The 68,979-nt window shown below is 54.5% G+C and overlaps 3 protein-coding genes across 6 annotated transcripts; all 3 read left to right on the top strand.

Moving 5' to 3' along the window:
- Positions 1 to 3,722: 3,722 nt before the first annotated feature.
- On the top strand, positions 3,723 to 8,521 carry LOC102084501 (coiled-coil domain-containing protein 42). Of its 4 annotated transcripts, XM_065034392.1 has the most exons (7): positions 3,723 to 3,907; positions 4,223 to 4,328; positions 4,451 to 4,555; positions 5,447 to 5,647; positions 6,404 to 6,625; positions 7,675 to 7,833; positions 8,296 to 8,521. In XM_065034392.1, the coding sequence occupies exons 1-7, from the start codon at positions 3,831 to 3,833 to the stop codon at positions 8,437 to 8,439; spliced, it is 1,014 nt and encodes a 337-aa protein (XP_064890464.1). In that variant the 5' UTR covers positions 3,723 to 3,830; the 3' UTR covers positions 8,440 to 8,521. The 4 variants fall into 4 exon arrangements, with proteins under 4 accessions (XP_064890464.1, XP_064890465.1, XP_064890462.1 ...); XM_065034393.1 differs by lacking the exon at positions 4,451 to 4,555; XM_065034390.1 differs by lacking the exon at positions 3,723 to 3,907 and having other exon boundaries at positions 3,914 to 4,328.
- A 28,788-nt stretch (positions 8,522 to 37,309) lies between these two features.
- LOC135575713 (cilia- and flagella-associated protein 52-like) lies at positions 37,310 to 39,039 on the top strand. Its single transcript, XM_065034395.1, has 2 exons — positions 37,310 to 37,956; positions 38,579 to 39,039. Exons 1-2 carry the CDS (start codon positions 37,890 to 37,892, stop codon positions 38,800 to 38,802), a joined length of 291 nt encoding a protein of 96 aa, XP_064890467.1. The 5' UTR covers positions 37,310 to 37,889; the 3' UTR covers positions 38,803 to 39,039.
- A 1,423-nt stretch (positions 39,040 to 40,462) lies between these two features.
- On the top strand, positions 40,463 to 55,207 carry LOC135575711 (cilia- and flagella-associated protein 52-like). The gene is made up of 10 exons (XM_065034389.1): positions 40,463 to 40,564; positions 41,020 to 41,136; positions 47,902 to 48,002; positions 48,951 to 49,121; positions 50,681 to 50,829; positions 51,496 to 51,641; positions 52,820 to 52,971; positions 53,595 to 53,697; positions 53,860 to 53,971; positions 54,639 to 55,207. The coding sequence occupies exons 1-10, from the start codon at positions 40,553 to 40,555 to the stop codon at positions 54,812 to 54,814; spliced, it is 1,239 nt and encodes a 412-aa protein (XP_064890461.1). The 5' UTR covers positions 40,463 to 40,552; the 3' UTR covers positions 54,815 to 55,207.
- The last annotated feature ends 13,772 nt before the right edge of the window (positions 55,208 to 68,979 follow it).

The following is a 68,979-nucleotide window of genomic DNA, read 5'->3' as shown; positions in this document are numbered from 1 at the left end:
CCCACACTCTCCTCCTGGAAGCCAGGGCGATTCTGCGGTGCTGCGTTCTCGTGCTCCACCGGGTCCTCCGGCAACGGCACTTCAGCTGGATTAACCTGTCCGGGCTCGTTGAACCTTGCTGGTTGCTGCCGATGCTCGTCGGAGGCAGGCGATGGCTCAAAGGGCGCAGAGGGTATAATTTGCTCTCCGCCCCAGAAATCCAAATCTGACACGGGACATACCAGCGGTATCGATTGTTCAGAGTCCTCGGAGGGGGGGCAGCTCGCGGCGGGCGGCTCTGGGGGGACGGCACACAGCTACGGCTCCGCTGAGACCTCCTGCATCAGCCGCCTGACCTCCCGCCACGGCCCGGTGAGGTCGCAAGCCTCGCGGCTGCCCCTTGTGACCGCGTCCCACAGTTCGGTCCCTGTGTCCTCCCGTGTACCGGGAGAAAAAAATCCGTCCGTCGAAGGGGACACACGCCTTCCGCTGGGCGAATCGCAGCAGGCGCTTTAACGCGTCTGTTTCAAAATACCTTCCTGTTCGTGCATTCAGCTGCAGAACACTCTGCATTATGATTTTTTCTTCCGCGGATGCCGTGTTTCCCACGCCACCTGCTTCTCCGCAGGCCTGCTTTCCGCTATTCTTCAAGCGCAGGGCTAACTTCGCCCTCCAGGTGCCTTTCCTGGCGTCTTCACGTCCCAACCATCTTGCTTCGATACGAAGTATCACATCGGGGTCACCAGAATGTTGCTCTTTCCACGCGAGACACGGAACCTGACACAGCAATGTGATGTTCACAGAGTTCGCTTTATTGCCGGAGCGGGCTGGCTTTATAGCAAAGCTGCCCTGTCCACGCGCCTTACAACAACGCTCCTTTAGTTTCTTCTGTCTCTGGCTTCACCTCTCAGCCAGGCTGGCGACAGCCCCATCCCCCCGGGGCGGGGGGGCTCTGCCACTACAGAAAAGCAAAGATTGGTAAGAAGAAATAAGGCAAAAGGCAAGGGATTACAATTACCCACAGTAGGGAAAAACCTGTTTATAGATCTTATGGAAAATAGCCCAGGAATTAAATGTCACCTCATGCTGGATATGTGGGGGGTCTCAAATGACTGATACATTGGACGAACCTCTTGTAAGCTAGTGTCGCGGGTAAATTCATCAAATACCTCTATTGCTCCCACTTGGTACCCAGGCCCACCTAATGGATATTGGTCTCGAAATGGTAGCCTGGTGGAAGAAAACAGGGTTCGTGATAGCATGTGCATTTCTGGGTTTACTGTTTGTGCCATGTATGATCCTGTGCTTTATTCCGTTAATACATCCAGTAGTCCAAGGCATGCAAATCTCAGGCATGCCTATAGATCCTAAAAAGGCAACTTAGCAAGATTTGTCAGGAAGCAAAAATTCAATGGGCTCAGGCCTTGCCAATAGTGGTGTTGTGTATTAGAATTAAACCTAGGAGCAGAATGTCAGTAAGTCCATACGAAATTCTGTATGGCAAGCCATATGAAGCACCGGATCCAGATCCAAGTGTACATGTAAAAGGTAATCAGGACTTCTACAATTATGTGTTGCCTCTCGGCAGGACACTGAATCAACTCAGGTCCGCACTAGTGTGGAATCGCCCACTAGCACTTGAGAATCCGGTACATGATACAGAGCATGGAGACACGGTGCATATAAGAACTTGGAATAAAGAAACTTTAAAAGAACGTTGGGACGGACCCTATCAAGTACTCTTAACCACATTAACCGCAATTAAGGTTGCTGGAATAGACTCCGGGATACACTACACCATTCAACACAAGAACCGAGAGGTTTTTGACACCTGCTTTCTTGTCGGTGTCCTACTGAGCACTAGCACAAAGCCAAGAGTGTTGCTCAGCAGCACCAACCACGTCTGCCAGGAATTAGTCTTCAACATGAACCAGGGGCAGCAGAAGGCAATCACCAGCACCACAGACAGCAAAGGAGAAGTCTGCAAGATCCCGTAAGGCTGGAATAGACTGTTGGCATCTGCTCTCCACGGCAAAACCGGAGGAGAGCGTAGAGGGAAAAGAAATGAAAGTCATTGACCATGAAAAATGCGTGGCGAAACACAGGAGGTTCTGACACAAAAAGACCCTCCCGGGAGCAAGCCATGACTTCTGGATCCAGCATCTCTGGCCCGGGATGAAGGCTTGCCCATTGCCGTGCGGCCACTTGGGGTGCAAAACTGGGGTTTGAGAGGGGCTATTGCCCCCCAGTGTCTTGCTCTGCCTGGAGATGTCTCTGCAGAGGTCCCTGGACAGGACGCCTCTTCCTCAGTCAGCGCTGGCAAAAGCCATCTGGGGACACGCTCCGTCCTCTGGAACTCTTCCTTGTGTGACTCGCAGCTCACGTGTGACAGCGCTGCTCCAAACTTGGCCATCTCCAAGGACCGGCTTTCTTTGGGATGTGAGGTTCACTCTCAGAGGAATCATGGCAGCCCTGCTTTCTGTGTTGGGGTCTCCCTTTCAGCTATGGAGCAGCTTCAGTTCCCAGTGCAAAAGGATCTTGCAATGGCTGGGTAGATAGCAGCACCATTTCTGAAGCATCAGAGGAGATGTCAGAGCCATCAGGCTGAGGGACGGCAATGCCAGCAAAAGATGGCCCGTGTTTCAAAAGGGAGGCAGCCGTGCCAGCTGGAGAACCTCTCTCACAGCTCCATCCCCAGCAAAGAGCTGTCTCTAGAGCAGTTCGTGCTGCTTACAGGCAAGATCAGCCTTTGCATTTGAACCACCTTCTTGCAGAGGTGACAGGAAACATCCTCTGGTTTATGTCGTTCTAGCTGCAAAGGCCAGGACAGTGTTCATGAGGGAGCAAGCGATGAGCACATTTCCTGGTCAGCAGCCGCTGGCTCGTGCCAACGGTCAAGAGAGGCAGAAGAAATCCCTTCAGAACAGCTCCCTCTCAAAAGACATCCTTCTGCTTGATGAACCGCAGGGAAAGGCATCCTAAACCAGGCACTTTGACCTTGTTTTCAGCCCAGGTTCCCAGTGCTGGTGCACTCGTGAGTCAGTCGCTGCACATCTGCCACCAAGGGGAATCGCCTCCGAGGCCAACTGTGCCATGGGGAAAGGAAAGGGTGAAACGTCGGGAGAGTTTGATTTAGTGCACAACACGGATAAAGCCATTCTCTCTGCCATTAAAACTGAGGGTATTTAATTCAGTGAAAGGAGATTTCATTCCCCATGACCTGTGCGATTGTCTTTTGAATCTGGGCACGGGCTGCAGTGACCTGCCACAACATTTGAGGTGTCACCAGCTGCATTGTGGGTGGTAAAGTGGGAAAGGCAGGAGGGAGCCTCAGCATCTCCCATCCCGTGGGTGACTTTATCACAAAGGACCAGGGCGGCGCCCGCTGGCTCCTGGGGCGGCTGTTGCCGGGCAACAGAGACACTATATTGTCCCCTGTCACCTGTGCCCCTCGCCCATTTGGTCACTGGCCGTGGTGGGATCACTTGCCGTGGTGGGATCACTGTGGTGGTGGACTCATTTTGGCAGTTGGATCGCTTTTGGTGGTGGGATCGCTCTTGGTGGTTGCATCACTTTTGGTGGTGGGATCACTACTGGTGGTTGAACCACTTGTGGTCGTTGAACCGCTTTTGGTGGTGGGATCACTTCTGGTGGTGGGATCGCTCTTGGTGGTTGAACCACTTCTAGTGGTTGAACCCCTTTTGGTGGTTGAACCAGTTCTGGTGGTTGAACCGCTTTTGGTGGTTCGATCACTTTCGACACTTGGATCTGTTTGGTGACTGGATCACTTTCATCACTCGGATTGCTTTTGGAGGACCTGGGCTTTCTGGGCCCTGCTGGTGGCTGAAGCGATGGCCGCCAAAGATGAAGAGGACCTGCCGGCCTATTTCCTCAAGCAGTACAGGCAGAACCTCCTGCCCTTGCTCAGGTAGGGGACTCCTCCACCCACCTCCATGCCCTCCATCCTCTTCTCCCGTTTCCTCCATCCCTCCTTCCCCCACGGTGGCAAACTCCCCGATCTCCACCACTTCAGCCTCCTCTCCTCCCTCCCTTCCCCACCCTGTTCCTCCCTGTGCCCCCCCTTGCTCTGTCAGAGGGTTCCCTGCTGGGGATGCCATGCGGCCAGACGGCATCTGAGATGGTGCTGGGTTGCTCTGGCCCGTCATCCCACTCTGGACACAGTCCAGCACCCTGCCCAGGCACCAGACCCAACGTGTAACCTTGATGGAAACTTCTGTGGCAGGAAACACAGGCTGACAGAGGAGGGCTCCCTGTCTCCATTTGTTCGCCTCCAGGAGAAGAGGAAAGAAGCCAAGCAGGTGCAAAAGGCTCTGGAGGAGAAGCGAGAGGTGAGAAAGATGGGAGGGTGCTGGGGCATGGTACGGGTGTTGTGGTTTTTTGGAGGGCAGCAATGGGCAGTGAGTGGCTCCAGGTGCGGGCGGCCACGTCACGCTCGCTCTGGTGCTGCCAGGCCTTCAAGGAGACGATGGCCGACATAGCCCGCCGGTGGAGGGAACTCCATGCCAAGGAGGACCAGCTGAAAACCTACATGGAGAAATCTATGAGGAGGTTAAAGGTACGCCTGCCCCTGATCAGCTCCTCTGACCTGACCCTGAGCCACAGCGCCACCTTCTCCCCTCCCCCGGGGAGACAGTCTTGGGCCAGCACTTGTGTCCAAGCCCCCCTTGAGCCTGGAGGGGTGAGGAACAGGACTGGCAGGGCATGGGGGTGTGTACTACAGATGTGGAAAGCCCTGATAGCGCTTGGGCAGCAGAGAGCTTGTCCAGCACCAGCGTGATCTCCTGAGGGCCCCAGACATCCCCCAAGAAGGATCTCAGCCTGTCCCCACTGTTGACACGCAGGTGACTCCCAAGGGCAGATCCTAGTAGGTCTGAAACTCAGAGTTCTGTCCCAGGTGCCTGTCTCCAAGAGCAAAGGGTCAGTGCAAGAGGGGTGGCCATGTGTCGTGGGGGGTAATTTAGGGTTCTGCTTACTGCAGAACAATGCTCAGATTTCCCAAAGAGAAGTGCGACTTGAAAGAGTTTGGTGGCAGGTTCACCCTGTTATTTACTGCCTGGGGGAAATATGTCAAGCCGAATGCTGCTGACCTTCTCTCCAGGAGCCTGTACCCTGATAACCGTTCACTGCGGAGTCTGTGTCTTGAGCTCCAGAGGTGAACTTTGAGGCGAGGCCGTATCCGTCACAGTGCAAACTCTCAGGATTCTTCTCTCCCTGATAACAGTTTGCTGCAGAGTCTGCACTTTGGAGCTCTGGAAGCAAAGTTTCAGGGCGGGCCTGTACCACACCATGTTAAGCAGGGAGTGAGGATGTTCCCAGGGGTGCTGCAGCACTGGTCTGTCCCCTGTCAGTGTATCTCCTCCCAGTGCTGCTGGCTGACCCAGCTCCATCTTCCCTTGCCTTCCTTTCCTTCTCTGTGTGTGTGTATTGGTGGGGGAAACATCACTAGGAAGATGATAAGCTGCGAGTCCAAGCTCTGAAGAAAGCCATGAGAGAAAGAGAGCAGAAAACACAAAAGGAGATGGAGCTTGTGAGGGCTAAGAAGAAACTCGGAGCCCTGAAAAAGGAACACCAGAAGCTGAGCAAGCAAGTGCAGAAGTACTCCATCTTCAAAGAATACCTGGAGGACGTGGTGAAGATCTCACCACAGGTGAGTCTGGACATGAGAGGGACAGATCGTGGCCTCAGGGAGGGCTTTATGCAGATGTTAAACCTGGAGGAGATAAGGCAAGTCCAGGGAAATCATGACACTTGGTCAAACCCAGAGACCTCAGGTGGGATGGGAGGAGGTTCCCTGCAAGCAAGGTGAGCCAAGGGGACCAGAGTGAGGGGAGGAAAAGCAGAGAAGGAGATGGAGACTTGAGAAAACCAAAGAAAAAGTGTTAGAAGGGGGAAAGGCACAGAGCTGAGGAGAATGGGGACCCCTTTGTGTCACTGTTTCATGTGACATGGATGGTTTGGGAGAAGTGCAAAGCTGCCCGAGAATGGGAGCCCAGGCAGCTGTCAGAAAAGCTGTGGCCTCTCTCAAGGGTGTCCGCGCGTCCCTCCCTGCATCGCTCACACTCCTGCGGTCCGGCTGCCCCACTCCCATGGCTGGGTGACTTGGCGCTGGCAGCTGCAGTTGTGCTTTGTCTCCTATCAGAGCACTTCTCACCTGGGGAGTGGTACAACATGTCCCCTTGCTGCTGGCAGTGGCAGCTCTGGGACCGGCACAATGGGGTGTCATCAAACAGGGAATGTGGCAATGCTCACAAACCAGCTGGGGCAACAGGCTCGCCAAGAGGGGAAGATCTTTCAGCTGGGGGGGGTGTTGTCCCTGGTCAGGACAGGGTGCCAAACAGCATGAGACTTGCAGTCATGAGGGGAGGGCAGGGGCATTACTAAACCCAGGATCCTTGTGCTGCAGTTTGAGGACATCCAGGACGTCATTTCCCGCTACAAGCTGCTGGTGAGGACGCGCAAGGACCTGCAGCAGTCACAAGAGAAGGACAAGGAAATGATTAAGCAAACCAAGGTGCTCCTGGACCGGTACGAGGCAGAGAAAGAAGCTGAGACCCTGAAGTACCAAAATGAGCTGGAGCAGCTCCAACAACGTTTTGCGCAGGCTCAAAGTGATGTCCGCTCCTGGGTGAGGAACTGCGGGACGGGCAGGGGAAGATCTCCAAGGCCTGGCTGTGTTAAGCCACAGGGTCATGGCAAGGCACAGCAGCAGACTTTGTAATTGGAGGAGATGCCTCATTTCATCCCTGCAGGGGGCTGCAGAAGGACAAATGACAGACAGGTCTGGAGCAGGTTATGTCAGGGGTTAAAACAAGGCCCTCACAAAACCGCCAGGATCTTTCCCTTCTTGTTTGAACTCACAGTCAAAAGAGATCTGCTACCCAGGCTATGGGGAGGTTTGCCTTGGCACAAAACCCAAGCATGCTCCATCACATGCCTCTTGGGTTTGTGTAGCCCGGTCAGACTCATTTCCATCCACCATTCCTTGCAGCATCATCCCTGTAATGGGGCTTCAGTGTGGAACATCTCGTGGTCTCCACTGTTCATGGCTCGGGCCTCAGAGTGAAGCTGGCTTTGCTGGTTTTTTATTTGTTTTCATCCTTTGCACAGCATCTACACACCAGGGCTCAGCCCTTCTCCTCCCTCCTTACCAGTCCAAAAATGACCAAACTGGTGGTCATCTGGGCTGTAACAAGGCACATCAATGTGTAGAAATGCCCGCAGCCCTGCTGGCCTCTGTTCCCTTTGCATCACTCTGAGGGGGCCTTGCCAAATTCCCTCCCTGGATACTCCCAGCTGCAGGAGTTGAGTCCCACCAGGCAAAGCTGGAAAGCGCCTGGTCCGGGCGGGTGGTGGTGGGATGTGCTGCCCCCAGGGTGTCAACTGTCGGGGTATCTGGAGGACCCACTAGAATGAGGAGTGCAGGAGCTGGCAGAGAGATGGGGCTGCTCGAGGAGCAGCTGTGGTAGTTCCTGGATCTGCTTCCACCACACCAAGCTGAACCACCTCCAGCACAGCCCTGGGCAAGGACAGGTTCTTCCTAGCAAAACAAAGGAGTGTGGAAGCCAGGGTCTCCAGCACCGAAGCAGCATCTTTGCTGGGACATATCACCATGCTGTGTGTCTCTCCTTCTCCTTCTCCTTCTCCTTCTCCTTCTCCTTCTCCTCCCCTCCTCAGACTGCTCGCTGGGCCGACATCCAGAACAGGAATGTCAAGAATGGCCTCATGCTGACGACTATGAAGATGGCCATCCACAACCTCTTCCAGTGCGTGAACACGCAGCTGAAAGCAAAAGTGCATGTGCCGAAGGATGACAGCCTCAGACAGCTGGACATGGTAGAGCCAAGCCAGACCCCCCTCCCTGCCCAGAAAGAGGAGCAGTAATGACCCTCAGCTGCCCAAAGGGAGGGGAAAGCCCAGAGAAATCAAGGTGCCCAACAGACACTTTCCGTTCCACCTGGGCTGTCTCTTGGGCACGGGGAATGGGTGGAGGACACCAGGCAAACCTGTCTCGTCCCAGGAGGCAGAGCAGGGGGTGGGTGCCTGTTGGGAGCTGGGCAGGCTGGGGCAGGGGGTGCAGATCCACCCATGGCTACAGGGCTACACTGCGGCTTTGTTCACCCCTCTGACTCACCTGTACAAGCCCATTCTGGTGGTGCAGATCCAGCAGGGCAATTGCCTTTATCCTCCTGCTCATTTGGTTGGTGAAATTTGCACTCCAAAAGGGCCAATGGGCTCCTCTCTGCCTCCTGTTCCCAGCCCTGCTCTGACCTCTGCCATCTCTCTTCCCTACCTTAGATTCAGCAGTCTATCCTAGACCTCAATGACATCGTTACGGAGGTGAAACGAAGGACATGGAGAGCCACCGGCGAGCAGCTAAGCACGAGCATTAAGGGCAAGAGGAGGACAGAGAGCCCTAGGGATGTTGTGTTACGTCCGTGAAGGTTCCAAACCTTCCTAGCTCTTTTGTCCTGCCCAGTTGCTGAGTCCCTTTCATACTATTAAAATAACCAAAGATTTTGAAGTGTCTCTCCATTTCCTGGGAGGGTTGGAAGCATCAGAGCATCTTCACCCCAGAGGCCATGGGGTGCCTTTTCTGGTAGGTGGATTCTGGTTGCAGGAGACAGTATCCCAGCAAAGCAGGCAAAATAGGGAGAGCAGGCCGGGACAGGAGTAGAGTTTCAAATCAGCATTAGTGCTGCTGTTCACATTCGGACCTTCCACCCAGACTAAGCTCTGAGGTGTTTAAGAGGGACGTCACAGCAGGGTGGGGGCTGGTGCTTTGGAAGAGCTTCAGAGATCTTCCCCCACCACACCCAGCACATCTACAGATGTGGATTTCGCTGCACAGCCATGTGCTGCGTACTGAAACTCACCTTCCCCCTCAGGATGTTGGGAAAGTGTGGAGAATGGATATAGGTGAAGGATGAACCAGCCAGGTGGGTGCACCAAGCATTTGGCTGTTCATGGTGAGTGCTGACCTGACGAATGCAAAACAAGAGGCCTAAAAATGGCTCTGGAGTCCCACTGTGGAGTTCAGGCTGGGCTCAGAGTCTGTTAGGGAGGACATCTGAATGGACAAAGACGCAATGACATAAGTTTACAGATTTGTGCATCAAAGAGACCATTGATCACGTACTTGCTCCCTCCTCTCCACTGGTTTTTCCTGTCCTGAGCCCAGAGAAGTGGATTCAGCTAATGCATCCTCCAGGAAAGTCTGAGTGCAGTTGGTCTGTGTTTATAATGCCTGGAGGCTGCTCAGGCACCTGATCCCCTTGAGAGTGAGGAAGACACAGATGAATCCCCTCCCTTCCCCAAATCTGCGCTTTCGTGAGCGACAAGGAAAAGAGATGTACTGCAGGGCTGGTGCTGCTGCTCGTTGGGGCAGCAGAGGAAGGGGGAGTTCAGGGCGGGAGCACCGGGTGCAGAGTCAACTGAGGACATTCCCTCTGTGTCTTTGCTGGCACTTTCTCTACAGGCTCGAATTGATAGGAATAAAGTCAATTAGAAACACGGTACTTTGGTTCAGGTCTTAGCAAGAACTCATCCTGGAAACCCAATTTCCCTCAAGCCTCTTGAGCTCAGCCCCATGTTGGGCCACTGAAGCTCAGTGAGTTACCTCCCATCAGCAGAAAAATGACCCTGTGCCGTGTGACGCCAGTGCAGAAGAAAACAATAGTGAAAACCTTTGTTGCAGAGGCAAGGGCAGTAATTGTTTCTCAGCTGCTATATGTGGAAGCGGAGCTCATTTCTTTCTGAAACCTTGACATGTAAGTGCAGTGTGGGCCACGACATGTCTCGTGTTCTTCTTAATAGATCCCCGGAGCAGTGGGAGATGAGTGACAGTTTGCATTTCAGCTGGCAAGGAAAAGTAAAAGCTGATGCAACTTTCTGCAGCCACCATGTGCCTACACTTCAATGATCACGTTGTATTCGGTCTGCAAAGCGGGGATAATAACTGCCAGGGAGGGGCAGAGTGGGCTGCTCCTCCAGGGAAGGAGCTAAGGTGCCAGCAAAGCAGGCAGGAGGATGTCCCCACCGATGGGATGCAGCCCCGTGGTACACGAGCAAGAGCAGAGAGGTTCAGCTGATCCCTCTAGTGACCAGTAACAGAGCCCAGGGAACGGCAGAAGATGGGCCAGCGGAAGGTCAGGTGGGACATGAGGAAAAGGTTCTTCACCCAGAGGTGCTGGACACTGAACAGGCTCCCCAGGGAGGTGTCACGGCCCCAAGAGCGAAAATATTCAAGAAGCGACTGGACAACGCCCTGAGACACGTGGCGTGAATTCTGGAGTTGTCCTGTGCAGGGACAGGAGTTGGACTCCGTGACCCCTGTGGGTCCCTTCCAACTCAGGACATTCTATGGTTCTATGACTCTCTGTTTCTCTGGCTGTGTCCAGTGATTTCCACGCTGGTCTGCAGGCATGAGGCAGGTCTCAAGGGACCGGCCTCATGAGGAGCATGTCACCTCCTTGGGGACAGCAGCTCTCTGTGCCAGGGCTGGATCTGAAAGCCTTCGCTCCCCAGCCAGCAGCATCCTCAGATGCCTTCCTTGCTGTTCTGTCAGACCCAATGCACAGCAGCAGCAAAGAGAAACCAAACAAGCAGGAGAGAGTGAACTTTGCTGTGGCCCTCAGGGGTCCCAGAGGTTGATAAATGTCTCACAGAAGCACCGGGGATGAAACCGAGAGCTGCCGCCTGCGCTGGAAAAGTCAACTCAGGACTCATCCGAGCAGAAAAAATGGACGTTTGTGCCCTTGCATCTCGTCTCCGCACTGACATATTCAAAGGGACTGGGAGCATTTACACCCATCCTGAGGTGACTCAGCTGCCCCTGCTCCTTCCCCCCACAGCTGCCCCTCATTTTGATGCATCTCACTGGTGGCAGCTGATGGGAGCTGATGGGAGCTACTGGGAGAGGAGCAGCTCTGCCCAGTCCCTGAGGAAGACAGGGGCTACAGCTCTGAGCCTGACGCTCGGTGCGTGATGGCCTGAGGACATGGCTGTCTTCAGGCTGGGCTTATGGAGAGGACAGACCGATGGGTCAGGTTTCCTGAAGTCCTTTGGACACTGAGCACTGGCCATTTTGGAGACTTGCCTCTTATCTGGATGCCTGAGCTGAGCTCTTGAGGAACCTTCAGCATGGGACAGAAGGACAATGAGATGCATTGGTCCAACCAGGCAGGCGCTGTGCTGATCTGCTTCCACCACACCAAGCTGAACCACCTCCAGCATAGCCCTGGGCACGGACAGGTTCTTCCTAGCAAAACAAAGATAGATGTTAGATAGATATTTTTAAAAAATGAGAGGAGAGAAGACCATCTAGAGGCCCTCAAGGGCCAGTGCCCTCCCCAGCAGTGTGTGTCCCCCACCCTAGAAAAATCTTCCAGTGAGATTCTAAGGGGAGCCCCCACTCCAAAGCCCTGGCCCGGGACCCCAAATGAAGTGGGGCACGAGGCAGAGGGACGCTGGGCAGGGCTGTGCATGGGGGCCGTGGCTGAATTGCACGGGCAGAGCTTTATCTCCCCTCCTTCCCCTCCCATGGTTCTGTTTTGCGGGCTCTCTAGTTCAGAAGTGCCTTAGCAACTCCTGGGACACCCTTCCCACTCTTCCCTCCTGCTGCCCTTCACACTGGTGACACCAATGGCCACGGAGCATGGGCACAGTGTGACAGGGAGAGAAACGGGGAGGGGACGAGGGCCCAGCTCCCTCCCGGGGCACCAGAGGACACTCACCAGGCCAAGCGTCTCCTGGATCTCCTGGATGTCCTCTGCCAGGCCAGAACGCGCCTTCTGCATGGCCCGCATGTCCTCTGCCAGGCCAGACTGCACCTCCTTAAACTTGCACATCTCCTCCCACAGATCCTGGAGGGAAGCCCTGTCCTCACCAGGCCACGCATCTCCTGGATCTCCTGGATGTCCTCTACCAGGCTGGAATGCGCCTCCTGCATTGCATGCACGTCCTCTGCCAGGCTGGAATACGCCTCCTTAAAGTTGCTCATCTTCTCGCAGGTCTGAGGGCGGCACGACAGCAGCGCGGAGCCCAGAGGGAGGGGACATCCCCTGGGGGAGCACCCAGGGAGCAGCAAGAGCTGCCCAGGGCAGCCGTGCAGCTTCAGCTGTGCTTGCCATGGGCTTTCGGGTCTTACAGCTCCCCCATCGCTGCCACATGTGGCCCAGGTTCTGGCTGTGAGAAATGCAGCTGTGATTCCTGCTGAGGAGATGTTCAATGTTTACAGATCTAACCAAATGAGGCACAGGCTCTGAACCTGCAAAAAGGAAAAGGTAGTTAAGTTCTATGTAAAAAGTTATGAAACTTGTTCATGAAGTTATATTGATAGAGGGAACTGACATTTTAAGGGTTAACCAACCCCATTGTAACGGCCTGCTAACGAACTAACACTTTAAGTCACATAATGAATATCTAGTTTAGAGCTGTATGTAACTAGTTAAGAAAAAAAAAAACAGAACCCCAGCTGTAACCTTGAGGAGACAAGACAGCCAAGATTTACAGCAAAAAGGGGGCGCCAGTCTGATTTCAGTCCACTTGGCAGCTTGGGTTCCAGCCAATTCATCATAATGAGCCACAGGTAAAAAGTTCACTGTGACGAAGCTGAAGGAGCTTCATCCAAAGACCCCTCCTCAAAATCAGCAAGTGACACTGCGCAGGCACAACGGGGAGGAGTCAAGGAGGAGAATACGGAAATCATTATCTGAGACTCATTTTAATAAGACGCGGGGAAAGGTTATGAATATGTACAGGCATTCCTGGGGTCATTATGAATACGTAACACCTTACTGTATTTCAGCACACTTCTTATTGTTGAAAGGTGTGTGTGTTGGGCGGAGCGAATCCACCGCGCACCCAGCGCTGTTTTGCTTTTGCTCTAATGAACACGTGTTTAAGGAATAAAATTATGGAATTGGATTAAATGTTGTTTATTCATAGAAAAAGCGTAAGTTATTTACTTCAATTGGTGACCCCGACGTGACAACCTTGGATAGCTCTGTGTTACCTGAGGTTCCAGGGAGGCGCCCCACTTTAACAGTGGCCCTTGGACTCGGGTGTGCGGAGAGCTACCAACGTTATTCAAAATTAAAGCAGAAGCAAAAGAATGGAGCTCGCTCCCCCTCAATACTGCATTTTACCCAAAATCCAGAGTGCACGAAGGTGCGACGGGAAAAGTGGACTGTAAGTACCGCCGGGTCGGGTAGGTCCTGATGGGAAGAACGGACTGTAAGTACCACCGGGTCGGGCAGTGTGATTGTGTGACTGGTGTTGGCTGAGACGCAACCTGGTTGCGAAGAGAGTGCGGAGTCCTTCTAAGTGCGGTTCCAACACCCCGCGAGGGGCTTGGCCACTGAAGGGACAAAGCCAGTGAAGAACTCTGTGTGGTGGGTTCGATGTCCACGTTGTAAGTCAGTTGTAGTGGGTTCAATCCCCAGGTTGTGAGACGGGTTCCGTGGGTTTGATCCCCGCAAGAGGTCTAAGGGGAGCGACCTGCCGGAGGTACCCCCTGACAGTCCCTTGGGGGTTGAGGGGGTGGGGGTCACGTTAGAGTTTTGGACCCCCCAACAGTCTCTTGGGGGGGATCATGCTAGAATTCTGGGATGAAGAGAAGTTCACCCAAGGAAAAAGCAAGGGATAAATGGACTCAAGGAGTGGACCCCCCAGTCTGTAACAAAGTCCTGGGGAGATATAAGAAAGAAACTAGAAAAACTCGAAGAGATAAGGAGAAACAAAGAGTGAACTCATCCCACCTGTTGGGACAAGACAGTACATTTGGTGTCAGAAGTGGGATATTCTGTGAGAAGCGGTTTGGGGGGGGATAGGAGCCGGAGGCTCTAAAGGAGGACGGATCGGTCTGTGCCGCGTTCTCCGGCAGTGGGTCATGGCATCCCGGGTCAAGCCAGGCCTGGACTGCTCCCTGATGTTGAGCTTACTGGAAGATTATAAGGCTTGCCGGACTCCTGAGGGTCTTAGGTGGGCTTCTGGACATTGGTCGTCTCCAGATACTGTACCTGAGCAAACAAGGGACTTGGCAAAAGAAAGCAGATTTGAGATCTCTGCTGTTTTGGAAGCAGCACTGATAGCTGCCCCGAAAGACAAGCAAACTGAGCAAGAGATCATTAAATCACTGTAGACAGATTTACAACAGAATGGTTTGAACTTCAACAAGCAGAGAGAGAATTAGCTGATAACAAATGAATCACAGAAAACTTTGCAGAACAGTCTGCAAGATGCCTTTTAGTACTAGCTTTTTTTCTTTGTGGGTATCTGTTTGAATGTGTTGCAGTTTCTTATCTTTGCCTGTTGTATGGTATAGTGAGACCACAGATTGACCTAAAATGTACATTTTGTGATGATGAGCAATTTAGCTCCTAACTGTGTGAATGTGGTGATAAGGTTTTGTGTGTGATGGCCGTTACTTTTCTTTCTAGCCCACTGGCTTTATTCCAGCACCCAGACTTGTGCAGCTCTGTGACAGGCTGTGTCTCATCTCCGTGTACTAAATTTGGCTCTTTTGTATGCGCACCGGATAAAGAATCCTGGTTTTGGGGTAACAGTTGTGGCGCCCCAGATGGGACACTGATCAAAGCCTTGCCCGGTCCAGCTCGCTGCGGCGGGGGGGCGGGTGCCGATGGGGCTCCAGCCGCACTGACCTGTTTTGTCAGAGACCCAGCGGTGCCTCCACCTGCTGAGCAGTGAGCGGTTCAAGGGTGAGATGCAAACATCGAGACACTGTCTTGAATTAGTGTAACTGCGATCTGTTCGCATATTTGACCTTGGTGTTTGGTTTGCGTGTCTGAGCTCAGTACTTTAGTTTGTATATTTATATTTGGTATCGAAAGAATTTGTTTGGGGAGGTAATTCCAAAATGAGAACCGGTTCCATTACTAAAGTACCACCTTGCTCCCCCTTCAGATGCATCTGTACACATGCGAGTAAATTAGTGGGGGAAGTGATTTGAATGTGAAATTCTGGGTTAGCTGCATTGCAGTTAGTGTTGTTCTGTGGACAGACTGATTTGGATCTAAAATTAATGGAAGGGATTGACGCTTAATATGCTGTTTATTGACATCTGTAAGAAATTGCAAAAGGTAGGAGCTGAGGGATGTAAGTATTGCTCAGCTAACTGAAATTGCATATAAAGTTTATAGTCGCAGGAATTAAATGAAGAGAGAAAAAGGGCAAGAGGAGCCCAAGCCTGTGCTGTGAAGTTTGAACATGAAGTTCAGGCCCGGCAGCTCCCCCTCCATAAGCTGCGGCCAGAAGAAAAGAAGTAAAAAGCTGACTGGCTGCTAAAGCGGCGGAAAAAGGTGTCGGGGGGGAGAGCGGCGGCTGCTGGAGCTGGAGCTGCAGCTCCTCTCCTCCGGGCTCGCCGCCCGCGGGGGATGAAGCGGGGGGGCAGTCGCCGCCTGGCCCGTTCCTGCTGGGCTGCTTGGTTTGTGTAACGCGCACAGAGCACCCGGATTTCCCCTTAGATATCCACCTTCTGACCCAGGTTCTGAAGTAGGAATTCGGCCACTAATAGAGAAATTCCTGCAAACAGGGTTATTAAAGGAATGTGAGTCCAGTTATTACACCCCTGCATTGCCTGTCCACAAGCCAGACTGGTCATATTGGGTGCTTCAGGACTTAGGAGCTATAAACAAAATAACTGAGGACCTCTACCCAGTGGTAGCAGACCCATACACCCTTCTGACAGTATTAACACCTCATTTGACTTGGTTTATTGTTTTAGATTTAAAAGATGCTTTCTTTTGCCTCCCTCTCCATGAAGCTAGCCAGACAATACCTGCATTTGAATGGGAGAACCCTAAAAATAAATGTCAAACCCAGCTCACATGGACGGTGTTGCCACAAGGACTCAAGAATAGCCCGACAGTATTTGGAAATCAGCTTGCTGAAGATTTTGAATCCTGGGAAGCCCCGTCTGATGAGGGACAGATGCTACAATATGTGGATGTCATTTTAATCACTACTAGAACCAAGGAGACGTGCGTGAGCTGGACCCTGTGGACCAGAAACACCTGCAATGGAATAAGGAAGCGACACGAGCCTTTAAGAACTTAAAAAGGCTTTGATGTCAGCCCCTGCTCTAGGACTCCCAGATGAGAGTAAACCATTTTCCCTATTCTCTCACAAGAAACAGGGAATACCCTTGCGTACATTGGCACAGGATCTTGGCCCATATCAACAAGCAGTGCCCTACTTCTCCAGACAGTTAGATGAAGCTGCAAAGGGGTGGCCTGGATGCCTGTGGGCAGTTGCTGCAGCGCTACTGAATATACAGGAGGTCCAGAGATTTGCCGTGGGTCAGAAAATGACTGTGCTAGCATACCCCCCAGTGTCTAACAAGATGGTGTAGAAATTATCGTCACTAACATTGTCAACCCAGCTTCTTTCCTCAGTGGCAACTTTGGAGAACCAGTTCATCATGACTGCCTGGAGACCATTGAAACATCATCCAATCGATCAGATCTAAAAGACATTCCTATTGAAAACGCTGAGAACTGGTTTATGGACAGAAGCAGCTAGCCGTGAGGTGATCTGGGCCTTTGTCTCAAAATCCTTTCGCACAAAAGGCAGAAATAATTGCCCTTACTCTGCTCTGAACTAGCTCAAGGTAAAACTGTTAGCATCTATACTGACTCCAAGGATGCTTTCAGGGTTGTGCACGTGCACAGAGCAATTTGGAAAGAAAAGGGACTTATGAACTCTCGAGGCAAACAGATCAAACATGCGGAGGAGATACTGAAACTACTGGAAGCCGTTCAACTTCCTAAGAAAACGGCAATCGTGCACATTAAGGCACAGCAGAAATTGAGCTCGGAATCGGAAAGGGCTGGCGGACAGAGAGGCAAACCAAACGGCTCAGCACAAGGTAAAAACAGAAAGTGCTCTAGTCCTTGGGGGACAGGTCTCTGTAACAGGTAAGACAGTGTGTACTAAAGAGAACCGAATCTCATCATAGATTTAGAGGAATCATAAGGAAGGGTGGGCTCACACCCCCCAGGGAAAACTTGTCGTCCCCTCTCATCTGGTTTGGCCTTTAGTAAGGGAAGAACAGAAGAAGGGACTTTGGGTAGTAGAACCACTATGCAAACATTTGATTAGGGAAATAGGAGCTAGAGATTTGTCTGTCACTGTAGAACAGGCGACAGCACTGTGATCTTTGCCTCCAGAATAATCCCAAAAATATGCCCAAGCTAGAAATGGGTCAAATTGGGAAAGGGAATGGGCCTGGACCACAATGGCAACTTGATTGTTCAGAACTCCCAGGAAAAGGCGGGTACCGATATTGGTTGGTATTAACTGCTGTTTTTTCAGGTTGGCCAGAAGCATTCCCCACCAGGACAGCAAAAGCTTAGGAGGTGACTAGAACATTGATACACAAAATTATACCAAGGCTTGGAGTTCCAGCTGTTAGATCCTCTGACTGAGGGCCACATTTATTTATGTGTATGTGAAGTCTTTTGCAGAGAACTCTTAAACCATCATAGGAAGGTCCATTTCAAGACCCCCTGACATCCTTCACTGCTACCAGTATGAGAGAACAGAATGCCTGGATTCACCATTCCAGAATGAAGAAAGCCTGCGAAACATCACGGAGGGTAACCCGGGTGCAACCTGGAAATCTCTGTTTTCCACAGTCACCTTTTGGTCCTTCTGGGGGACCAGCCTGGGTGGTGCTTCCCGCATTGGGAAGAAGAAACCCAAAAGAAAAGTGCTAGAACTGCAGTGAGCGGGGTCACCACGCCAAAGAGCGCGAGCTCCCGCTGCAGCCCAACAGATGCCATTTCTGCCGGGGCACCAGCCACCTGGTCATCAGCTGCCCCAAAAGAGCAACTCGAATGTTTTGTTCAACATTAGAATTTGTTTGTTCTTGGAGGGAGAAAGGTAAGTCTTCTCATGTAGAAGTAGCCTTCTTGCTTGTGGTCAGAGAAAATGCTAAATAGGGAATCATCGTATTAGTAAAAGAATTTACTAACCTTCCTGAAAAGGGGGGAAGTGGTAGAGGGAACTAACTAACTAACTCTTTAAGGGTGCCTATTTTAGAGCCTTTTGTAACCCATTATGTTCAGAAAAAAACACAACCTCGTCGAATGCCAAGGTAAGAAGTTTACAGCACAAAGACGTAAACTTAAGGCACCTGGTTGTGAACTTGAGAAGACGAGATAACAAAGATTTACAGCAAAAGGGGGGAACCAGTCTGGTTTCAATCGACTTGGCGGCTTGGGTTCCAGTCAATTCAACATAATGAGCCAAAGGTAAAAAGTTCACTGTGATGAGGCTGAAGGAGCTTCATCCAAAGACCCCTCCTCAAGACCACCAGATGGCACTGCGCAGGCGTAACAGGGAGGGGTCAAGGAGGAGACTATGGAAATGATTACCTGGGACTCATTTTAATGAGAAGCAGGGAAAGGTTGTGAATATGTAGAGGCGTTCCTGGGGTCATTACGAGCATGTAACACCTTACTGTATTTAAACACACCTCATATTGTTACAAGTTGCGCATGAATGGTGGAACGATCCCCCTTGCGCCCGATGTCGAAATAAACATACCTGCTTTATAACCTTGTGAGTTGCAAAGTTTTATGACTTTATAGGTTGTAAACTTGTTTCCATGCATCATCATGGCCAGAGAGTCCTGCAGCCCCGGCGGAGCTCTGAAGTGAGAAAAGACAGATTTAGAAGGGAACCCCAGCTCCTGCAGCATCCTTTTCTGACTCCCCGCAGTGATTACCGCCCCTTAAGGGGTGGGGAGGAGGAGCAGATCCCTTCGGGACCTGCAGTCTGCTGGTTCACTGCTGGGGGCAGTGGCAGGGGCGGGAAATACGAAAATAAACCGGAGCAGCAGCGCTGCTGGGGCGGGGGGTGTTCCCTGCAGAGCAGCCCCCCGGGAGCCAGGCCTCGGCTCGGCCCGACCCAAACCCGCCCCACGCCCACCCGGAGGAACCTCAGGAACCAGGGGACAAGTGACCCCAAGATGGGGTGGCGAGCAGAGAACGGGTTCCCTCTGTCTGGGAAGCGGGGGGGGAGCTGCGGGGGAACGGGAGGTTTGGAAAAGGGGAAGGCGGTTCCCTGTGGGGCAGCGAGGCTGCAGGGGGTCCCGTCCCCTCACGCAGCCACGCGAGCTCCGCCAGGGGCTGGAGCGCCGCTCCCCGCCGCCGCCGTCCTGTCCGCGCCGAGAGACCGCCCCGCCGCCATCTCAACTGAGGGCACAGCGGCCGCGCTCTCCCCGCACAGCGACAGACACTTCATCAGCCACCGCCCGAACGGCGCCGGTACCCGAGAAGGAGGACTCAGGAGGACGTTAACTCTCCCTCCTCGGGGGTGGGTGCGCCGCCCGCTTCCTAGAGCGGCTCCCACAGCGACCAGCTCCCCTTCTCCCCGGCGGTACCAGGCACGGCCTCAGTGCGGCGGCTTCACTGCCCGCGCCAAAGATGGCGGCCGCTCCGGCGGCGCGATGGGAGCGGGAAAGTGTGAGGCGCTGCAGGCGTCAGGCCCGGCCCAGGAGCCGCCAGCCGCTCGGGCTCCCACGCACCCCCCCGTTTTCTTTACATTTGTATATCGTATATAAATGCAGAGAGAAGGAGCAGCAGCACGGAGCAGGCTGCTGGGTACCAGGTGTTCCCTCAGCACGCACACCCACACACCCCCCCCCCCCATCCCGGGCCGCTCGGCACGAAAGGGAAGGTGAGGGAATGACAAGCACTAAAGGCACAGAGGTGTCCTGGCTGAACCCGAGCTGTGCTCACCCACCCCTTGAACGGCAATTCCAAAGGCACAGCCCCACTCACCAAAGCTGGTGGCTGCGCAGGGTCCCCAGCAGACACGACCACTCACCGGCGGGGCGGGGGGGTCTCTGCCCGGGGAACCCCCGCGGGGTCCGCGGTCTGAGGACAACGCTCCGCCCCACAGCCCCGCACACACACTGCGACACGGCGGCTGCGGGCACCCCGGGGCGGGGCACGAAGCTGCTGCGTCCCCCCAGTTCTGGATCCCCCGACCCAGAGCAAAGCGCTCCCCTTCTCCCCGGTGGCTGCCGACAGCCAGCCCGGCTTCTTGCACAGCCCCCTGGCTCCCCCCTCACCCCGTCCCCCCAGTTAGTGCCAGGGGGTGCTTCTGAAGCCCATGGACACCTCAGACCCACCCGGGGTGCAGGATGGGCCTTTGTCGGCTCTGTCCTGGTGCCCACTGGTTTGCTCCCCGTGCTCCCTCTGGGGACCCTGGATACCACTGGATCCACCTGGGCACCCCCAAAGCGCCTTTTTAGCACTTATTTTTCTCCTGAAAAAGCAAACACAGGGGGCTTTCTGCCATCCTGCCCCAGGGACCCCCACTCAGACCACACCGGCGCTTGGTTGCCCATCGCCATTTATTGCAGCCGCTGCCGGCTCAGCGCCCGGGGCGGTGGGACCGGGGCCAGGACCCCCGTCCTGCCCGGCTGTCAGGGCGCTGATTTAATGCGGTGTGGCAGCAGCTTCGGTGCCTGGGTGAGGCGTCCGGGAGCTGAGGCTGGTTGGCGCTTCAGCACGGCTAACAGCAGCGGGGAGGCGGTGCCTGGGGGCGAGGGGCAGGGTCAGCCACAGACACCCACCAACAGGGTCCTGCCCCCACCCTGAAGCACACAGGCTGTTGTCCCCCACTGCCCAGCACCACCCCCCATGTCCCCCCAGCTCCCTCCAGCTCCACCACAGGGACCGGCTGCCCCAGCAGCCAGTGCTGCCCCCACAGCCCAGCCCAGACCCCAGACCCCCGTCCAACCCTGCCCAGCTGTGGGCACAGACCCGTCCCCCCAGACAGCGGGGTGTCCTCTGCCCCCCGGTGCCCTGACAGGGCCATACTTTTCTGGCTCCTCGAGGTCGAGGTCTCTGGGGTGGCCGTTTGTGTTGTGGGCAGCTGAGAGCCCCCCATCATGGAGAGCTGCTCGTCCTGCCGCTTCCCATCAGTGCCGTCCTGGCCTGACAGCTGCATCGCGTCCTTCTGAGAAGGGGAGAGCGTGTGACCCAAACACGGGGCCCCGTTCCGCATCCCCCAGCAACCCTCCCCCAGCCAGCTCTCCCCGGGGAAACTGAGGCACAGATCCCCCCGCAGGCTCAGCATCCCCCTCCCCACCTCTGCCATCCCTACCTTGTTGGGGCGGCGGGCACTGGGTTGGGACGGCCGTGGGGTGCTGGGCGGTTGGGGCTGGAAGCGCGGGGGCGTGACGGTGTGAGGGCCCCCACAGCTCCGCGGAACAGTGGGGTATCTGCACTCGCCTGTCCGCTCCCTGTGGGACAGGACATGGGGGTGCTCAGTGCCCGGCAGGTGGCACCCCATGTGTCACTCGATGCCAGGGAGGGGTCGGGGGCTGCTCCCTGTTCGGGGGGCAGTTACTCACGGTCCAGGCGCCAGCATGTTGAGGGGCCGGTCACAGGACAGGCAATGGAAACCAGGCAGCAGCTGCCTGGAGGGGGGAGAAAAGGGCTGGGGAGCTCCTGGGGGGCACAGCCCCACCTGCACACCAGCCACAAAAAGCCTCTGCACCCACCCCCCAAGACTGGTTCAGGAGGGCTCCTCCCACACGTGCCCCCTCATTGTGCCGCCTCTATCGCTGCGAAGCTGCAGCTGGCAGGAGCACAAGGCACAGCCACTTGCTCAGCATCCCCAGGGGCGCTGCCCACATGGCTCCCACGCCAGGTACCACACCGGCACGAGCCGGGACAGCCAGCAGGAACAGGGCCAGCACTGCCAAAGCCACCACTGTCCCCATCGCACTCACTTCCTAATCCCAGCGGCATTGTCACGCTCTGCCTGCAGCGCCTTCTCCTGGAGCTGCCCGCTGAGGCTCTTCCACCGCTCCTCCTGCTGCTTCCGGAACGCCCCCAGCTCCCGGCGGTCCAGCTGTGGACGGGTGACACCCTCAGCCAGCTACCCCAGGATGGGACATGGCGGTCCCCGGGGGCACAGCCGGGAGGGGGGACCCTCGCAAGGATGCTGCCTTAGGCTGCCAGGCCCCCAGGGTGCCAGTGCTGCGTGGAGGGGACGAGCCCTCACCTTGCAGTCCATCTGTCTCTGCAGCTCTTTCTGGAACTGGAGCCAGCCGTTCTCCTGGCCCGTCACCCGGCTCGTCACCTCCTCCATCATCTTGGTCAGCCGGTCCTCGCACGCCTCAAGCTGGCTGCGACTGACTTTGTCAGCCAGGGCGCCTTTGTCTGCTTTCTAGCAACGGGGAAAGGCAGGAGAGCGGTGGGGACAGGATGCAGAGACAACAGGAGAGGGGAAGTAGCTACGTGGTCCTGTTCACCCCATCACCCCCATGGTGTTGGTCCCACCAGCCGAAGGGACTCGGGGTCACAGAGGGACCTGGCAAGGGACCTGCAGCCGGGCTAGAAATCCTCCCTCCCCCTGGCTGGTTCTGCCAGCCGGCACCCAAGGGACAAGGGGTGTTTGTCACCCTGCCAGGGACACCCTTGACTAGCACCGGGGCCCCTTGAGCCCGTACCTCATCGATTCCCAAAACCAGCAGCTCCTCCTTGTCTGCTTGCTTCTTCTCCAGCCTCCCCAGGGCCTGGGACAGAGCCTTCCAAGGCAGACAGCAGCCCGTGATGCCACGGCAGGGTCGGAGCTGCCCCCGGCCAGCCGAGCACCCCCTGCCTCCCCACCCCATCAGAAACCTCCAGGAAAGGCATGGGGAAGCTGTGCAGGGCTGCGAGCAGGGTGGCAGGGGGACAGACCCCTTGGGGTCCCAGCCTGGGCTCTGCACGCGGGTCACAGCCACCCACCTTGACGTCATTCTGCTCCTGCTGGCGATCCTGCTGGAGGTTTGCAATGTCCGAGCTGAACTTCTCATAGCCTTTTTGGAGCTGCACGATGCTGGTCTGGAGGCACTTGAGCTGCTCGTCCTGCTGCAGGGACTAAGAGGACAAGGCGGTGCTGAGCAAGGGGGTGGCTGCCCCGCGGGGACAGACCCAGGGTATTTTGGCTGATGGCCACGGGCCCTCAGTGCAAGCAGGACATTTGCTCCAAGGCTTTAATTCCCTTCCGTGCTGCTGACTCCGACAAGCCAATTAGGGGGGCAGCGAGGGGCTCCCCCACGTTAGAGCAAAGCAGAAATGCCTGGGGGGTCCTGGCAGCTCAAGCCCCCTACACTGCATCTCCTTACCTGTCTCCTCCACTTTGGATAACTGTCCACCTTGCCGCCCGCCTTCTGGGCCAGGGACTCCACCTGCTCCTCGAGCTTCTCGCAGCGCTGGAGGAGCTTCCCCAGCAGCACCCTGGTGTCCGGGCTGCAGAAGTGGCACCCTGCGTGCTCGTGTCCCCCGCTCTGCACCGTCGCCCTCGGCTCGTCCTGCTGCTGGCAGGGGAGGAGGAATCAGCTCTGAGCCGGGCTGGATGCCGCCCACAAGCCCAGGTGCCGTGGAGGCTCCATGGCCCCATCCAGCCAGGGGACGTGGCCGGGACCCCGCCAGGACTCCCCCCGAGCCAGCGGGGGCTGGGAGCGCTGCCCCCGGGCCTCACCTCTGCCTGCAGCTGCTGCGCTGCCTCCATCACCAAGTTATTCACGTACTTGGCCGCAAACTGCTCCAGCTCGGCCTGGGTCGGCTCCTGCTGCTTCCCCAGCTCCTTGCGCTCTGCCTTGACCTTCTGTCCCTTGGGCCTGGCCAGCGAGACAGGGGCAGGGGCAGGCTTAGCCTTCGTGGGGGTGTCCCTCGGCCCCCAAACTGGGATGCTCCCAGACCCCAGGATCCCTCGCAGCCCTGCGGGGTAGGAAACCCTCTCCCATCCTTTTACCGCGGCTGTCGGGTCATCTGGCCGCTGCCGTCTGCTTTTCTGCCGGCTCCAGACCCCCTCGTCTTTCTGGGAGCATCCTCCACCTTGCTGATCTGGGAACGGCAGTGGGGGCGGTGAGGGCACAGCCCCCTGTGTCATTCCGGCACGGGGAGCCTTCGGCTGCCCCCTCCCTGCCCAAACTGGCATCCCCGCAGCCCCTCGGGGACTGCTGCCGGCTCACCTTCTCCTCCTCCCCGCGGAGGGCCCTGGCCATGTCTTGTAGGAAGGACACCTGGCACCTGAGGTCGGCCAGGATGCTGGTGATGCTCTCCCGGCCTAGAGGGACATGGTGCAAGGGGATGTGCTGTTGGTGAGGGGGTCTCTGAGCATGACGAGCCCCTGACCCAGGGTGACCCCACGCCAAAAAACCCCCGCCAGTCCTCCCGTGCTCTCACCTCCCTTCGGGAAGAGCCGGCGCAAGTTCTCAAGATCCGCATGTTCTGCTTTGGTAGATTTAAGCTGCTCCACCTGCTCCTTCAGACCAGTGCAGAGGTGGCCGAGCTGCCCAACCTGGGAGAGAACCTCCCGCATCTCCGACTCGTAGCTGGAGGTGCTGGTGGAGCCCCAGGGCTTGGCCGGCTCTTGGGCATCCCCTGGGATGGTGGCTTGGGAGCTGGAGGACCCAGGCTGCACCCCAGGGGTGGTGGTGTGGGTCCCAGGGGATCCTGGCTGCATCCCTGAGGTGCTGGCCTGGGTGCCCCGTGATCCTGCCTGCATCCCCGCGGTGGTGGCACCGGCACCAATAGACCTCGTGTGATCAGAGGGAGCGCCTGACAACTTCACAGGGGTCGCTGGTTCCCCCTGTGTCCCTGCTTGCATCCCCAGGGAGCCAGACCCTGCAGTCCCCTTGCCGGTCTCCATCCCAGGCCGTGTCCCACGTCCCTTCGGCCCCAGTGCTGAGCTCCTCCTGGCCTGGCTGTCCACGGCCACCTGGGTGGGCTCAGCAGGGGCAGACTGGCCCTCACCGCCCTCCTGGGAAGAAGAGGCAAAGGGCAGCAGGTTTACTGGCAGCTGGGCAGCCGTGAGGACAGACCCCAGAACCCCCCGCCATGTCCCCAGTCCCTGTCCCCAAACCACCATCTCACAGGGTCAAACTCATGTTGAACATGAGAGCACAAATGCAAAGGGATCATGGAGTCAGCCCAGCCATGGAGCTGGGGGGATGGGACATCCAGGGATGGGACCCCCAGCATCACTGCCCAGCACCCCACCCCACAGGCTGTGCCCCGAAGCAGGAGGGCTGGTGTCCCCGAGGGAGCGGGGGACGCAGCCGCCTCCTGTCCCTGCGCAGCCCGGCAGCGTCCTGGGGCTTCCCCTGGAGCTGGGTGAGGAGAGGGACACCCGTTCAGATGTGGGAGCGGGATTTAAAGAGTATCCCCAAATGAACTGGGGCAGGAGACAGAGGGACGCTGGGCAGGGCTGTGCCTGGGGGCCGCGGCTGAATTGCACGGGCAGAGTTTTATCTTCCCTCCTCCCCTCCCAGGTGTTGCTAAGGCACTTTTGAACTAGAGAGCCCTCAAAACAGGAGGGCTCTCTAGTTAAAAAGTGCCTTAGCAACTCCTGGGACACCCTTCCCACTCTTCCCTCCTGCTGCCCTTCACGCTGGTGACACCGATGGCCGTGGGGCACGGGCACAGTGTGACAGGGCAGCAGAAGTGGGGAGGGACGAGGGCCCAGCTCCCTCCCGGGGCACCAGGGGATGCTCACCAGGCCAAGTGTCTCCTGGATCTCCTGGATGTCTTCTGCCAGGCCAGAATGTGCCTCCTGCAGGGCATGCATGTCCTCTGCCAGGCCGACATGTGCCTGCTTCATCTCCTGGATGTCCTCTGTCAGGGCAGAATGCACCTTCTGCATGGCCTCCTGCATCTCCCGCATGTCCTTTTCCATGACAGAATGACCCTCCTGCATCGCTTGTTGCATGGCCCGCATGTCCTGTTCCATTCCAGAATGCGCCTCCTGCATCGCCTCCTTCATCTCGCGCATGTCCTCTGCCATGCCAGAGTGCGCCTTCTGCATGGCCCGCATGTCCTCTGCCAGGCCGCACTGCGCCTCCTTAAACTTGTTGATCTCCTCCCACAGGTGCTGGAGCGAAGCCCTTTTCTGGGAGAGCGGGTGGGGGGTGAGCCCAGGGGAGGGTCCCTGGGGACCTGGGCCCCGCTGTGCTCTGCTGCGGGAGCTCGGGCTTAACCCAGCCCTTGGGCTGAGGGCGGCACGACGGCAGCGCGGAGCCCAGAGGAGGGGGCGTCTCGTGGGGGAGCACCCAGGGACCAGCAAGAGCATCTACCTTGGAGACGGCTCTCTCCTCCTCCTTGGTTGTTGTTGGCATCAGCTCCTTGGCCATGGAGGAGACCTCGGAGTTGCTCCCGGTCCCCTCCAGCTGCTCCTCTGGTTTCCAGAGCTGCTGCCCTGTGCCCAGGGCTCCGTCCTCCTCCTTCTCCTGGCCAGGCTGGTCCTTGCTGTCCTGGTCCTTTGCCAGGCCGGGGGCCGGGCTCTGCCCTGGCTCCAGGACAGACAGCTGCAGCTGGCCCAGCTGCCCGATGATGGCCTCGAGCAACTTCTGAAGCGCCACGAAGTCAACAACCCCCAAATTGGGTGTCCCGATGGCGGCCTTCAGCATCTCCAGCAGACCGAGTGTGGCCATCGCTGCTGCTCTGCCGGAAAACACGGAGCCTGATGTGGGAAGACGGGAGCTTTTCTGTCCAGAGGTGATCTTGGAGGGATGGGCAGCCAGCAGCCTTTCTCCTGCTCCTTCTTGCCACAGAAAGCGATCAGTCACCAAAACAGATCCAAGTGCCGAAAGCAATCCAAGTGATGAAAGCGATCCAGTCACCAAAGCGATCCAAGTGCCGAAAGTGATCAAACCACCAAAAGCGATTCAACCACCAAAAGCGATCAAACCACCAAAAGTGATCCCACCACCAGAAGTGATGCAACCACCAAAAGCGATCAAACCACCAAAAGTGATGCAACCACCAGTAGTGATCCCACCACCAAAAGCGATCCAACTGCCAAAATGAGTCCACCACCACAGTGATCCCACCACGGCAAGTGATCCCACCACGGCCAGTGACCAAATGGGCGAGGGGCACAGGTGACAGGGGACAATATAGTGTCTCTGTTGCCCGGCAACAGCCGCCCCAGGAGCCAGCAGGCGCCGCCCTGGTCCTTTGTGATGAAGTCACCCACGGGATGGGAGATGCTGAGGCTCCCTCCTGCCTTTCCCACTTTACCACCCACAATGCAGCTGGTGACACCTCAAATGTTGTGGCAGGTCACTGCAGCCCGTGCCCAGATTCAAAAGACAATTGCACAGGTCATGGGGAATGAAATCTCCTTTCACTGAATTAAATACCCTCAGTTTTAATGGCAGAGAGAATGGCTTTATCCGTGTTGTGCACTAAATCAAACTCTCCCGACGTTTCACCCTTTCCTTTCCCCACGGCACAGTTGGCCTCGGAGGCGATTCCCCTTGGTGGCAGATGTGCAGCGACTGGCTCACGAGTGCACCAGCACTGGGAACCTGGGCTGAAAACAAGGTCAAAGTGCCTGGTTTAGGATGCCTTTCCCTGCGGTTCATCAAGCAGAAGGATGTCTTTTGAGAGGGAGCTGTTCTGAAGGGATTTCTTCTGCCTCTCTTGACCGTTGGCACGAGCCAGCGGCTGCTGACCAGGAAATGTGCTCATCGCTTGCTCCCTCATGAACACTGTCCTGGCCTTTGCAGCTAGAACGACATAAACCAGAGTATGTTTCCTGTCACCTCTGCAAGAAGGTGGTTCAAATGCAAAGGCTGATCTTGCCTGTAAGCAGCACGAACTGCTCTAGAGACAGCTCTTTGCTGGGGATGGAGCTGTGAGAGAGGTTCTCCAGCTGGCACGGCTGCCTCCCTTTTGAAACACGGGCCATCTTTTGCTGGCATTGCCGTCCCTCAGCCTGATGGCTCTGACATCTCCTCTGATGCTTCAGAAACGCTGCTGCTATCTACCCAGCCATTGCAAGATCCTTTTGCACTGGGAACTGAAGCTGCTCCATAGCTGAAAGGGAGACCCCAACACAGAAAGCAGGGCTGCCATGATTCCTCTGAGAGTGAACCTCACATCCCAAAGAAAGCCGGTCCTTGGAGATGGCCAAGTTTGGAGCAGCGCTGTCACACGTGAGCTGCGAGTCACACAAGGAAGAGTTCCAGAGGACGGAGCGTGTCCCCAGATGGCTTTTGCCAGCGCTGACTGAGGAAGAGGCGTCCTGTCCAGGGACCTCTGCAGAGACATCTCCAGGCAGAGCAAGACACTGGGGGGCAATAGCCCCTCTCAAACCCCAGTTTTGCACCCCAAGTGGCCGCACGGCAATGGGCAAGCCTTCATCCCGGGCCAGAGATGCTGGATCCAGAAGTCATGGCTTGCTCCCGGGAGGGTCTTTTTGTGTCAGAACCTCCTGTGTTTCGCCACGCATTTTTCACGGTCAATGACTTTCATTTCTTTTCCCTCTACGCTCTCCTCCGGTTTTGCCGTGGAGAGCAGATGCCAACAGTCTATTCCAGCCTTACGGGATCTTGCAGACTTCTCCTTTGCTGTCTGTGGTGCTGGTGATTGCCTTCTGCTGCCCCTGGTTCATGTTGAAGACTAATTCCTGGCAGACGTGGTTGGTGCTGCTGAGCAACACTCTTGGCTTTGTGCTAGTGCTCAGTAGGACACCGACAAGAAAGCAGGTGTCAAAAACCTCTTGGTTCTTGTGTTGAATGGTGTAGTGTATCCAGGAGTCTATTCCAGCAACCTTAATTGCGGTTAATGTGGTTAAGAGTACTTGATAGGGTCCGTCCCAACGTTCTTTTAAAGTTTCTTTATTCCAAGTTCTTATATGCACCGTGTCTCCATGCTCTGTATCCTGTACTGGATTCTCAAGTGCTAGTGGGCGATTCCACACTAGTGCGGATCTGAGTTGATTCAGTGTCCTGCCGAGAGGCAACACATAATTGTAGAAATCCTGATTATCTTTTACATGTACACTTGGATCTGGATCCGGTGCTTCATATGGCTTGCCATACAGAATTTCGTATGGACTTACTGACATTCCGCTCCTAGGTTTAATTCTAATACACAACACCACTATTGGCAAGGCCTGAGCCCATTGAATTTTTGCTTCCTGACAAATCTTGCTAAGTTGCCTTTTTAGGATCTATAGGGCATGCCTGAGATTTGCATGCCTTGGACTACTGGATGTATTAACCGAATAAAGCACAGGATCATACACGGCACAAACAGTAAACCCAGAAATGCACATACTATCACGAACCCTGTTTTCTTCCACGAGGCTACCATTTCGAGACCAATATCCATTAGGTGGGCCTGGGTACCAAGTGGGAGCAATAGAGGTATTTGATGAATTTACCCGCGACACTAGCTTACAAGAGGTTCATCCGATGTATCAGTCATTTGAGACCCCCCACATATCCAGCATGAGGTGACATTTAATTCCTGGGCTATTTTCCATAAGATCTATAAACAGGTTTTTCCCTCCTGTGGGTAATTGTAATCCCTTGTCTTTTTGCCTTATTTCTTCTTACCAATCTTTGCTTTTCTGTAGTGGCAGAGCCCCCCCGCCCCGGGGGGATGGGGCTGTCGCCAGCCTGGCTGAGAGGTGAAGCCAGAGACAGAAGAAACTAAAGGAGCGTTGTTGTAAGGCGCGTGGACAGGGCAGCTTTGCTATAAAGCCAGCCCGCTCCAGCAATAAAGCGAACCCTGTGAACATCACATTGCTGTGTCAGGTTCCGTGTCTCGCGTGGAAAGAGCAACATTTTGGTGACCCCGATGTGATAACTTCGTATTGAAGCAAGATCGTTGGGACGTGAAGACGCCAGGAAAGGCACCTGGAGGGCGAAGTTAGCCCTGCGCTTGAAGAATAGCGGAAAGCAGGCCTGCGGAGAAGCAGGTGGCGTGGGAAACACGGCATCCGCGGAAGAAAAAATCATAATGCAGAGTGTTCTGCAGCTGAATGCACGAACAGGAAGGTATTTTGAAACAGACGCGTTAAAGCGCCTGCTGCGATTCGCCCAGCGGAAGGCGTGTGTCCCCTTCGACGGACGGATTTTTTTCTCCCGGTACACGGGAGGACACAGGGACCGAACTGTGGGACGTGGTCACAAGGGGCAGCCGCGAGGCTTGCGACCTCACCGGGCCGTGGCGGGAGGTCAGGCGGCTGATGCAGGAGGTCTCAGCGGAGCCGGAGCTGTGTGCCGTCCCCCCGGAGCCGCCCGCCGCGAGCTGCCCCCCCTCCGAGGACTCTGAACAATCGATACCGCTGGTATGTCCCGTGTCAGATTTGGATTTCTGGGGCGGAGAGCAAATTATACCCTCTGCGCCCTTTGAGCCATCGCCTGCCTCCGACGAGCATCGGCAGCAACCAACAAGGTTCAACGAGCCCGGACAGGTTAATCCAGCTGAAGTGCCGTTGCCGGAGGACCTGGTGGAGCACGAGAATGCAGCACCGCAGAATCGCCCTGGCTTCCAGGAGGAGAGTGTGGGAAACTACAGCGGGTCTGTGGAATCCTTGTCAGAAAATATGGGAGCAGAGATCAGCCTTGAAGATATTAAGATTTACCCTTGAGAAGGATGGGAGTAAAGGAGTATCCGGAGATATGGAGTTGTACCCGTGAGAAAGGAGAGATGTACCCGTGAGAGAGAAGGGGATAGAAGAATAACATGGATGATAGCAAAATTAACCAGTGAGATGTTAGTGCTGTAACTTGTAACCAATAGTGAAAAGACACATGAACTGGTAGAATTGTATAAAAATGCACTTATAGCAATCAATAGCATCCATTCCTTTCATCTTGAAAGAACTTGGCCCATGTCGCTTGTCCGTCTCAACCGCGACAGGAGAGCCACGTGCAGAGCCCGAAGGACTTACTGAGACGGCAGGAGAGCCAGATGCAAGAAGTTCTAGACGCCGTGAGGCGACTAGATGGCGGTAACAGTAAAACTTCGTGGTTAAGAGCATATCAAAAGGCGTCAGATGCGATGAAGGACGGGCTGGAGGCAACTGGCAGGGGATGTGAAAAACGGGGAAAACAGGAAAGGGAGGGGGCGGAATTAGACCTCACTCCTGAGGAGCTCCGTATTAAAAGGGAGCGAATACAAAAATGGGCTAGACAATGTGTTGAAGGTGGGATGTGGTCCGTAAGAGGAGCAGATGAATATTTGAGATCGTGGTATGGAAAAGGGCTGGAGACTGGGTTAGACGGGTTTGCAAATATGCGTCGACTTACTGATCCACAGGGAAGCACAAGGGAATTGTATAGCAGTGATAGTAATGATAATCCAAGGGTTTTGCAGCAAACGCAAGGGCTTGCTCTGGCAGCAGTGAGTTACCCAATATAGGTAACCCTGTGCCACCCTATTCTACAATAAAGCAGGATCCTGGGGAACCATATATGAAGTTTGTGGACCGTTTAAAAGAAGCTATAGATGCTTCTCCTAACCTGATTCCAGAGGCAAAAGCTGCTGTGGGGAAAGATTTGGCCATGATGAATGCAAACACCCAATGCCAACAGATATGAGCCGCTTTGGGAAAAACTGCTTCTCTAGCAGAGATGGTGGAAGCTTGCACATGGGTACCGATCACGCAACAGGAGGTAGAAAAGGCAAAACTACATGCTCAAGCCCACGCTGCGGCCTTGGCTGCAGCACTTAAGCCTGCGATGAAAGGCCGAAGCCCTTCTGTCCTGGTTTTGTTAAAAACCAGTTTCTCTTTTAGTGATTTTGCCTGTCAGCTAAAGCTTCATATTAACTGCATTTTCCTGGAGAACCAGACACATGTTTTGGTAAAACTAGCAATGGAATGCTTATTGATAAGCACGGATGGACATCTCGCAGTGCATTGCTAATGCATTTTTCTCTGTTCCTGTAGCAGCAGAGTGCAGGCCGCAGTTCGCTTTCACCTGGGGGGGCATCCAGTACATGTGGAATCGCTTGCCCCAGGGGTGGAAACGCAGTCCTACCATCTGCCATGGGCTGATCCAGACCACGCTGGAGCAAGGTAAAGCTCCAGAACACTTGCAATATATTGATGACATCACCGTATGGGGCGACACGGCGAAAGAAGTCTCCGAGAAAGGTGAGAGAATAATTCAGATTCTTTTGGATGCTGGTTTTGCCATAAAACGAAGCAAGGTCAAGGGACCTGCACGAGAGATCCAGTTTTTAGGAATAAAATGGCAAGACGGCCGTCGTCAGATCCCAATGGATGTGATCAACAAAATTGCAGCAATGTCTCCACCTACTAATAAAAAGGAGACACAGACTTTCTTGGGCGTTGTTTGTTTTTGGAGAATGCATATTCCTGACTACAGCCAGATTGTGAGCCCTCTCTATCGAGTGACTCGTAAAAAGAACCAGTTTGAGTGGGGCCCTGAACAACGACAAGCCTTTGAACAAATTAAGCGTGAGATAACTCATGTGGTGGCCCTTGGACCAGTTCGGACTGGACTAGATGTTAAAAATGTGCTCTACACCGCAGCCGGAGATAATGGACTTACCTGGAGCCTCTGGCAGAAAGCACCAGGAGAAACCCGAGGTCGACCCTTAGGTTTTTGGAGTCGAGGATACAAAGGATCTGAAGCCAACTATACTCCAACTGAAAAAGAGATACTAGCAGCATATGAAGGAGTTCGAGCTGCTTCAGAAGTGATCGGTACTGAAGCACAGCTCCTCCTGGCACCTCGACTGCCGGTGCTGAGCTGCATGTTCAAAGGGACGGTTCCCTCTCCACATCATGCAACCGAAGTTACGTGGAGTAAATGGATTGCATTGATCATGCAACGAGCTCGAATTGGAAATCCCAGTCACCCAGGGATTTTAGAAGTGATTACAGACTGGCCAGAAAGTAAAGACTTTGGGATGTCTCCAGATGAGGAGCAAGTAAAACGTGCTGAAGAAGCACCACCGTATAATACTCTTTCAGAGACTGATAAGCAGTATGCACTGTTCACAGATGGATCCTGTCGTCTTGTAGGAAAACATCGAAGGTGGAAAGCTGCTGTGTGGAGTCCCACACGACAAGTTACAGAAGCCACTGAAGGACAAGGTGAATCTAGTCAATTTGCAGAAGTGAAAGCCATCCAGCTGGCTTTGGACATTGCTGAACGAGAGAAGTGGCCAATACTTTATCTCTATACTGACTCATGGATGGTAGCAAATGCCTTGTGGGGGTGGCTACAGCAATGGAAGAAAAGCAGCTGGCAGCGCAGAGGTAAACCCATTTGGGCTGCCACACTGTGGCAAGACATTGCTGCTCGGCTAGAGAGCCTGCCTGTGAAAGTTCGGCATGTAGATGCTCATGTGCCTAAAAGTCGAGCCACCGAGGAACATCTAAACCACCAACAAGCGGATCAAGCTGCTAAGATTAAAGTAGCTGAGGTGGACTTGGACTGGCAACATAAAGGTGACCTTTTCCTAGCCCGGTGGGCCCATGATGCTTCAGGGCATCAAGGTAGAGATGCAACGTATAAATGGGCTCGCGATCGAGGGGTGGATTTAACTATGGACACTATTTCACAGGTTATTCATGAATGTGAGACTTGCGCCGAAATCAAACAAGCGAAACGGTTAAAGCCTGTATGGCATGGGGGGCGATGGTTAAAGTATAAGTATGGAGAAGCTTGGCAGATTGATTATATTACACTTCCACAAACACATCAAGGTAAGCGTTATGTACTTACAATGGTGGAAGCAACCACTGGATGGTTGGAAACATATGCCGTACCTCATGCTACAGCCCGAAATACCATCTTGGGCCTTGAAAAGCAAGTCCTTTGGCGACATGGTACTCCAGAAAGAATTGAATCAGACAATGGTACTCATTTCAATAACAGTCTTATAGACAATTTGGCCAAAGAACATGGTATTGAGTGGGTATATCATATTCCATATCATGCACCAGCCTCTGGGAAAATGGAAAGGTACAATGGTTTGCTAAAAACTGCACTAAAGGCACTTGGTGGTGGAACCTTTAAAAACTGGGATTCACATTTAGCAAAAGCCACTTGGTTGGTCAACACCAGGGGATCAACCAATCGAGCCGGGCCTGCCCAATCAGAAATTCTACGGACTGTAGAAGGAGATAAAGTCCCTGTAGTACACATGAAAAACATGTTAGGAGAGGCAGTCTGGGTTAATCCTGGCTCAGGCAAAGGCAAGCCCATTTGCGGGATTGTTTTTGCCCAGTGACCTGGTAGCACCTGGTGGGTGATGCTTAAGGATGGAGAAGTTCGGTGTGTACCCCAAGGGGATTTGAGTTTAGGTGAAAATATTCAATACTGAACTGCAGGATGTGAATTGCCATACTAACAGTATTTAATAAGTGTCTTCCAGATCAAGACAGTGATGATGAAACCAGAGCTAGCTTCTTCGAGTGGCGCCTGACAACTTCTTCGAAGTTGATGTCTTTAACCCACAAACAGTGGTCATGAGATGCACTTGTACCATTTTTCCTGTCCTGGAGACTGTCGTGACAAAACGAACTTAATGAACTTTTCAAAGGAAGTCGGGGGGAAGAGGGGGTTAACAATACATCTGCCAGGGTTTTATTGTCACCCCGCAATCTTAACCCTCGACAATTTGCCACAAAGGGCTGATGTGAGACTGTGAGCAGTGAATACACACGAGCTTTGACCAACGCCCCGAGTGCCTGGGGCCAGCCCAACGGGAGACGTGCCGGTTGAAAACCCAAACAGGAAGGTGCAGGTGCAGCTCGGCCAGCCAAGGCAACCCTCGCAGGACGGTCACTGATGTACAGACATCATTCTGGCTGCGGGAGGAAAATGTCTCCCATGTCCAAATAGACTGTCCACTTGTGGTTTTCTCTTTCATATATTCCACTGGTCGAGCTATTCCGAGCAGGAGCTGTCGCTGCCTCAGTGCCAGCTGCCAGCGACTGCGGGATGAGGGCAGGAGCAGGCGATGGCAGGAAGACCTGCAAAGGTTAGCCAGGTACGACAAGGAGGTGAGGCACAGCCCTCTGTCCCCCCATGCCCGGCCTTCACCCACAGAGCTCAAATGAAAGAACACCATCCAATTACTCTTTCCCTTCAACGGAAAAGCTCTGCTAGGGTGTCCGCTGTATTTCTTTCTTTCCGTGATCACAGAATCACAGAAGGGTTTGGCTTGAAGGGACCTTCCCAGCTCATCCAGTCCAGCCCCTGCCATGAGCAGGGACATCTTCACCCAGCTCACATTGCTCAGAGCCCCTCATGGAGGTTTCTGCATAAATGGATTTGATCCCACTATATTCATTCTTATATTTTCACCATTCGAGTGTGGGAACTGAACACAAGAACTAAGAAAATCCATCCGTCTGAACGCCACACGGGGCGACTGCTCAGAGCCCCGTCCAGCCTGGCCTGGGATGTCTCCATCTTCCACCTCTCTGGGCCCGTGTTCATGTCCTGGACTTTCAGTCCAGCTGCAGGTTTCCCGCAGGGGTCCCTCTCCCTTCCCAAGAGGCTGTTTCTCTCCACCCCGAGATGTGCAGGATGCACCAGATGCCTGGAAACACAAAGCCCTTCGTTAGCAACCCAGCCTGACCTCCTGTCAGCAGCCTGCAGAGGATTTCCTTGGAAATGCCAAGCTGGCCCAGCCTAACATGTTAAAATACCAGAGGCCGGGGCTGTACCGCGCAGGCTGTGCATGTCTGTGATGTGGTGGCAGAGCCTGCGAGTCCCTTTGCAGCTGTACAGGTGCCTGAAAGGAGGGTGGAGGGTGTTGGTCTCTTCTCCAGAGCAGCAAGTGACAGGATGAGAGGAAACGGCCTCAAGTTGCGCCAGGGGAAGTTTAGATTGGATCTTGGGAACAATTTGTTCCCCAAAGGGCTGTGGGGCATTGGAACAGGCTGCCCAGGGCAGTGCTGGAGTCACCATCCCTGGAGGGTTGGACAGAGAGAGATGAGGTTCTCAGGACATGGGGCAGTGCCGGGGTGGGTTATGGTTGGACTCGATGGTCTTGAGGGTCTTTTCCAACCAAAATGATCCTGTGTGGTTCTGTGCACACGTGGTCCTGCGCTACTGGCCGTCAGAGCTGCACGTCGCACTGGACATCGGTGCATCTGCTGCCCGTGATCTGAGGAGCCTTTGCTGTTGCTGGAAGGGACGCTGCTGTCCTTTATTTTCACACTTCATTCCATTGCTGAATCACAGAATCCCAGGATGTCAGGGGTTGGAAGAGACCTGGAAAGCTCATCCAGTGCAATCCCCCATGGAGCAGAAACACCCAGATGAGGTTACACAGGAAGGTGTCCAGGCGGGTTGGAATGTCTGCACAGAAGGAGACTCCACAACCCCCTGGGCAGCCTGGGCCAGGCTCTGCCACCCTCACCAGGAAGAAGTTTCTTCTCAAATTTAAGTGTAACCTCCTGTGTTCCAGTTTGAACCCATTGCCCCTTGTCCTGTCACTGGTTGTAACCGAGCAGAGCCTGGCTCCATCCTCCTGACACTCCCCCTTTCCATATTGATCCCCAGGAATGAGTCCCCCCTCAGTCTCCTCTTGTCCAGCTCCAGAGCCCCAGCTCCCTCAGCCTTTCCTCACACGGGAGATGCTCCACTCCCTTCAGCATCTTGGTGGCTGCGCTGGACTCTCTCCAGCAGTTCCCTGTCCTGCTGGAACTGAGGGGCCACAACTGGACACAATATTCCAGGTGTGGTCTCCCCAGGGCAGAGCAGAGGGGCAGGAGAACCTCTCTGACCTACTGACCACCCCCTTCTAACCCACCCCAGGTACCATTGGCTTCCTGGCCACAAGGGCCCAGTGCTGGCTCATGGTCACCCTGCTGTCCCCAGGACCCCCAGGTCCCTTTCCCCTTCACTGCTCTCCAACAGTTCGTTCCCCAACTTATACTGGAACCTGGGGTTGTTCCTGCCCAGGTGTAAGACTCTACACTTCCCTTGTTATATTTCATTAAATTTTTCCCCGTCCAGCTCTCCCCGTCCAGGGTTGCAATTCTGCTTGTTATTCTGTTCCTGCCACATGAGATCCTGAACTCCACCATCTCATGGTCGCTGCAGCCAAGGCAGCCCCCAACCTTTACCGCTTCAACCAGACCCTTCTTGTCAGCGAGGATGAGGTCCAGCAGTGCTCCTCTTCTAGTCGGCTCCTGCACCCTTTGCATCACAAAGTTCTCGTCGAGGCACCGGAGGAACCTCCTGGACTGTGGCTGCCGGCCCAGTCGTCCTTCCAGCAAACATTGGGGAAGTTAAAATCCCCAGCACAACCAGGGCCTGTGACTGTGAGGCTGCTCTCAGCTGTCTGCAGAGGCCTCGTCGACTTCCTCACCCTGATCTGGTGGCCTGTAAGAGTCACCCACACCAGTGTCCCCCTTGCCAACCTGCCCCTTAACTTTCGCCCATAGACGCTCAGCTCGCTCCCCATCCATGCCTGGACAATACTCAATACGCTGTAGCTGCTCTCTCACATGAAGAGCAACTCCACCAGCACGCCTGGCTGGGCTGTCTTTCCTGGGGAGGACACAGCCGTCCATGAGCACCGTCCCGTCGTGTGAGCTGTCCCACCGTGTCTCTGTAACTGCCGCCAGGTCATGATCTCCTGCCCGAACACACGTTTCTGCCTCCTCCTGCTTGCTCCCCACGCTGTGCCTTGGTGTGCAGGCACTTCAGAGAGCGAGCTGCGCACACCGATTTCACCCAGGGGGACGGGCGGCCTCCCGGTCTTCATCAACTCTGGGGTGCAGCCCCACAGGTGCCAGCCCAGCTACCACCCCCCCGCTTCGCATCCAGTGCGGAACTCGTGGAGAATGAAACACAATCCTGAGCCCGCGCAGGGGAAGCGGAGGGGACGCGTGAGGGGACGTGCAGAGATCGCTCACCCGTGTCCCGCCCGCCCCGGGCTGCAGCGGGACCCACGCGCGCGGCCGCTACGCGCGTTCCCGCCTCGGCCGCGCGGACACGCGCGGGGACCGGCCGCCTGGCGCCGGGGGGCGCCCGCCGCCCAACAGCGCCCCCTGGCGGCCGGGGCGCGCAGGGCCGGGGCGCAGGCGCCGTTGCGCTGGAGGCGCGTCCGGGCCCGGTGGCGATGGCGGCGGCCAAGGGGGACGGGGCGGTGGGGGAGCTGGAGCTGCAGGCGGCCATCGGCTTCAACGGTACCGCGGGCCGGGCGGGGGGCACCGTGGGGCCGGCGTGGGGCACCGTGGGGTGAGCAGGGGGGTCCTGGGCGCTCCCGCCGCCCTCGCCCCCTCCCCGTGCCCGGCGCCGCAGGGGCAGCGCTGCCAGGGACCGGTGCCAAGTGAAGAACAGGAAAAGTTTGACTGAATTGCGGGGTTTTCTGTTTGTTTTCCAATTCCGCAGCTTCCCAGAACGAGAATAATTTGCACATGAAACCAGCTCAGGTTGCACAGACACTGTTGTGAGCACCGGGGATGGGGCTGGGCGCCAAGGGGAATGTGCGGCCTTGCCGCTCTGTTGAGGAGGTCATGGCAACCAGGGCTGGATGCCGTGTCCTCAGAGCCCTCTGTGCTGGAGCGCTGGGGCCTCTGCGCCCTGTGAATCCACAGAGCTGCAGGACCACAGCGTGGTCCAAACCTTGTCAGGGTGACCGTGCTGCTCGACACGGGGTTGTTCTGCTGAACAGCTCTGGGGAGAACTGGAAGGTTCTTTTCCTTCCCCCCCCCCCTCGCCTTGTGAGGTAAACCGTGGGGAGCCAGTGGTTTCTGCAGCCCCTGAACTGTTGGCAGCCAGCGGATCTTTCACCCGTTTCTCTTGCAGGACATGTTCCCTGTGGCCTCATCTGCCACCCCGACAGGGAGCACATCCTGTACCCCCTGGGCTGTACGGTGGTGATTCAGCACCTGGACACTAAGAAACAGAGTTTCTTGCATGGCCACACCGATAACGTGTCCTGCGTTGCCGTGTCCAGGGATGGGATGTACGTCGCTTCAGGACAAGTCACCTGCATTGGATTCAAGGTGGGTAATGCTCTGATTTTGTGAAAAATGCAGTTGCGATTTGTGCTAAGATGTTTAATGTTTACAGATATAACTAAATGAGGCACGGGCTCTGAACCTGGAAAAAGGCGGTTAAGTTCTATGTAAAAAGTTATGAAACTTGCTTATGATGCTATATTGACAGAGGGAACTAACATTTTAAGGGTTAACTAAACTTATAATGGGTGCCTACTAACGAACTAACACTTTAAGGCTTAGTCACACAATAAATGCTTAGTTTAGAGCTTTATGTTAAGAAGAACAGAACCCCATCGAATGCCAAGACGAGAAGTTTTACTGCACTTAGCTGTAACCTTGAGGAGACAAGATAACGAAGATTTACAGCAAAAGGGGGCGCCAGTCTGGTTTCGTTCAACTTGGCAGCTTGGGTCCAGTCAATTCAACATAATGAGCCAGAGGTAAAAAGTTCACTGTGATGAAGCTGAAGGAGCCTTCATCCAAAGACCCCCAAAGACCCCTCCTCAAATTCACCAAGTGGCACTGCACAGGCGCAACAGGGGAGCGTCTATGGAAATGGTTCTCTGAGACTCATTTTAATCAGAAGCGGGGAAAGGTCATGAATATGTACAGGCATTCCTGGGCTCATTATGAATATGTAACACCTTACTGTATTTCAGCACACTTCTTATTGTTTAAAGGTGTGCGTGTTGGGCGGAGCGAATCCCCCGCGCGCCCAGCGCTGTTTTGCTTTTGCTCTAACGAACACGTGTTTAAGGAATACAAGGAATTGGATTAAATGTTGCTTATCCATAGAAAAAACGTAAGTTATTTATGTCAGATTTTAACCGCTTAGTATTGACCAGAGAAATTGGAGTTGGCTTGCCAGTGGTGGGAACACCCTTCATTTATTTTTTCTTTTGTTGGAAAACAAATATCTGCAATGGGAAGATGTTGAAGGGAATGGGAAATTGTAGTTACTCCATTGCTGGATGTGCCTTTATGTTTTTGTAAAACATTAAGCAGTCTCCCTAGGACTGAGGGATTTTTAGTTCCAGTCCTTTTTATCCAAAGTGTTGTGGGCGTGTGGCAGCCAAAATCTCATTAGGCATTAATTAATAAATGCTGTTCTATTTCAAGTGAGACCTGAGTTCCAGAGCTGCTTAGGACTGTCAAAAGCCCTTGACAGGTACCTACCTGCATTTTTAGACCTCTGAAGTTCTTTTCGTTTTATTTTTGCCTATTTGAAAGACCCCAAGACACTTGGAAGGGATCAGGTTTTAGTGCTTTCAGTATTTTAAAACCTAAGTCAAATACTCAGTGTCTCAGGGTAAATTTAGGTGCTGAAATGAAGCAGAGCCACTCAAGTGCTCAGCTGGAATAATGCTTCTTACAGCACCCAGTCTGAAGCCTCTTTGTGTCAGGGGTGCCCAGGGCTGCAGAGAAGCTTGGGCTGGGCTCCTTCGATTAATCGTCAATTAAATTGCACTAGAAAAGAGTTGAGAGTGTCCTCACATATGTATTTGCTGAAGATTTTTGATTTACCCGGAAAAAGTTTCCGTAAGAGACTTCTCTGATATTGTTCTTTTTCTCCGTATTAAAAGATCAGAATAATGGAGCCTTGTGAAGGTTTTTTACTTCTTGTAGTACTGAAAAAACTTGGAGGTTTCTGCATCTGTGGATTTGATCCCACTCTATTTGTTCTTATAGTTTCACCATTCGAGTGTGGGAACTCGACACAGCAACTAAAAAAATCCATCCGTCTGAATGCTACGCGGGGCAACTGAGAAGAATCACCATGTGTGTTCAGGTACGTTTCAGCCAAGATGACTTTGCTAAACTAAGAAACTCTGTACAGACTAGAGAAAAACCACGAGTTTCTCTAATAATGCTGGAAATGTTGGTCCCAAGCGTGTGACGGCAGTGAAGTTCCTCAGCATTGGCCATGGCAGATGATCTCCCACGGCCTCTGGGAAAGAGTGTTCTGGATGCTCCTCAAGAGAAGCAGCACGTATTATGGTCACGGGCTCCGGCACCCGGATTTTTATGCTTCAAAATATGATCTAGATTTGGTTAGAAAGTGTCTGGCGTTCAGCAGTGTTCTGGATCTGTGCGTGTGATGGAACAGAAACATTGGCTGGGTTCCCCCAGGTGAACTCTTGGCAATCCACTGAACTAAAGCTGTTGGTGCAGCCCAGTGTCAGGCGTGGGACACGGGTCTCAGTATCCAGACCGTGATCTCTTTTTCTTTATGCTTTCTTATAGATGACAGATGATGATGGTGATTTTTATCTTGGCACGACGAGTGGAGATGTCCTGAAAGTGAACACAAGCAGCAAGGTGCTGACTGCCTGTGGGCCCCAGAAGAAGAAGTTTAGCATGGTGAGTAGCAGCTCTGTGACTCCAATTCTGTCCTTGTCCTGCTCTTTGTTAGTGACTGAAAGTAGAGCAACCTGCGGGAGAACCATCACAAAGCGGATTCTCAGACTAACGCTTTTCCTGCGCTGTCAGTTCCTTGTGTCTCGGTCTTGATGCTGAAGGCTGAGCCCATTGTCCCGCCTTCGTTGAGCTTCATTTGGCTCAGAATTTGGGTTTTACTTGAATCTCGTGTGTCATCCCACAAACTCTGTACAATTAATCTGGTAAACGTCATAGGAAGTGAAAAGTAGTAATAAAAATGGAGTAGTTCCTGACTTTTTTGCTTCTTTTAAGAAGATACGAGCTGGAGTGAGACAGAGGACGTTCCTGGGAAGGCTGGTGGAAGCGCTTGTTTGAGAGGCTTTCCCGCACTTACTGCTGTAAGGTCCCATAGTCAGATCTCACAAATGTGTTAAATTGTCTGGACTGAACTTTTCTTTTTGTGTTTGTTCCCCATCCCATTCCCCCACTTCCCTTCGTCTTTTTGCTGTTCTGATTCTGCCACTGATGAGGCAGAGATCTTACTGAAAAAGGCAGTATAAATAATGTAATTCAAGAGTTTATTGTAACGCGTATGCACAATTTGGACAAAACAAGGTTGCACAGGGTACATTGATTCTATTGCTTTTTAACTTCTGAGTTCTTGACTTCATAACCCCAAGGGTTTTTTAACTGAGCTTTTTTTTGTCTCTAATTGGGACTCGTGGGTCTGAGCATCCTCAAACAGGAGTTACCTCCTGAATAAGGAGCTTCTGACCGGTGGTCGTACAAGAATTCTGCATGCAGGCAGCTGTAATGATAAAACAATCGGCACCAGCTAGAACACTTGTTGTTGATTTCTCGTTATTTGGTGCTATAAAAGGCTTCTTGTAGCGTCTCGGTCTGTCCCTTGCCTAAGCTGGGATGTGTTTTGCGACTGCATCAGCAGCACGCCCAGCAGCGAGCAGCAGGGGCAGCGCTGCCGCGGGAGGGCCGGCTGTGCTGGTGGGGATGCCGCGGGGCCGCTGTCCTGCGGGGCAGCAGATCTGCTCTGAGAGCAGCACAAGCCCACAGGGGCTGTAAGAGCAGTTCAGCAGTCAGCCCCAAAGAAAACGCTCCTCTGGGCTTGTTTCTCTCAACCTCCTGAACTTTGCTTGGACAGGTGCATCCAAACCATGTACGTGCCCGTTCCAGATGAAATATTTATTGCGTTACAAATGCAGGCCCATGTCTCCGGGATAACTTGGACCCACTGAATCCTTTGAAATACAGTTCAATGTTGATCTGTTCCAGAAGGGTGGAGAAGTTATTACTTGTTTTTCCCACTTACATTGTAGGAATGCAAATAGTTTTTTTCTGTGTCCCTCTTAAAGGACAGGAATGGATGTGTTTTGTTTTCCTGCTGGCAATGGTAAGTTCGCTGCAGGTGTGTCCCCGTGTGGGGACACCCGCACTGGCCGCGGTTGAGCCCCTTGTCCGGCTGCCCCCCTGCAGGGCTTTGCGTCCACGCAGGACCCGTGGCTGCTCTGTGCTGTCTCTTAGGCCAAGGTCTTGGTGACTGTCACCTCCCCTTCCAATGCCTGCGTGCTTTGAGTCCTTCTCCATCTCGCAGCACGTGCACCTCGCCCAGAGCCCCTGGTTGAAGCCGCCCGAGGGCCTGAACTCCCGTGTCCTCAGGGCTGAGGGAAAGGTGCCAAATGCACTTGAAACAAAACTTCACCAAAAATACACTTCTGAGAGCACTGCTAAAGAAGCCGTCAGGCAGGGTCACGAGCAGGATGCTGTGCCGTTTGGGGGTCCAAAAGAAAAAGCCAAGGCTCAAAGCCAGAGCACAGTCCAGGTCGTACTGTGAGGGGTTTTATCGTAAGGCAGATCCATAGGAACAGCATTTTGTGGCAGAGACCTTTGGAGCATCATGAGCTTCAGCTGGCATGGCTTCTGAGAGTGAAAAGCTGAGGGAAAACAGGCCCCTTGACTGTGCAAGAGGCTGACAAGGTGTTGAGGAGAAGGGAAGATCCAGAAGTGGGTCTCGTCACAGCCGCCTGCCAGCCTTGTGGACGAGCCCTGAGCTGGTAGGCGCTAATCTGGCTTCAGCTTGGGTTTATTAGTGTAATGTGGTGGCAGCTTCTTAGGATGTGGCACTGGTCGTTGGGGGAGCCGGGAGAGAAAAGGAGACATTCACATTGGATGGAAATAGCGAGGAGTCCTCCCAGTCGCCTCCTTTCCCCTCCCGCTTCAAACAGGCGTTCCTGTTCACAGGCTTTTCGGTCAGATGCGCTCAGCCCCGTCACCCCTTCTCCTCTTGCTCTCTCCCTCGCTCTTCCCAATGCGCTTCCCTTGTGCCCGAGGAGGGGAATTCACCAGGGCAAACCCGTGTTGCTGCCGTCACTGGGAAGGCGCTGGGACGTTTTTCTCTGCAGTTACTGTCAGTGCCTCGGCCACAGATCCCCTCTCATACTTTCCAGCTCTCTTTCCCAGCTCCGTGCTGTGATTCCCTTTCCGCCCACCCCCTGCACATCTCTGCACACAAATCATGCCTTGTCACTAGACTGTCAACAAGTGCTCGCTGGACACACGTAGGATCTCGTGTTTTATGGCAGCAATTTCCAGTTGTAGCCTCACCTCCAGTGCCGAAAGAGGTATTTTGCAGATGTTTTTTCAAGTCAAAACCACAGCGTTTATCAAAACAAAACTATTTGCATCCTTGTTTCCACACAATTTAGTCCATCCCATTGCTAACCAAGACATCTTGTGTGTCTTTCTTGAAAATGTACCTTGCATTAGCACTTGTACCAAAACTTCTCCCCTCTGGAGCCACGCATTGCAATGCTGTCTGTGTTTGAGAACAAACCTCTGCAAACCATGTTCACCAGTTGCACCGGGGAATTACGATCCGGTGGCAAAGCGTGAAACTGCAAACCTGGAGTCCACAGCCGCCCCACGCCGAGCACATCTGTAAAGGGTTTAGATACTGCAGGGTGAGGAGGCGATTCTATTGAAAACAAGGTGGGGCACCCTTAAAGGAACTTTGCCTTTAGATACATAAGAACGTGTTGATTGTATAGACACGATCTGAAGATTTCTTGGTTTCTGTTTTGAAGAGGAGTGGCAAAATAGTTTGTTATGATGAAGCAACTTGTTTTCCATCTATCTGGTATGAAGTTTAAGTGCCTGTCTCTAAGGTGTATAAAGACTGGAATAAACAGCAGCATTCATTTTGCTCCCTGCCGCGGGCCTGAGGAGCTGTAAGGCACCCGTTGGAATGTGAAGAGGGATGTACAATTGCAAACGCATTTTCAGAAGTAGTTGGAGTGATTTGCATTGTAAAAAGAAATAAATATTGACAGGAGATGCGCTGGAAGAGTTCACAGAGCGCTCAGGAACTTTGCAAGAGATCTGAGTGGGACAAAGAGCAGGAATCCCTGCAGGAAGGGACCGGGCAGGCTGCAGTTCTGATGGTGCTTTTATTTACTTTTATGTACTTGAAAGCGCTGGTTTCTTTGGGTGAGCAGTCAATAATGAATGGTGATGTTTTTAACCTCCTACGTTAGACTCTGCATTTCACCTACAAGAGCACTGGCAGGGTATGAAATAGAGCATTCATCGCAGCATTAACGTGGACTACTTGACTCTATGAATAACAAGTGCAGCTTTTAAAGCTTATAAAGCTGTTTACTGATGGTAATGCAAAGAACAGGCTGGACAAAAGCACAGTTGTCAAATTAAGGTTGAAGTGGAACTCCCATGATTTTGAGAGCCTGGCAATGAATCCTGGCCGTTCTAAGGTTTTGGGTGTTTGGGGTTCTTTCTGTCTTAATAACACCTGCTTCCCTCTCCAATGGAAGAACTGCAGAGAACAGCTTGGAACAATCAGAGCAGTGTTGGCAGCGCCGCCAAAGCTTTAATTCATTAGCAAGGAGCTGTAATCAGATAAACTCCGTAGTCATAGGTTGCATTTGTAATGCTGCCACCTGCCATAACGCTGAACCCAAAGGGCGTCTGAGGTGGAAGATTTTAGGGGCAAAACCGCAGACCAGGAGCTCAGCAGCCAGGTGATGGGCCCGTGATAACAGGGGACTCGCCAAACGCTGCCAGCGCCTCGGAGGAAGTTTCCAGAAGCATTGCTCAGAAACCGCTCTGCTTGTGGATCGTCTTTCTAATGCAAAAGAATCCCTTTGTTCTTGTGCGTTTGCTGAGAACATTTGCACGAAACCCGGCGCCGCTGCCGCTGTGAGAATGTGGCAGAAGATCCTCTCCGCAGGTCGTGTTTGTCACCCATCAGGAGACTGCGGACGTGCTGCTGCTGGAGCCGGCGAACGGGGAGCTCAGTGCTGGTGAATCACAGAGCGGGAGAGCATGTGTCAGGTTCTTTTCTGCAGCCCATGGTTATTTGATCCTCAAGTTAAATCGTCTTTAAGCCGATGCGTAGGTAGGTGTGAGGCTGCCTGCATTGCCAGCGCTGGAATGCACAGTAACGCTTCTGGTGATTTGGGGTTTTTTCCTTTAAAACGTATAAGCAAGCCTTTAAAAACAACCGATTGCTTCTATTTGCGTGGATAATGGAAGCAAAGTAATTTTCCCAGATTCATCAGACCTCGCCTGTGGCTTTTTCCGTGTCCTTTCTGGGTCTAAACAGCTCAGATGTCCATTTTCTTTTCTCTTCTTTCTTCACTTCTTCTCTCTCCTTCCTTAGACCTTCAGTCCTTTCCGCGAACAAAACCAACACTTTGTGGCTTTGGTTTTTCTAAACCCTCTGAAGGTGTTAAATGCTGAACATTTCCCGGGCTTAGGCCGGATTAATGCTTGAGAAGCACAGGAAGGCTGGGGGTGCTGCTTAGATGTCAGACTTTGAATCCTAAAGCAGCGACATCTGTGTGTGTTCCCCAGTCACAAGTCAAGCCCACGACAGGGGTTTCTTCCTGGGGAATAAATACAGAATTACTCTGAGTCGCCTCTTGGTTGCTCTTTGAGAATTGACTTCTTGGTGCTTTCACAACACTAAATGCTGGAGCTGGGCATTGTTTTTCCCCGAAGAGCCACCACCAAACAGAAATTGTTGTTTTCCCATAATGGCTCGGGCTTAAAGGAGAAACAATCTGAACGTTGCGAACCTGCTGGTGGGATCCCAAGGGCTGGCAATGGTGCTTATGAACCTGGGAGCGGCAAATGCTGCTGGAGTCTGGACTGTGACTTACGGTGTCAGTCCAACAGCTCCTGCCCGTCCCTGCGGGTCTGTCTGGGCGGAACAGCCGCCGGCCACAGGTTCTGCAGGCGCCTCTGGGACGGGAACTTCGTTTTCAGTTCCAGTTTGGTGGCACAAAGCTCCTTTATCTCATGGTTTTGTCCTTTCCATTTCACTCATGCAGAAGTTCCCCCAAGCTCGTAGGGATATTTTCCCAAGTTAGAATATCAGGAGAGTCCAGCGTAGGGCAAGAAAGATGATGAAGGGAGTGGAACATCTCCCTTATGAAGAAAGGCTGAGGGAGCTGGGTCTCTCTAGTTTGGAGAAGAGGAGGCTAAGGGGGGACCTTATTAATCTCTATAAATATGTAAAAGGTGAGTACCGTGAGGATAGAGCCAGGCTCTTCTCAGTGGCAAACAATGACAGGACAAGGGGTAATGGGACCAAGCTGGAACACAAGAGGTTCCACTTAAATTTGAGAAGAAACTTCTTCTCAGTGAGGGTGCCAGAGCACTGAACAGGCTGCCCAGGGAGGTTGTGGAGTCTCCTTCTCTGCAGACATTCAAAACCTGCCTGGACGTGTTCCTGTGTGACCTCACCTGGGCATTCCTGCTCCAGCAGGGGGATTGGACTGGATGAGCTTTTGAGGTCCCTTCCAATCCCAAACATACTGTGATACTGTGATACTGTGATTTAACCCCACAGAAGTCATTTCACTCCTCTGGCAGCCTATCTTGGAGTCTCTTGGTGATTTTCAAGAATTAATCTGTTGTACATGGAACAGTAATATTACTTCACAGGTGACAGACCTGAAGCAGATCTGACTCTTCTTACACTTGTATTTTGTGGAAGGCTGAGGACTGTTTTCATTTGTTTGGGTGTTTTTTGTTGATTTTGTTGTCATGCATTTTTTTCCTGTAGCCTGGTACTTTATCTACCGAACAGCATTTCTCCTTTTCCAGTGGCTGGCCTCCCGTTGATCTGCTCTGCTCAGTAACAGCAGAAACCCGGGATGACCATGGGCTGACTCATTTCCAAAGCTTTCCTGTGACAAACGTATTTGATTACTAATAGGTGGGAGATGGGATTGCATCTTTCAGACAGAGAGAGAGGCCTGAGACGCAGAGGATCATCCTAAAAAGAGCTGTAGGAAAGACCATTTAAGCTGAGTTGTGTCCTCTGTTGTTTTCGTGGCTGTTGGATGAAGGACACGCGGAGGGAAAAGCGCGAGTGCCGCTCCACGATGTGGGTATCGCTTGCTGCGATGAGGTCAGGCTCTGTACGTGGTCCCAGCTGCTCTGAAGAATCCAAGATAATGCTGTTTGCTCGCTCCTCGTACTGTATTAGTTCATATAGACCTGCAATTAATAACTCTTTTCTCCCTTCTCCCTCTAGAGAGCCACTCTTTAGCCCAGGTCAGTGACAAAATGCTGACAAAGCCATATTGGAGTGAGATAAGCCCCGCCGTCGGCAGCCCGGTAGAGACTCCGTTGTGCTGTTCAGCGTGGCTGCAGCAGCAAGGAGCCTCTGCTCCCATCCGATTGCGTTTTCATCCCGTTTTCTCCTAGGGAGTCACAGCTTTGCTTTTGCCGAAGACAGGAGGTTTAATAGTCGGCACCGGAGAAGGGACTGTAGCTCTCTGTGCAGGCTCAGACTTCCAAGTAAAGAAGTGAGTTTGTAGATGGAAGAATCAGGAGGGGAGAGGTGACAATTCCTCCAAAAGGGTCACGGTATAAGAACCAATCATTTCTATGGAAAGGCATAATCCAAGTCAGTCTCAGTTTTTCAGTCCTGCAGACACAATACACGGTCTGGTTCCAGCGTCACGAGGTTGGAGCAAACTGAAAATTACTGCGTGCGTTTGCAGGGAAGTGCCCTCTGATCCTTCCTTGTAAATGACTGTTGTTTCCTTTGGAGCAGTAGGAGTCAGATCCTAAACTGATGCAAAGCCAGACAGATTTGTTGAAGTCAATAGAATGATGCTTATTTACGCCGGGTGAGAAAGAGTAGTAGTTGCCATCTCCAAAAGGGTTTGTTGGGGGTCATGGGATTGTAAAGCGGGGCTCTGCTAATTTTATAGGCACGTGTCTGGAAGTGCTGGAGTTTTGCAAGGCTTTTTTCTGCATACCAGATAGAAAGCTGCAGGCGTCATTTCCCCATACGTGATTTGAAAATTGGGCTCACACCTACTCATTTGGCATTGCTTGAATATCCCCTTCAAGTGTACAGTTCTGCAAGCTTAGCTTTGTACGACTGAAACTATTCCCAGAAGGTCTAAACTGTCTGGAAACATCCTTGAAAGTGGGATATTGAAGTGCACTTGAGCAAGAATATCAACAAAGCTGTTGTTACCTTAGGCCCTGGTGCAGGAAATCAAGTCTCCAAAGCGCTGCCTGTGCCAGCCCTGGCAGAGCAGCAGCTGGGACGGGCAAGATCATGGGAAGTAGTAAACGTGGCTGGGAATGGAATGTTAGTCCTGCCCATGCTCTTGCATCTTGATATCACAGCCTAGTGCGGAGCTTTTTGGGGAAACAGCAAAAGTCGAATTCTCGAGAAGCTGGAAAATGAAAGTTCCTCGAGGTCAATGTCGGGCCAAACCTTTGCTTTCTTTGCACAGGAGAATGCGAGTTGAAGGTGCTGTCACTTCCCTGACGTGTAGAGGTCGGGACGACCAGTTCTTTATAGGGACAAATAAATGCCAGATGTACCGCAGTGCCTACGCTACATTTAAAGAGGAGCTGGTCGCCGTCTGTCACACCGAAGCCGTCAACTACGTTGTTTTTCCTGAGTGAGTATAACGGGCTGGGCTGTATTTGGCTGGTGCAGAAGCTTGAGGAGCTGCTGCTGAGGTCAGGGTGCCTGTGTGCGCAGCTTTTACCACAGGAACCCAGAGCCTGGTACCGTCTGTTGGGATGATTGATACGGGCGATGCTGTCACCTGCCCAAAAAACGCCGGGGTGACGGTGAGCAGCTGCCTCAAAGCAGAAGGCAGCAGTTCAGTTGGAGCACTGGAAAAATCACTGATCTGCAGAAAGGATGATAAGTAAAAAGACCTGAATTATTGATGTTTGGGCACCGGCAGGGATGGCAGCCTCCCCCTTTTGTCCCAGGGTCGCTCTGCATTTGTCTTGTGAACGCACAGCAAATGTTCCCTTCCTGGGTAGTAGCATCGTGACTCTTTATTTTGTTTTTTTAAACCCACAATGGATCGTCTCTCCAGATGGAAAATGGGATTTTGATCCAAATGAACATTTTTGGCGTATTTTTATTGCTTCGCTTCTCGGCCCAGCACAAAGGGTCAGATGTCACCGAGGTGCAGTGAGTGCAGGGAGCAGGAAGCGCTCCTCCCCGCCTGCCGCCAGCCTCAAACACACATCTTCTCATTTAATGAGAAAATCAGGTGGAGCTTTAGGGTGATGTGCTGCTGATACCGCTGATTGACACGCCTGTGTCACAGCCATTAGTGCTGACTGTAAGGACTACAGGACTACATCCTTGCGTAGATGTTTGAACTTCTTATCTGTTGCCTGCTCTTGAACAAAGCCTATTGCTGATGGGGAAATACGGGCTTAATTTCCCTGTTCTGGCTTATTTCAGAATCCTTCACTTGCTGATGTTATCCTGGTTGATAAAGCACCCGTGCAAGCTGGGCTTGAAAGAGGCCACACTTTTGTTGTGCCGGTTTTCTCTGTCCTGGTTCATCTTTCTGGGCACTGATGGTGCTGTTGAACAAAAGCTCGCGGTACCTTTCTAGATGTCACTTTCTGTTGCATCCCTAGGACGAGTGGCTTAGAGCTTATTTCAAAGCACTGTGTCCCATGGCTTTTGAAATGCTGCAGGTCTTGTTTCATTCCAACATTTATAACAAGTATATTAGGAACAGACTTTGCCATCATTTCTATTGCCTTCAGCGCTGTTGAATGGGAATCATCCAGTAAGCAAGATAAAAAATGACATCTTTACAATGTGAGGCTGCTGTTAGTGGCTGATGTTAAACCTGGGCAGTCAGCACTTTTACACCCACTTTTGTGTCTATTCTATATAACGCATGAATTAGAGACTGAATATGGGAAATAAATGTCTCAACTTCAGCAGAAAGAATTATTTTAGTTTCCCTTTAACTGTTCCTTAAAATGAATCTTTGAAGAGAACCCAAACCAGGGGAATTTCATGTGAGAAAGGTGATCCTCCAAAAAAGGCCTTTGTCTTAGCCGTGGGGATCCCTGTGGGGCAGATCCCAGCTGCAGGTTAGCAAAGCCGAGCTTTGGAGGACGATTTGAGCTGTGACAGAGCAAGGAGCGTTTCTGTGTGCCCCTCCTCGTTACCTCTCCTCTCTGAACTCTCCAGGGGACATTCGGACTTGTTCGTTACCTGCTCCACAAACGACATTCGAGTGTGGTACACGCCGGAACGTCTGGAGCGGCTGCGAATCACCGTCCCCAACGTCACCTGCCACGCGGTCGAGGTGACGAGGGACGGCATGGTCATCATTTCAGGTAATGGTCAGCCCAGAGCCGTGGTTGCTCAACTTAATAAACATCAGTATGTTAAAACGAAGAGAAGATTAAATTGGGAAAGCGTTTAAATGGAGTTCATGGCGACACCCAAAGGCCTCTTTGCATGCAGCTGGTCCGATGGACTTTGCTGGCAGCCCCGCTGTCCTGGTGCTGCAGTTGCGGTGAGGGTAGAAGGCAAGGGCTGGAGACCTTGCTTTGGATCAGTGAATTCCGGCAATCCAGAATGCGGTTCAGTCTTATTTAAATTACCTAATTCTAAAATATCAACCTTGTTGTGTGCAGCAGCTTCACCTGTGATGTATGTAGAGCACATTTGCATAAAGCCGCCGTCCATCGCCATGTGCAAGTTGCTGACGCAGGGACTCCTGCAGTCCTAGAGCAGCCGTGCAGCCTCCCCATGGTTACCAAACCACTTTGTCCACAGCCAGAATCCAAAAGCAATTACATTTCAACAGTGTGTTTGGGACCGTAGCTCTGTGGGCTCATCTGCAGTACAGTGGTTTTCACGGGTATGCTGGTGATCTAACAGCGTGGGCCTTATGTGGGAGCTTATTTATAAAAAGGGGTTGGTTTGGAAAGGAAAGAGCGACAACAGTGTGAGGAAAGTCTGTGCGCCCGGGCAGTCTGTTTCTTTCTGTTCATCAGCTTGGAATGACGGGAAAATCCGCGCCTTCGTGCCCGCTACGGGAGAGCCCATGTACGAGATCAACAACGCCCATAACCTGGGAGTGACGGCAATTGCTGCGACCAGCGACTGCAAACAGATCATTAGCGGAGGAGGTGACGGGCAGGTAATTTGTGCTTAAAAACCTGGAGCAGCTTCGTGCGCTCATCACAGGGCCTGCGAATTGCCTGGAAGTGCTCAGTCAGAACGGGAGCTGTTCTGAGCTGCCGCTTGAGCCAAGGACTGAGTTCAAAGATATCAGCTTTTGAGATGTGCTGTTGTTCTCAGAGGGCATCATGTAAAACAATGCCCCGATTTCTTCTGGCATGGCAGTTTTGGAAATCCTTCTAATGCAGAATATGCTCTTAATCCTTTTTGTTCATTTGTCTCTCCCCTCTATTTGGCTGATATGTGCAGCTGAGACAGAATTACAACTAAAGGTTGGTTAAGCAGAAAGGAGAACGGCAGGGGCGCACTTGCAGTACTCGTTCGGAACACAAAAAAGCTGCTCTGCGATGCTAATGGTTCTGTCAGAATCAGTCCTCAGGAAGCTGTGACTTCAGGGTTGCTGAAGGGATCGGGATGCTCTGAGCTTTGAGCAAGTGGCAACTGGACATCCAGATCCCTTCGGGAACTCGGCATCAGCCTCGAAAGCGTGGAAGGTCAGCTCTTCTCTGCCTTTGATGCCCGTGTCTAAATGTCTAAATTTTCACTGGGATTTGGCCTTAGTGGAATGTCGAGGTGAACAGACATTGCAATGTTTGGCACTAGTGGGACAGGATGTGCAAGGTGTGAAGGATCAAGGCCTCAAAGCAGAAAGATTTTTGCTGTTACCAGCACAGGGAAAAGAGGTGCTTTCAGGCACGTGTTTCACATCAAAGCTTTAAAGAGCTGGTTTGTATTTCCTTCCTGGCGTTCTCTGTAGGACAAATAGCGGGTAGCTCCTTTCTATTCCATTGCAGCAGCTTTGTGCTTTGATCTTGAAAGCACCACTGGCAATAGATCGTGGCCTGGGTGGTTTTTCCTGATCAAGAGCTGTGTAAAATGAAGCATGGGAGAGCGGGCACTTGGCAAAACCAAGGCCTGGGGTTGATGGCCACGAATTCCTGAAGCAAGTGGATTACACTGTGGAGAACTCAGTTGAGCTTCACAGGTCAGCTGCACCAATAACCCACAGGCCAACGGAGATGGTTGGGACTGAGCTGCTGTACGTGTTGGCAGAGAAAGGCAAAGTTCAGGAAAGCTCCTCCTGAGCTCCGGCAGGACCAGCTGGTACCAGAGCAGATGTGTGTTGCTGATTTTCAGGTGAGGATCTGGAATATTGGTGAGAAAACCCAGAAGCTGAGGGAAGTTCTGAAGGAGCACAGAGGTGCCGTGTCCTGCATCAAGATTAATAAGAACGACAAAGAGGGTGTCACAGCCAGCCTGGACAGAACGTGCGTCATCTGGGATCTTGTGTAAGGCGACAGATTAGTATTGCCAAGGCACTTGGAGTGCTGGTAATATCTGTAGGGTCACTGTGCCCGGTTTGGGACACCACATAGCGAGGAGGAGGGGAAAAAGAGCATTAAGAGATAAAAACTTCTAGAAAGAACAATGAGGTCAGGGAATGTAGAACCTCCAATTCGAGAAACTTTTCAGAAAAGCTCAGACAAACCTTTGTCTGCGGTTGTTTTCCTGTGCGGGATCCTGCTTGGCCACGGTGGAGCAGGTGAGTTCCCAAGTTTCCCACTAGCTCTGTTTTCCAGAACTTTGTGACTCGTGTCGAGCTCTTGCGGATCTGCAGACTTTCTGCACTGGGGTAAGGCCGAGGACACCTTGGCATAGGGAACAGCACCTGGAAAGCATTCTGGGTTTAAACATTTCATTTCGTACGACAGCAGATCAAGAGTCCTATAGGGCAGCTGTGATGGAAACAGAACTGATAGCCTAACGGGCTTCATGGAACCCTGAACTCAGAGCAGTGCCTGAGAATATCCAAGGAGAGAGATCTGATGTACAGCACAGGCAGAGACATTCCAGGCAGGCAAAGTTTGGGTTTTGACGCTGTTGCTCTGTCTCATTTTGGGGTGTTTTGCAGGCGTTACGTGAGAAAACAAATGATCCTAGACAACACATTGTTCAAATGTGTGTGTTACCATCCCGGAGAGTACCAGATAATCACCAGTGGAACAGACAGAAAGGTGAGCAAAGCTGCAGGAACTCTGCAGTGCACAACACACGGTCTGGCGCTGGTTCTGGGGTGAAACTCCTGTCCCTGCACAGCAGGTTGTGTCCCAGGGCGGTGCTGAAACCCGTGTGCTGCTCACGGCCAGCTGAGCGCCCCGCTCTGCTCTGCTCTCTAGATTGTGTACTGGGAAGTGCTCGATGGCTCCGCAATCAGAGAAGTGCAAGGCTCTCTGTCGAGCTCCATCAACGGGATGGACATCACATCGGACGGGGCGTCCTTTGTCACAGGTGAGTGCGTGGTTGGAGCTGGAGAAAGGAGGTCATATTAAGACCAGGAAAAGCAAGGCAGTGAACCAAGGATCTCAGTACAGTGCGAAAAAGCTGAAAAAAGGGGTCAGCTAAAGGGGAAAAGAACATGAATCACCGAAGAAAAATACTGTGGTTCAGGCTGTAGTTCAGACTGGGAAGACGCTGCTGTAGCTCACTGGGATCTGCTGGTGAAGGTCCAGAGCCCTTCACTGGACACTGACCCCAGCAGAACAGAAGCAGTTTTTGCCATAATGCCCAAGAAAACATATCCTGCTCTTCCTAGGAACACCGAAGCGTTCCCCTGCCTGGGAGCGGGGAACAAATAGCAGCAGAACTCGGTGTATCACAGTATCACAGTATCAATGTTAGGGATTGGAAGGGACCTCAAAAGATCATCCAGTCCAATCCACCTGCTGGATCAGGAACGCCCAGGTGAGGTCGCACAGGAACACGTCCAGGCGGGTTTTGAATGTCTCCAGAGAAGGAGACTCCACACCCCCCTGGGCAGCCTGGGCCAGGCTCTGTCACCCTTACTGAGAAGAAGTTTTTTCTCAAATTTAAGGGGAACCTCTTGTGTTCCAGCTTGATCCCATTACCCCTTGTCCTGTCATTGTAATCGTTTGTTCTTCCTCTGTGCCTGACGCAGGTGGTGACGACCATCTGGTGAAGCTGTGGGACTATAAGGAGGGCACGGTGACTCACATGGGAGTGGGCCACAGCGGCAACATCACCCGCCTCAAGATCTGCCCCGCGAACAAGTACATCGTGAGCGTGAGCGCGGACGGTGCCGTCCTCATCTGGAAATACCCCAGCTCGGGCTGACAGCCGGTGCCAGAGCTGCTGGGCTGCTGCTTCCCCGGCCGGCCCTGGAAATGCTCTTTTCTTACTGCTCAGTTTGTTGTAAATCGTTTGTTCTCTTAGAGTAAACAGTATATTTCTACTCCCTGGTATGCATTTACCAGGTCCTTAGATGCCCTTTCTAGCTCAATTTTTTTCAGGGGAGCTAAGAATTTGCTGTTTGTTTTGGATTCATCACTTCCGAAAATCACCTTGGCAGTTGTAACAGTTTGCGTTGTTACTGCCGCCTTTCCTGCCCGTCTCAGCATCATCTGCCTTGTACGTCTACTCATTTGTGGGCTCTCTCTTGCTTTCACATGGTCTCTCTCTTCTCTGCACTCTTCTGTCTCTTATTTAACGAGTAACTTGTTGTTTAAATTCAGTCTGCTGTGTTCATTTTAATTTGTCTGGTCCTAATGAAGGAAAAAGCTCTCAGCTCCAACTCAGGCGTTTAATGGGGAAGCTCTTGTGAGTCCAACTTTTAACTCAGTGTTCTCAGAGGAATACAGGGACGTCAGGGCTGCTTCAGTTGCGGTGTCCAATTTACAGCTCTCTTGGGGAGCTTGGTTTTCACGAGTGAGAGTCCACTCGTTTCTGAACATGCCTGGATGTTTCCAGCCAGACACACTCGAACTCCTGGTCATTGGCCTCATTTTTCAAACAGGCTCCAGATTGGCATGAAATACATATTCTGTCTGAGAATGAGCACCCAGTATTGTATCTGCTGTTCAAACAAACCGCTCTGCAGATACTGTTTGTTCCAAGATCAGTGTAGGCAGCCGGCCTGTGAAGTGATGCGAGTGCAGTAAATATTGCTTTTGCGGGCATTGAAGGGCTGTGGGAATTCGGTCACAAATTCAAATGGTAGCAAATGTGGCATTCCTTAGTGTGAGGGCTCATAGACATTTTAGTGAACTAAGATGGTGATTTAAAGGCAGCGTCAGCTAGACAGGGCCGTACTGTCTTGATAGTATCAGCTGTTCTGGTAGGCAACAGGGGATGGCAATTTAAAGGTGTGATTGGATTTTATTCCTTATATGCCACTAAAAATATTTACTGCTCGTAGCACAGTAGGGGTGGATCCTTTTGGATCGGCTCGAACAGTATCTGTGCACATACGCTGTCCACCAAGCACTAAGCAAGTCACATTCCTTCTGACTGAAAGATCTCTGCTGTTATTAACGGAGTCTGGAGCAAAGGAATCAAGTCATTCTGTTCTCTGTCTCTGCCGTCCAGACTCGATGCTGTGGGCGCTGAGTGCTCGGGCAGGTTTCACAAGCTCTGCAGCAGCGCTGGCTGTGGTTTGGAAGGCAGGAGCAAACCCTGGAATGTGGGACAGACACAACGTTTGTGCTTGTGCAGGGGGGAAAGCAGCAGAGGAGCCTGTGAGAGCTGAGCAGCCCTGCAGAGCCGTGTCAGCACCAGCTCCGGGCTGGAGATGCTGATCCCCCGTGCCAGCAAAGCGTTCGCTCGCTGCAAAAGTAATGGCGGTTTTGCACCATGAACTTCATTCTAACTAGGCTCAAATACGTCTTTATTAATCAGTATAGGAACCATTACAATCAACACATTTTTGCCAACAAGAAATAAGTTTGTTTATTGCGTTAGCATAAAAATTTGTGCTTCGGCATTTGACAGAGTCTTGGAAAGCATTCCATCCCCACCAGATCCCACCAGACCTGTCATTACAGGCAGAAGGAGAATCCACGTACCATGGGGGATCGCACGTCGTGTTTCAGTGTGGCTGTTCTGGGCTGTAAGGACCAAAGCCCCGTGTGCTCCTCCTGCACCGGCTGGTTCTTCACAGCCCGGAGGAGCTGGCACGGTGAGAGCAAAGGCTGCTGAGCCCCAGGGTTTGTGACAGCCAGGCAGGGGCTCGGGCCCCAGCTCTGTCACCTGGCAGCTCTGAAAATGGGGAGCAGAGCCTGCGGAGATGGCCCGTCCTGCCCAGCTTTCTTTTCAGTAGGAAGCGGCATCACTTTATCAAAACCAGCCCAAATTTCATGGGCACAGGCTGAACTGTGTGCCCAGGTGGCCATGAGGCCACCAGCATTCTGGCTGGTACCAGCACTGGTGTGGCCAGCAGGCCCAGGGCAGCGACCGTCCCACTGGGGAGGCCAAACCGCGAATCCTGGGGGCAATTTGGGCCCCTCACACTAAGAAAGGCCTTGAGGTGCTGGAGCGAGTGGAGAGAAGGGAACGGAGCTGGTGAGGGGCTGGAGCACAAGTGTGATGGAGCGGCTGAGGGACCTGGGGGTTCAGCTGGAGAACAGGAGCTGAGGGGAGACCTTCTGATCTCTGAACTGCCTGAAAGGAGCTTGGAGCCAGGGGGGTCGGGCTCTGCTCCCCAGGAACAAGCGCCAGGAGCAGAGGAAACGGCCTCAAGTTGCGCCAGGGGAGGCTGAGGTTGGATCTGGGGAACAATTTGTTCCCCAAAGGGCTGTGGGGCATTGGAACAGGCTGCCCAGGGCAGTGCTGGAGTCTCCATCCCTGGAGGGCTGGACAGACGGACATGAGGTTCTCAGGACACAGGGCAGTGCCAGGGGTGGGTTAGGGTTGGCCTACATGATCCTGAGTGTCTTTTCCAAGCAAAATGATTGTGTGACCCTGTGAACTCACTTGCTCCAGCACAGCCAGCTGCTGCAGGTCCCTGCCCAGGGCGGCTGGTCCATTGCAGCTGGGCAGCTCCTGCCCCGCACAGCGTCCCCTCCCGCACAGCCGCCCAGCGCTGGGAGCCACACACGCTCCTCACCAGCACAGCGGGGCCAGGGAGCCCCCGCAGCTTTAGAAATGGATGTGACCTACATGAATAACACCGAGAGGCAGACGAGCAGAGCAACCTGTGCTGCTCTTCTGCCACAAGGCAGCTCGTGTTTGGATAACACAAGCTGCACTCTCCAATGTCTCCATTATGCATTTGCCTGATGGTGGGCACGTTGTATTTTGCAGCGCGAATGTACTCATTACGCTGTCATTAGTCATGAGGAACAGCCCTGTCAGTAATGGAGATCTGCAGCACCAGTACAGGGAATCAGCCGCACTCTGGCTGAGAGACCTGGGGTGTTCAGCTGGAGGAGCTCCAGGGAGACCTTATTGTGGCCTTTCTGGACTTAAAAGGGGCTGATAAGAAAGATAGGGACAGGCTTTTGAGCAGGGCCTGTTGGGATAGGACAAGGGGTGATGGTTTTAAACTAAAGGAGGGAGATTCAGGCCGGACATGAGGAAGGAATTGTTGCCCTGAGGGTGGTGAGAGCCTGGCCCAGGTTGGCCAGAGAGGTGGTGGATGAACCATCCCTGGAGACATCCCAGGCCAGGCTGGACGGGGCTCTGAGCAACCTGAGCTGGTGAAGATGTCCCTGCTCATGGCAGGGGGGCACTGGGGGAGCTGGGAAGGGCCCTCCGATGATCTTGAGGGTCTTTTCCAACCAAAACGATTCCGTGATTCTAACCTCAAGCAGCTACAGCCTCCTCGTCCACCTGGACGTACCTTCCCCAGAAGCCCCATTTAAAGCCAGACCCAAAGCAGCTCCCCATCCTCCCTCACAGAACCCCCCGTTGCATGATGCTGGGCTGCCCCATCCCTGGGGCCGTGAGCTGCAGGGACATGATGAGCAGAGGGGTCCTGCCCCAGCGCTCAGCCGCTGCCTTCCCAGCGCCCCAGCAAAACAACGAGGTTCCTGCCTGAGCAAACATGGAGTGGAGCACATGTAGCTCCGCGAGCTGGTGTTGTTGATCCTGGAGACACCCAAGCTGTGGGGCTGTTGCCACCACACTCCCCCCGTCCGGCCGTGACGCCCAGCGGAGCCCCGGGCGGTTTGCACAGCACAAACCCCGCTCACTGCTGCTGTATTGGGCTCTCCCTTCCCACCCCCAGTTTCAGTGCCTGCTGCAGAGATCACATCTGCTTCATTCACAGGGGATAATGGGCAAAAATAGCCCAGAGATACCTGCTCAGCGAGGCAGCCAGGGACCAGACATATGCATTAAAACCAGAGCAAAATTGCTGCAAACAAAGTGCAGTAGTTCCCGCAGCTCAGGGTTTTCTGACGGCCCTCGTGTTCCGAACTGACGGAGCATGTTCACCGCTATTCATCAGCACAATGCGGGATCCTCAGGAAAGCAGCGTTTGCCTTCTCGATGCTGTTCCTCCTCCAACACACTCCAAGAGCAGGCAGGCCCATGCATCTTTAATGGGGGTGCTGAATAACTTAGCTTGCCATCTATAATTTAATTGTAGTTGCAGTGGGTGAATAAGGAGGCGTCTTCTGCAGGGGGAAGCTTTCTCCTTCTGCCTTGAGCCATAAAATCAGAGGTCACCGGTGGGTGGGGGGTTGCTAGCGATTGTATAATCACCCCCAATAACGATGCGGTCACATTCTCAGCCGCGTTTTGCCAGCAGACCAGCATTACTGATTTCCTTGGGCATTGACCAATCTCCTAAAAATCACCGCAGGCTTCGATCTCACTTGCACCCAGAAAGCACTTGTTGCATGAGTCTGGAGAGCCCTGGAGACAACATCGCTGCCCGATCCAGCTGGTGCAGGCAGCAGTGCAGGCAGCAGTGCAGGCAGCGGTGCAGGCAGCAGTGCAGGCAGTGCACAGGCAGCACACAGGCAGCGGTGTAGGCAGCACACAGGCAGCGCACAGGCAGCGGTGCAGACAGCACACAGGCAGCGCACAGGCAGCGCACAGGCAGAGCACAAGCAGCGCACAGGCAGAGCACAGGCAGCGCACAGGCAGCGCACAGGCAGAGCACAGGCAGAGCACAGGCAGAGCACAGGCAGCGCACAGGCAGCGCACGGGCAGTGCACAGGCAGAGCACAGGCAGCGCACAGGCAGCGCACAGGCAGCGCACAGGCAGAGCACAGGCAGAGCACAGGCAGTGCACAGGCAGAGCACAGGCAGCGCACAGGCAGAGCTGGACTGTGCCCAGTCTCCCAGCCCCACCGGTTCTCCCCAGCTCAGCCCCGGTACAACCCGCAGCAGTGGGACGGGGTGTCTGAAAGCGCATTTCCCCTCGGCCGCACAGGTGTTCCAGCCTGTGCCAAGGGACGGGAGCGGCTTCAATACAGAAAACATTGTCCGATGGCAAAGCCCAGACAGTGGGGACCACGTTTTCCCTTTGTTTTTATTGTTATTGTGATTGGCAGCATGACGATGGATTTCTGCCGGGCCTGGAACAGCTCAGCTCAGACCTGCTCAGGCTTTTTTCTTGAGCTTATCCTGACACCCAAGTGCCTCCCTGGGGCAGAGACTCTTGCCCAGGCAGAGGAGACGTTTCCAACACTGTCCTGTCACCGTGTCTCCCTGATCAAACCAAAACTCTCTGTGTCTTTAATATCCATCCCAGCTGTCTGGTGCCCGAGGCACCGGGACAGCTCGTGCCATAACAACACGGAATTTTCCAGAATAGCGAGCAAGCATTTCCCCCCCCTGCTTGCATTGGACGTTTTCATTTTCCCCACCCCAAATTTGCTCCCAAGTCTGCAGCATGCTGCAGCGCCGATGGATGTTGGATTCAGCCTGAACAGGAAGGCATCGCGTTCAGAACGGTTTGAAGGGGGAAGGTTGCACACACGATATTGTTGAAAGGCAGATCAGCATAGCGAGCATTCCTGGCGCCCGCTCCAACCTGCAAACGCTTTGGACTGGAATGGACTGGCGGTACCTGTCAGAAAGGAATCGCTGCCTGCGCCCCGGCGCTTGGAAAGATGCTGCTCAAGAAGAACCCCAGCAGGGTTTTAGGTCCTTGGCTGATGGGAGCTGGTTTTCTTCCCCGCATCAGCGTGGCAGGGCGTTCAGAGGCTCTCGCTGCTGTTACCTGCTGCACTTTGTGGCACATTGCTGGGGACCCGGCAGAGCCACTGGCGTTATCTAACACTTCCCAATTCAGGCAGGTTTGGAGTTTTGGGACGTGCCTGTTTCACTGTCGCATTTTAGACTATTTCCCTTTCATGTGTCCATCAGGTCTTGCTTTCTACCAACCTCCTTCCAACAAATGCTGGTTTCTGATCTCTCAGTCTGGCTCCTGCATCTTTCACTGTCCGGCTCCCCTTGCTTTTTCTTTAGGCTTTTCCTGCTTTCATTGTCAAGCTGCTTTGGATTTCTGGTTCCACTCAATCCAGCACTAAGCCCCGCTCAGGTTCCCTCTCTCGCTCCCACCAGCGCTGTTTTGGCTCGGGTGGGATGCTGCCGGGCTCCAGTGTCCAGCGAAAACCAGCTGGAGAGAAACAACAGGCACTGCTATTTTCAGTGAGCCAGAGCTTTCTAGATTGGGTAAACCTCATTCTTCCCACGGTGTGTGAAGCACAACCTGCCTTTGTCAAATAATTCAGAGAGAAAAAATGCCTCTATCCTGATGCAAATGCTGCGGGGGATGCCAGTGTCCATCCCCTGCTGCAGGGGCTGCAGCAGCACGGTGCTGTCAGCAGAGCCTGGAGCTGCCGGCAGAGCCAGGAGATCTTGGCACGTTGCTTTATGGATGGTGACATTAGCACGGGAGAAGGGAACCTAATGTTAAAGACACTTTTCCAAGAGGAGCATTTTATGTATTGGCTTTGTAAGGATGGACTTCCCAGCTGTCCGCTCAGGAGGCTGCTGAGAAATGAGCTTTAACTGTGGGTGCAGAGCCAGTTTGAGAGTGAAACCTCTGAGTTGGAGAGGTTTGTGGCCAGAGTTTCAGCTCAGCTTTGACGCTGTTCCCCGACTGCCCGAGCCAGCGAGTCCCTCCCGCGGTGCCGGCAGCGTCCAGCCAGCCCGGCGCAGTGCAGGGGGTTCTCTGGGGCCAGATCCTGCACAGAGTCACCGCGTCACATCCCACCATCCTGCCCAGCCCGAGTGCTGCTGAGCCCAGGAGCTGCTCCCCAAGGTCCGAAGACTCTCCCAGCAGGCAGGGCTGCTTCCCACCTTCATTCCATCTCACTGGAGGGAGAGAAAAGTCCAAGAGCCCAGGCTGAATGGCTCCCAGAAGGGGGCTGCTCCCCCGGGAGGCCTGGCAGGGGGGCAAGGGGTGTCCCCCACCAGCACCAGGCTCTCAGGGGACATCCCGTACCCAGCAGGGCTCGCTGCGGTGGGGAGAAAAACTGCAGCTGGGCTCAGGCCTCTCTCCTCCCTGGCTCAGCAGCTCTGGAGCTGCCGGCACCCTGGGCACCCGCGGCAGAGCCGTCCCTGGAGGATCCGCGGGCAGCTGAGCCCCCTCCATCTGCTCGGCCTGGCCAGGCCATGATGGGTTTTGTCTGAGATCACGCGTGGCCCCAGCAGCAGCACACAGCCCTCTGCCCGCGGCCTCTCTGCCCTCCTCCATGCTCACCGCTGGCGGCCACCAGCCTGGCATCCCCAGGCTCCCGGGCACAGGGCAGCGCTGGGGCTGTTATCTCAGCAGTGCTGGCAGCTGTCAAAGCAACCCGGGCCAGGGTTCACCTCCAGGTTGTTGGCACAGGCAGGCGGGTCCCAGCCTCACACGGCTGGACTTGGTTGGGGCTGCGAGTCTCTCAGAGCTGTGTGAAGAACCACACGTTGCCACCGGGTTGCCATCCAGGGCGAGTTGCTGCAGAAACAGCCAGTGCCACATGCGTGGTGCTGTGGGACGGATCCAGCTGGACCATGGGACTGATCCGGTTGAAAACTGCTTGTCAGAACCAGAGTGGGTTTCCTCTGCTGGCGGCGCTGCAGGTGGGGAAAAGGAGATGACCCAGTGGCCTCAGCCATCCCGTGTCCCCCTGGGCACATAGGGAAGGCTCAGGGGCTGATCCCTGCGGCGGGCGGAAGGTGACACTGTCCCTCCCCAGCCAAGCTCTGCCGGACCCCAAACGAGCACCCACACATGGCGCCAGCTGGTGTGGGGTGGGCAGGAGGCAGCCAAAGCCTCCGGGCTGTGCCAGCGCTGGGGTGGCCACCCTTGTTCTGTGGCTCTTTGTGGAGGGAGCTTCGTTAGGTCTCAAAACCTCAGTGTGGTGGGTGCAGAGGTGGCCACTGTGCCACTGTCCCAGCTAAGAGCACCCCGAGGCGGCAGGATCAGGGCACCCCACAGCGATGCTGTGACACCCTGGGGTGATGCTGGGGACATCAGGCTGGGGTACCCGCGGTGATGCTGGGGACACCGGGGCAGCCGGTGCCGCCCGCCGCCAGCGGCAGCAGCAGCTCCCGCTCCCGCTCCCTCGTCCTCCTCGTCCTTTTCCTCCTCCTCCCGTCCCTCTCCCCGCTCGCAGCCCCAGCCCGGCCGGGGGAGGAGCCGGCCGCGCACAAAACCGCCCGGCCGGCCCCTCCGGCCCCGCAGCGGCACCGGCACCGGCGGCGGGGGGTGCCCAGCGCCCGCCCGGGGCCATGAGCGCGCAGGGGCTGCGGAACCACGGGAACACCTGCTGCATGACCGCGGTGGTGCAGTGCCTCAGCGGCACCTCCCGCACCCACCGGCACCTCCCGCACCCACCGGCACCTCCCGCACCCACCGGCACCTCCAGCACCCCCCGGCACCTCCCGCACCCACCGGCACCTCCCGCACCCACCGGCATCTCCAGCACCCGCCGGCACCTCCAGCACCCGCCGGCACCTCCAGCACCCGCCGGCACCTCCCGCACCCACCGGCACCTCCAGCACCCACCGGCACCTCCCGCACCCACCGCACCCCCTGCCCCACACATCCCAGCTGCACCCCGTGCCCCCCACACTCACTGGGACCCCCTGCTGCTCCCAGCACCCCCAGCTCCCAGCACCCTCTCCTGTGCCACGTCCTCCCCATGGGCCTTGCTCTGCCCTGCCAAATGCCCCCAGCCCCGCTGTCCCTCCAGCCCCACTGCCGTCACCCACCTCCTGCCTTCAGCTGAGCTCTGACCTCCCTTGGGTGGGCGAACTCACTGTCCCGGCCGCCCTCACGGAGCCCAAGAGTGAGGGCCGTGCTGGTCTTGGTGGTGCCACCAGGGGATGGTGCCACCAGGGGATGGTGCCACCAGAGGGATGGTGCCATGGGAGCCCAACCCAGTGGCCTCAGGCCCTGTGGCTGAGTGCATGTCACATCCCTGCAGGGCACAGGCCAGTGTGCTGCGGACCTGCATCCATTTTAGGGACAAGGACAGGACAGCACTTTGATCCTGGCGTGGCAGCCCCCTATGCTCAGGGACACACGCCTGTGGGGTGACATTTCCCCAGGGACTTGCTGCTGCAATTAAACTGCTGCTGCCATGAAACTTTGCAAAGCGCTCAGAGGAGCTGCTGAGGGGCTGGACCTGCCCTGGTCAGGGTTTCTGGCGCTGCTGGGGGAGCTCATTGCCTTTAATTTCCCTGTAGCAAAGTCACCAGCTCTTGCAGCACTGCGCACAGGATTTCCATGCCCTCTGCTCCCAAACACGCAGGTTCCTTGGGCACAGAGAGACAAACAAACCCGACCAAACAGAAAAAAACACCCCAAACTTGCAGCCTTTGCTTTGAATTTCCTCCCTTCAGGTGGTTTTCTGCATCTGCCATGAACTGCCACCTGATTTTAGTTTTATTTAATCTGTCTAAACAAGATGTTAAAAATCAGAAGCGAGTCCGTGGCTCATGTTGTTTGAAGGCCATCGGGGGTGGCCTTGCTCCCTCTGCTGCCAGGAGAGCGGGGCTGGGACAGGCGAGGTGGTGGCCAGAGGGGTCTTGGCTCTGGGGGCTCCCGGGGGTGCTGGAGCTCTGAGCCCTGCCCTGACGTGCTGGTTTGTGCTTTCTCTGTTGGCTCTGAGCAGCTGCTGCCAGCCCAGGCTTGGAGACAGGTCCTTGGGGAGCCCAAGCTCTGCCTTTTGGGGAGCTCCATGGGGGAGATGGGGGCAGAATGCTCTGGGGAACCCTGTCAGCAGCTGGGGACGCCCTGAGGGGCTGGGGGGAAGGAGGAGAGGGGACAAGGAGGGGGCAGCCTCGGGGAGGGGGAGCTGGCAGGGCTTTGGGTGGAGGGGCAGAGCTTGGCCGGGCAGGCAGCACCCCAGCACTGTGTGGCAGAATGCAAACCCCCCTCCCTCCTTCAGGATGGCACATCTCCCCCTTTTCTCTGCTACTTGAGGCTAACAGCTTCTTTTGTTTGGCCCGGAGCACCCTGGCTCCTGGGACATTGGGAGAGGGGAGTGCCGAGCCGCTGGGCGCCAGCGGCCAGGGTAAGGCTTCAGGGGCACCCGCAGCCAGTGTGGGGGGTGCAGAGAAGCTTCTAGAGTGCCTACAGTCAGATCTGATCAGATAAAAACGGGACGCTAGTTGAGACCCGGCCCCATTTTGTGTGGGGGTCTCTTGGAGTACGAGCTTAGCCACTGCCGCCAGGAGAGCCCCCTCCCTGGGATGGAGACTCCGCTTGCCTCGCCGCCACGGATGTAAGTAAAACTTCTCGCAAGACTGCGAGTAGTATACTTATACTTTCCGTGCACATATGCACGTATAACTTTCCGCACTCCATTTGAGCGCGTATAAATTTACCCTCGCCGAATCGCGGGTGTATTTTCCTACCGTGCACATATGCACGAGTAACTTTGCGTGTGCATTTGCACGCGTACTTTATCTCTTTAAAATAATCCCGCACCGTGTTAGGCAAGTGTGTACTTCTCCAGGACTCAGGGCCAGCTCCGGCATTTTTTTGAGTGAAGCCCCATGTATGCATGCTGTGAACTGCCTGATTGGTTGTATCAGTTGCTGCCCCTCAAATAATTTTCCTCAGCTGATATCCGAACCTTTATTTAAGTCACTTTGGAGTGCTAAAACCCTGTTCCTCGCCAGTTTAATGAAAGTTGTTTTGGACTCTGTTGTCCCTTAAATGAACCTGCGAGGACTCTCCGTGACACACCGCCCTTGGGGGGCTGGTGGGAACCCCCTGGCACGTGGCTCCATCGGGGACATGTCTGGTCCACTCCCCGGTCTCAGCTGCTCCGCTTCAGTTGGAGAGTGCAGAGTGCCAGCTCTGCTGGGCTGAGCATCCCCGGTTTTGGGATGCAGGAGGTTTGCTCAGGGGCTTTCCTCCTGCCTGTGCAGGCAGGGCAGGCAGGGCTGGCAGCTCCCCTGCCCACGGGCCACACTTTTGCTTGGCTGTATGAACAGCCCTTGTCTCTTGTCGGGCCTTGGGTGGCTGGGCTGGCACCGCCGGCATCGCCTGGCTGGGGAAACTGAGCACCCATCAACTCGAGCTGCCCGGTGCTTTCCTGCAACTGCAAAGCGCTGCGACACGGCGGCTGCGGGCACCCCGGGGCGGGGCACGAAGCTGCTGCGTCCCCCCAGTTCTGGATCCCCCGACCCAGAGCAAAGCGCTCCCCTCCTCCGGCTGCCGACAGCCAGCCCGGCTTCTTGCACAGCCCCCTGGCTCCCCCCTCACCCCGTCCCCCCAGTTAGTGCCAGGGGGTGCTTCTGAAGCCCATGGACACCTCAGCCCCAGCCGGGGTGCAGGATGGGCCTCTGCTGGCTCTGCCCTGGTGCCCACTGGTTTGCTCCCCGTGATCCCTCTGGGGACCCTGGATACCACTGGATCCACCTGGGCACCCCCAAAGCGCCTTTTTAGCACTTATTTTTCTCCTGAAAAAGCAAACACAGGGGGCTTTCTGCCATCCTGCCCCAGGGACCCCCACTCAGACCACACCGGCGCTTGGTTGCCCATCGCCATTTATTGCAGCCGCTGCCGGCTCAGCGCCCGGGGCGGTGGGACCGGGGCCGGGACCCCCGTCCTGCCCGGCTGTCAGGGCGCTGATTTAATGCGGTGTGGCAGCAGCTTCGGTGCCTGGGTGAGGCGTCCGGGAGCTGAGGCTGGTTGGCGCTTCAGCACGGCTAACAGCAGCGGGGAGGCGGTGCCTGGGGGCGAGGGGCAGGGTCAGCCACAGACACCCACCAACAGGGTCCTGCCCCCACCCTGAAGCACACAGGCTGTTGTCCCACACTGCCCAGCACCACCCCACATGTCGCCCCAGCTCCCTCCAGCTCCACCACAGGGACCGGCTGCCCCAGCAGCCAGTGCTGCCCCCACAGCCCAGCCCAGACCCCAGACCCCCGTCCAACCCTGCCCAGCTGTGGGCACAGACCCGTCCCCCCAGACAGCGGGGTGTCCTCTGCCCCCCGGTGCCCTGACAGGGCCATACTTTTCTGGCTCCTCGAGGTCGAGGTCTCTGGGGTGGCCGTTGGTGTTGTGGGCAGCTGAGAGCCCCCCATCATGGAGAGCTGCTCGTCCTGCCGCTTCCCATCAGTGCCGTCCTGGCCCGACAGCTGCATCGCGTCCTTCTGGGAAGGCGACAGCGTGTGACCCAAACACGGGGCCCCATTCCACGTCCCCCAGCATCCCTCCCCCAGCCAGCTCTCCCCGGGGAAACTGAGGCACAGATCCCCCCGCAGGCTCAGCATCCCCCTCCCCACCTCTGTCATCCCTACCTTGTTGGGGCGGCGGGCACTGGGTTGGGACGGCCGTGGGGTGCTGGGCGGTTGGGGCTGGAAGCGCGGGGGCGTGACGGTGTGTGGGCCCCCACAGCTCCGCGGAACAGTGGGGTATCTGCACTCGCCCGTCCGCTCCCTGTGGGACAGGACATGGGGGTGCTCAGTGCCTGGCAGGTGGCACCCCATGTGTCACTCGACGCCAGGGAGGGGTCGGGGGCTGCTCCCTGTTCAGGGGGCAGTTACTCACGGTCCAGGTGCCAGCATGTTGAGGGGCCGGTCACAGGACAGGCAATGGAAACCGGGCAGCAGCTGCCTGGAGGGGGGAGAAAAGGGCTGGGGAGCTCCTGGGGGGCACAGCCCCACCTGCACACCAGCCACAAAAAGCCTCTGCACCCACCCCCCAAGACTGGTTCAGGAGGGCTCCTCCCACACGTGCCCCCTCATTGTGCCGCCTCTATCGCTGCGAAGCTGCAGCTGGCAGGAGCACAAGGCACAGCCACTTGCTCAGCATCCCCAGGGGCGCTGCCCACATGGCTCCCACGCCAGGTACCACACCGGCACGAGCCGGGACAGCCAGCAGGAACAGGGCCAGCACTGCCAAAGCCACCACTGTCCCCATCGCACTCACTTCCTAATCCCAGCGGCATTGTCACGCTCTGCCTGCAGCGCCTTCTCCTGGAGCTGCCCGCTGAGGCTCTTCCACCGCTCCTCCTGCTGCTTCCGGAACGCCCCCAGCTCCCGGCGGTCCAGCTGTGGACGGGTGACACCCTCAGCCAGCTACCCCAGGATGGGACATGGCGGTCCCCGGGGGCACAGCCGGGAGGGGGGACCCTCGCAAGGATGCTGCCTTAGGCTGCCAGGCCCCAAGGTGCCAGTTCTGCGTGGAGGGGACGAGCCCTCACCTTGCAGTCCATCTGTCTCTGCAGCTCTTTCTGGAACTGGAGCCAGCCGTTCTCCTGGCCCGTCACCCGGCTCGTCACCTCCTCCATCATCTTGGTCAGCCGGTCCTCGCACGCCTCAAGCTGGCTGCGACTGACTTTGTCAGCCAGGGCGCCTTTGTCTGCTTTCTAGCAACGGGGAAAGGCAGGAGAGCGGTGGGGACAGGATGCAAGGACAACGGGAGAGGGGAAGTGGCTACGTGGTCCTGTTCACCCCATCACCCCCGTGGGGTTGGTCCCACCAGCCGAAGGGACTCGGGGTCACAGAGGGACCTGGCAAGGGACCTGCAGCCGGGCTAGAAATCCTCCCTCCCCCTGGCTGCTTCTGCCAGCCGGCACCCAAGGGACAAGGGGTGTTTGTCACCCTGCCAGGGACACCCTTGACTGGCACCGGGGCCCCTTGAGCCCGTACCTCATCGATTCCCAAAACCAGCAGCTCCTCCTTGTCTGCTTGCTTCTTCTCCAGCCTCCCCAGGGCCTGGGACAGAGCCTTCCAAGGCAGACAGCAGCCCGTGATGCCACGGCAGGGTCGGAGCTGCCCCCGGCCAGCCGAGCACCCCCTGCCTCCCCACCCCATCAGAAACCTCCAGGAAAGGCATGGGGAAGCTGTGCAGGGCTGCGAGCAGGGTGGCAGGGGGACAGACCCCTTGGGGTCCCAGCCTGGGCTCTGCACGCGGGTCACAGCCACCCACCTTGACGTCATTCTGCTCCTGCTGGCGATCCTGCTGGAGGTTTGCAAGGTCCGAGCTGAACTTCTCATAGCCTTTTTGGAGCTGCACGATGCTGGTCTGGAGGCACTTGAGCTGCTCGTCCTGCTGCAGGGACTAAGAGGACAAGGCGGTGCTGAGCAAGGGGGTG

The sequence above is a fragment of the Columba livia genome, chromosome 18 (assembly GCF_036013475.1).
Source record: "Columba livia isolate bColLiv1 breed racing homer chromosome 18, bColLiv1.pat.W.v2, whole genome shotgun sequence".
Classification (NCBI taxonomy): domain Eukaryota; kingdom Metazoa; phylum Chordata; class Aves; order Columbiformes; family Columbidae; genus Columba; species Columba livia.
This window is presented reverse-complemented; position numbering and strand designations above follow the sequence as displayed.

Coding starts and splice junctions, on each gene's coding strand:
- LOC135575711 (XM_065034389.1), top strand. Junction 50,830..51,495: donor CGGCATGGTCATCATTTCAG/GTAATGGTCAGC, acceptor TCTGTTCATCAG/CTTGGAATGACGGGAAAATC. Junction 52,972..53,594: donor TGCGTCATCTGGGATCTTGT/GTAAGGCGACAG, acceptor GGTGTTTTGCAG/GCGTTACGTGAGAAAACAAA.
- LOC135575713 (XM_065034395.1), top strand. CDS start 37,890: ATGGCGGCGGCCAAGGGGGACGGGGCGGTGGGGGAGCTGGAGCTGCAG. Junction 37,957..38,578: donor GGCGGCCATCGGCTTCAACG/GTACCGCGGGCC, acceptor TTTCTCTTGCAG/GACATGTTCCCTGTGGCCTC.
- LOC102084501 (XM_065034390.1), top strand. CDS start 3,933: ATGCCCTCCATCCTCTTCTCCCGTTTCCTCCATCCCTCCTTCCCCCAC. Junction 4,329..4,450: donor CTCTGGAGGAGAAGCGAGAG/GTGAGAAAGATG, acceptor TGGTGCTGCCAG/GCCTTCAAGGAGACGATGGC. Junction 6,626..7,674: donor AAAGTGATGTCCGCTCCTGG/GTGAGGAACTGC, acceptor TCCCCTCCTCAG/ACTGCTCGCTGGGCCGACAT.